This window comes from Lithobates pipiens, unplaced genomic scaffold (assembly GCF_037356315.1).
Source record: "Lithobates pipiens isolate NorthernLeopardFrog02 unplaced genomic scaffold, aLitPip1_a1.2 Scaffold_19, whole genome shotgun sequence".
Taxonomy (NCBI): domain Eukaryota; kingdom Metazoa; phylum Chordata; class Amphibia; order Anura; family Ranidae; genus Lithobates; species Lithobates pipiens.
The window spans coordinates 9,823,534-9,888,936 of NW_027507764.1; the positions used below are offsets into that span (position 1 = coordinate 9,823,534).

A 65,403-nucleotide genomic window follows, 5' to 3' on the forward strand; every position below is an offset into this window, starting at 1 on the left:
TCATAATAAGCAGCCCCAGGAGGATGTCAGCATAGCACAGGGATGGTGGGAGGCTGGGAGCCCCTGATAATAAGCAGCCCCAGGAGGAAGTCAGCACAGCACAGGGATGGTAGGAGCCCCTCATAATGAGCATAGCACAGGGATGGTGGGAGCATAGCACAGGGATGGTGAGAAGCCCCTCATAATGAGCATAGCACAGCCTCATAATATGCACAGCAGAGGTACAGCCCCAGGAGAATGTCAGCACAGCACAGGGATGGTGGCAGCCCCTCATAATAAGCAGCCCCAGTAGAAATATGACACCGCTCAACCTCTTCAAAGAGGAGGGTAGGGGCATATAGTACGGTGTGCTTTTTTTGGACAAGGAAGTGAGCCAAATAAAGAAAGAAGGTCTGTGTGCTCCATTAAAAAAATTGTTTATAGACATATACATGGTCTATTGGTCACATGTGTTGAATTCCTCCGAGATCCATGCCTCATTCATTTTTAGAAACGTGAGGTAGTTAACACTGTCGTGAGCTAGGCGAGTACGCTTATCGGTCACGATCCCCCCTGCTGCGCTGAACGTCCTTTCGGACAGGACACTGGATGAGGGCCAAGCAAACAGTTCGATTGCAAATTGGGCAAGCTCTGGCCAGAGGTCAAGCCTGCCCACCCAGTAGTCGGCTGAAAGAATGACCTCATATCCGAAGTCACCAACACATCTTCAAACCGGCCTCTTCTTGCAGGCGCTGTTGGATTGGTATCCGCAACTCCTTCTCTGGGGGTGGGAATTGCTCCTCTGCCAGCGCACGCAAAAGCAGAATGCAGCATTTCTCGAAGCAAGGCCTGGAAGTGCTCCATTCTGCCAGCCCTCTGTGACGGCGGTAACATTTCCGCCATTTTGTGTTTGTACCGGGGGTCTAAGTACGTTGCTACCCAGTACTGGTCCTTGACCCTTATGCTTTTTTATATGGGGGTCCCTATTAAAACACTGGAGCATGAAGGCCCCCATTTGCACTAAACTGGAAGCGGTGTGGTGGCCTGGCTTCTGCTCATCATCCAGGATAATGTCGTCCTCTTCATTCTCCTCTCCCCATCCAGCACAACAACAGGGGTCCCAGAAAGGTTTAAAGCATTCTCTTCTTGCTCCTCCTCATCCGCCCCGGAACCATCCTCCTCTGACTCTTCTTCAGACTCCTGTTGTTCACTTGTCTCAGATAGAGTAGCCCCCCCCTGGGAATTCATCCAGCATTGCGACTTCCTCATCTTCCCGCTCCTGCTCCTCCACAGCTTGATCAATGACACGACGCAATGCACGCTCCATAAAGAAGGCATAAGGTACCATGTCACTGATGGCACCATGGCTGCGACTGACCAGTTTGGTGATCTCCTCAAATGGGCGCAGAAGTCTGCATGTGTCGCGCGTGAGCAGCCACTGGCGCGGTGAAAAAAAACCCAGCTCCCCAGAACCTGTTCTGCCGCAGAGTTCATACAGGTAGACGTTAACTGCACGTTTCTGCTGGAGCAAGATGTCTGACCGGCAGATTGTGTCGCCGCTGAATGTCAGCAAGGCGAGCCATGGCCGTCTAAGATCTTCTGAAATGGGCCGAGATTTTCCTTGCCTGCCGCAAGATGTCCTGGACCCCAGGGTATTTGACAACGAATCGCTGCATGACCAAGTTTAAGACGTGTGCCACGCATGGCACGTGCATGATTTTGCCCTGTTTCAATGCGCTAAGCAGATTGGCACCGTTGTCAGGAGGAGTCAGCCGAGGAGGAGAGGGAGGAGGATGGAGTAGGAGGAGGAGAAGAAGAGTCAGGCCTGCATGCAATCCATGGCGGTAAAACCAAATCTACACGGGTGCCACGGGTTACATGCTTGACGGCCGTCAGAAGGTTCACCCAGTGGGCAGTAAAAGTGATATACCTTCCCTGCCCGTGTTTGCTAGACCACGTGTCTGTGGTCAGATGTATCTTGGCACCGACACTGTGTGCCAGAGATACATTCACTTGCCGCTGAACATGGCCATATAGCTCTGGGATGCCCTTCTCTGAGAAATACTTCCTTCCTGGGACCTTCCATTGTGGTGTTCCAATGGCCACAAATTTTCGAAAGGCCTCCAAGTCCACCAGTTTATATGGCAGTAGTTGGCAGGCTATCAGTTCTGACAAGCCAGCCGTCAACCGTTGGGCAAGAGGGTTATCCGGCGTCATAATTTTTTTACGCTCGAACATTAGGCCCACGGAAGCCTGCCTTTTTGCAGAAAAACGTGAGCTTGGCGTTATGGAAGGTGGAGTGGAGGACAATTGTGAGGAGAGAGGAGAAGAAGTAGAAGACGAGGCTGGACGGTGAGAGCCTGGAGTGTGGCTTTGTGTGTTCCGTTGCTCCCACTGGGCTCGGTGATGGCTGCTCATGTGCCTTCTTAAGGCGGTCATCCCTAGGTGAGTGTTGGGCTTACCGCGACTAATGCGTTGACTGCAAAGATTGCAGATGGCAATGCTATTGTCAGCAGCGGACACGTTAAAAAAAGCCCACACTGCGGAGCCATGTGCCCGCGTCCTGAGAGCGCCAGATGTGACCGTACATGGTTGATGACTCGCTCCTGATACATTTGCAGTCTGCTTTGTCCCTCCTGTGCAATGTAAGTTATTCCTGCTTCTCCTCCCTATCTGCTGGTCCATATCTCCCTCTGAACTCCCCTCCTCTTCCTCTCTTGTGGGCACCCACGTGACATCACTAGACACATCATCATCAACGTCACCTTCCCCACCGCTATAAGTAGAGATCTTGGAGTAGGCAGCAACACCAGGGACCAACCTCCTCCTTGGGCTGATCTGGGTACTGTCGTCAGACTGCTGAGTAGCGGTTGTTGCTACCTCCTCTTCCTGATCCAATACCAAGAGTGGCTGCGCATCAGAAATGTCTTGATATGGATCAGAAAATAATTCCTGTGACTCAAGCGGAAGGTATGTGGTGGTGGTGGTGTTGTTGGTGGTAGTGTCTTTGGGGGTGCACATAGCAGAGATAGCAGAGAGTGAAGAAGGGGGTGCAGATCGAGAGGATGAGGAGGGTGCAGAAGAGTAAGGCTGAGTGAGCCACTCAACCAAGTCTGGTGCGTCCTTTAAAGTAATTGAACGCACCTTCGGGCAACTTCCCACTTTGGCTCAAGCCTGTTGCTCCTGCCCTACCCCTACCACCCCTGCGGAAGGGCCTGCCTCTTCCTCTGCCTGTCATTTTTTAAATGACCCTGTGACAAAACTCTCAGTCCCTATACTGATAAAGTACTGCTGCAGCAGAAGGGCAGCAGTCAGCAGTAGTGCACCTCAACCCTATATATTGTGGACCTATACCAGTCCTTAAGGAATAGCAGACTGTACCTCACTCAACCCTATGTACTGTAGTACCCTATACCAGTCCTTATAAAGACCTTTGTGGAACTAGTAGGTTGTAAATGATTAGCAGACTGTACCTCAGTCCCTAGACTGATAAAGGACTACTGCAGCAGAAGGGCAGCAGTCAGCAGTAGTGCACCTCAACCCTATATACTGTGGACCTATACCAGTCCTTAAGGAATAGCAGACTGTTCCTCACTCAACCCTATGTACTGTAGTACCCTATACCTTACCAGTCCTTATAAGGACCTTTTTGTGGAACTAGTAGGTTATGAATGATTAGCAGACTGTACCTCAGTCCCTAGACTGATAAAGGATTACTGCAGCAGAAGGGCAGCAGTCAGCAGTAGTGCACCTCAACCCTATATATTGTGGACCTATACCAGTCCTTAAGGAATAGCAGACTGTTCCTCGCTCAACCCTATGTACTGTAGTACCCTATACCTTACCAGTCCTTATAAGGACCTTTGTGGAACTAGTAGGTTGTGAATGATTAGCAGACTGTACCTCAGTCCCTAGACTGATAAAGGACTACTGCAGCAGAAGGGCAGCAGTCAGCAGTAGTGCACCTCAACCCTATATATTGTGGACCTATACCAGTCCTTAAGGAATAGCAGACTGTTCCTCACTCAACCCTATGTACTGTAGTACCCTATACCTTACCAGTCCTTATAAGGACCTTTTTGTGGAACTAGTAGGTTATGAATGATTAGCAGACTGTACCTCAGTCCCTAGACTGATAAAGGATTACTGCAGCAGAAGGGCAGCAGTCAGCAGTAGTGCACCTCAACCCTATATATTGTGGACCTATACCAGTCCTTAAGGAATAGCAGACTGTACCTCACTCAACCCTATGTACTGTAGTACCCTATACCTTACCAGTCCTTATAAGGACCTTTGTGGAACTAGTAGGTTGTGAATGATTAGCAGACTGTACCTCAGTCCCTATACTCATAAAGGACTACTGCAGGAGAAGGGCAGCAGTCACGTATAATATTCTTTCTATATTTGGAAGAAAGAATATTATACGTGTACAAGCCTATTACCATACCAGTCCTGAAAAGAACCTTTGTGGACCTAATAGTAACAGCTACTGATTAAACTGACTGTCCCTCACTGCTACACACAGCTTCCTGCCTGTCCCTATTTAAACTGACAAAACACAGGCTGCTGGAACAATAACTTGAATAGCACTCAAAACTACTTTACCATACCAGTCCTGAAAAGGACTTTTGTGGACTTAATAGTAACAGCTAATGATTAAACTGACTGTCCCTGCTACACACAACGTCCTGTCCCTCTCTCTACACTGACAAAAGACAATCTGCAGCAACAATGACTTGAATAGCAGTGCCTCAAACCTATATCCTGAACTACACCTAACACCTATACCATGATACCAGTCCTTAAAAGAACTTTTGTGGACCTAATAGCTAGCGATTTGGGTCACTGAAGTCTCTCCCTGCTCTACACAGCAACCTCTCCCTATAGTGACAGAAGAAAGAATGTAAAATGGCCGCCGGATCGGGTCTATTTATAAGTTAGGGGGAATGTCCAAGTGTCCATGTGCTGTAATGTCTCAATTGGCTGTCCTGTACCCCATGATGGATGTGTCATCATAGGTCAAAGTTCTTTTACACAGTAAACACGGAAGTCCGCCGGGCGAACGGCGGCAATAGTCCGCTGATCGGGCGGACGGCGAACAGCCTGAAATTCACAGCGAAACGACCGCCAGGCGAACCGTTCGGCCATCCCTATTGAATACAACCTCCCCATTCTCCCCACACATTTTGAGATTCATCAGACCTCATTATTGTCACAGTGTGTGTTTATTGATGGATACAAGAACCAAGGGAAGTCCAGTCTTCACCAGGTCATCCCTCACATGGAGTTAGTCTTGTGTGGTCATCTCCCCAGAGTAATGAACACAGGCTCACACTCTGAAGATGGTTGATATTATGGATGAACTGGAGGCAAGGTAGGTGGTGCATAGCTTGGGGCAGACAGGAGGCCAGGGCAGACTTGGTTTGTTGGCACAAGCAAAGCATCAAGAGATTGGTCAGCAGAGTAGAGGATACAAGACCAAGAGGACGATAGGAGAAGGATATCAGGCACAGCAGCAGCAAGAGCACAGAAAACAAGAACAAGGATCTGGAAGCAGGAATGGGGTTCACAATAAACACCGGGCCCCCTAACACTAGGAACCTGTTTTACTCAGTCATCTGACTAAAGCAGGGCACTTCCTTGTATGCCATTTAGACTCATTGTCTGCAGATGCACAATAGAGGTTTCTGGCCAGCAGTACTAATTAAACTTTTGCGGAGTAAGATGAAGATCCAAATGAGGTCACTGATGTTGCAAACAAAAAAGGGAGTTCCGAAGGGTCTTCCAGAAGAAGAGTGAGAGACAATAGGAGCCTGGGAAGCCATGGTCGAGAGTGGTATGACTTGTGATATGGGAGCCTTGTGTTTCATCATATACATTGTTATAAAAAAAAAAGCAAAAAAAAGACAATTAAACCATTTTATGGAGAAAGAAGACAGGCAGGAGGTTGGAGCTGGGGGTAAACGGACTTAGATGGGAGGCATAAACAAAGCAGGACCATAGCAAAGAGATCATTCAGCAGAGTGGTGGGAACAGGACCAAGAGGAACATAGAATGGAGAAACAGGCATGGCAGGAGCAACAGCACAGAAAATGGGGACCTGGAGGCAGGAACCGGGCACAGAAAACAGAAACAGGGACCTGGAAGCAGGAACCGGGTACACTACAAACACCGGGCCGCAGAAACACTAGGAACCCATTTTGCTCAGGCATCTGGCTAAAGCAGAGCACTTCCTTATATGCCATTTAGGGTCATTGGGGTTGATTTACAAAAGACAAATAGACTGTGTTCGTTGCAAAATGCAATTGCCCTCTGCAAGTGCAGTTGTTCCAGAGGTACGATTGAGGTAAATGAGGTATGATTTCATTTTACAAAGGGTACCCAATCACGTGCAAGGAAAAAAAAAAACAGCATTTTTGTTTGCACATAATTGGATGATGGGAGTCAGCAGGGTGCAACTGCACTTTGCAAAGTGCACAGTCTTTTTTTCCCTTTAGTAAATCAACCCCATTGCCTATAGGTGCACATCAGTTATTCCTGGCCTGTTGTACTGATTTAGTCAGGAAGAAGATGAAGTTTCAGGTGAGGTCACTGTTGTTACAGATAAAAAAAGGAAGTTCCGGGAGAGTCTTCCAGAAGAAGGTGAGAGACAACAGGAGCCCAGGCAGTCCAGATGGGTCTGACCTGTGACATGGGAGCCTTGAGTTCCAACAAACACATTGCAACTGTGTTATAAAACCAAAAAAAAACCCCTCCAATTATACATAAAGACAATGAAACAGTTTTAGGAAGATAAAACTCTCTGCTGCGTGTCTGTGGTAGTGAAGAGTTGGTGAGACTGAAGATCATAGTGTAGCAATGTTCCGGGCCTCTTTAGGCCTAATAGTTACCTCCAGAGTTCGGTAGAGCTGACATTGTTCAGTGTAGAGTGGGTTACAAGGCATGGTGGGTGTAATGCAAGATGAACAGGTGGGCGCCAGACACTTTTTGAATGCAAAGAGATTTATTGTCTCTTAAACAGAACTGTGGGAGAGAGGGTTGGGGCCAGGACATTCTTAGCCCTTGGACACACGGTCGTCGGTCGGACATTCTGACAACAAAATCCGTCGGATTTTGTCCGAAACTTGTGTTGCATACACACAGTCGGACAAAGTTGTCAGAAAATCCGATCGTTCAGAAAGTGATGACGTTATTTCGTTACGACGGGACTACGTTCAGGCTAGTAGCCAATAGTTTTGGTCTAGGAATTTGATCTGAGCATGGGTGGCACTTTGTCCGATCGGAATTCTCTACAAACAATCGGACAAAGTCCGATCGGATCATGTTGTCGGAAAATTTTATAGCCCAGCTCTAAAACTTTGTCGGTCGGATATTCCGACGGAAACAGTCCGATGGAGCCCACACACGGTCAGATTATCCGACAACGCGGTCCGATCGGACAATTTCCGCCTGAATGTCCGACCGTGTGTACAAGGGCTAAGATAGATGCAAAGATAATTGGCAGACTCCGAGACTTCTATAGGTAAACAGCTATACAGGTGAAGGCCTCCAGCCGCACACCACTTCTGTATAGGCAGGATCACTGTCTACTATGGCAAAGATGTAGCAGTTACAAACGGTAATGGTATTCAACTATTTGCAATACGAACAGTTCTCTTTACCCCCACACTCACTCACTGTGGGTCTTCACTCAACGAGCTCCCAGTCTCTCTCACTAGACTTCAGTTCCAATAGCCACTGGATCCCCTGAGCTCTTTCACTGTAGCACTCAGGATCTTTCTCACACGTCACCCCTGCTTCCCTGCTGGGTCCCTGGCTTGGCACTCACAGATACTCTTCAAGCTTTACCCCACTGACACGTTAGGTCCCTGGTTTTGCACTCCACAAGCGTCACCTCTGCTGTCCTGCTGGGACCCTGACTTGGCACTTGCTGAAGTTTTCCCACTTCTTCACCAGCCCTTCGGGTCTAGTATGGATTTAGAGAGGCCCCCCCGCCAAATAAAAAAAAATGCCATGGGGCCCCCCCAAAACCCATACCAAATCTTTATCCGAGCATGCAGCCTGGTAGGTCAGGAAAGGGAGGGGATGAGCGAGCGCCCCCCCCCCCCAACATGAGCGAGTGCCCCCTCAAAGCAGCTTGCCCCCATGTTGATTGGGACAAGGGCCTCTTCCTGACAACCCTGCCAGGTGATTGTTGGGGTCTGCGGGTGTGGGGGTTATCATAATCTGGAAGCCCCCCCTTGAAGAAAGGGGCCCTCCGATCCCAGCCCCCCTCTATGTAAATGGCTATGGGGTGGCAGGTGAAGATGGCACCGGGAAAGATGGCGGTGGGAGAAGATGGCTCAGAGCTATTTTATTTTATTAATTTTTTTTTTATAATTTTTTTTTTTTTTTTACATTTCACTTCTTTTTGAGGTGAATGGGTAGGGGTATAATGTACCCAATACCCATTCACATGGGGGGCTGTATCTGGGGGCCCCTTCTTAATGGGGGGGCTTCCAGATTCTGCTCAGCTCCCCGACTGCAGACTCCGACAACCACCAGCCAGGGTTATCAGGAAGAGGCCCTTGTACCCATGAACATGGAGCAAGGTGCTTTGGGGAAGGGGCAGAGCCCCCCCTCAAAGCACTCACCCCCCATTATGAGGGCATGCGGCCTGGTATAGTTCAGGAGGGGGGCGCTCGCTTGTTCTGCCCTTTCCTGACCTGCCAGGCTGCATGCTCGGATAAGGGATTGGTATGGATTTTGGGGGGTCCCCACGCCATTTTTTTAAAACATTTTGGCATGGGAAGTCCCCTCTGAATCCTTACTATACCCGATTGGCCTGATATGGACCGGGGGGGGGGACCCCACGCTGTTTTTATTGCATTTCTTTTTACTTTCAGCTGTCAGCGGGGAATCCTGCTGACAGCTGATGACTCATCGGTTGTTAAGGACACAGCGGTACGCAACAAGCGATATACCGTGTTAACATAAAAACCGTAAATGCAAAACATATCGAAAAGCACATCACAAACACAGCATTTGCGTTACTGATGCAATTCCATTGAAGTCTCTTACCCGCAAAACACAGGGAAAAAAGTCCCAAACCCTTTCCAAAAGCGCACCGGCAGTAAAAATGCAGACTGCACAAAAAAAAAACACGCATTAGTGGGAACCTAGGGTTAGAGTCAAATCCGGGCGTTTTTGGGCAACCAGGAGGCAGTAGTCTGTAACTACAGGCGGAAAGAAATGGCGGCTTTACGTGGCTGGTCGCTGCACTGAGCCGTACATACATGCATTTAGGGCCGTATGCATTCATGCAATGCACATCACTCCAAATGCAAGAATTTCACATTTCAGTCACATGTCTCTGAGCGCAAATCACCCTAAGGCTCGGTTCACACAGGGGTGACTAGGGGCGACACGACTTTGGGAAGGCAACTTGGAGACGACTTGTGAATGATTGACAGCGCGACTTGGCACTACTTAACAGCGCTACTTGGGGCGACTTACAAGTCGCCCCAGGCCAGGCGACTTTTGCCGTGGCCAATCAGAGAATGAGCTCTGAAGGGGGAACTCCACGCCAAATTTCTGAAAAAAATTTGGCGTGGGTTCCCCCTCCGAGAGCATACCAGGCCCTTAGGTCTGGTATGGATTCCAAGGGGAACCCCCCTACGCCGAAAAAACGGCGTGGGGGTCCCCCCCAGATCCACACCAGACCCTTATCCGAGCACGCTACCCGGCCGGCCAGGAAAGGGGGTGGGGACGAGCGGGCGCCCCCCCCCCCTCCTGAGCCGTACCAGGCCGCGTGCCCTCAACATGGGGGGTGCCTTGGGGGAGGGGGGGTGTGCGGCCCCCCACCCCAAGGCACCTTGTCCCCATGTTGATGAGGACAAGGGCCTCTTCCGGACAACCCTGGCCGTTGGTTGTCGGGGTCTCCGGGCGGGGGCTTATCGGAATCCGGGAGCCCCCTTTAATAAGGGGGCCCCGGATACCGGCCCCCCACCCTATGTGAATGAGTATGGGGTACAATGTACCCCTACCCATTCACCTGTAAAAAAAAAGTACAAAAAAAACACAACACACGAGATAAAATACTTTATTGCACAGCTCCGGGGGTCTTCCGTCTTCGGGGGTCTTCTCGCCGGACTCCTCCGCTATCTTCTTCTAGCTCTTTTGCTAGCGGAGAAGTCCGGCTTTCTTCCTCGCCGCCGGCCTCTTCTTCCGACTTCGGGGGTCTTGTCCCCCTCTTCGGTTCTTCTGCCGGGCCACCGCGCCTTCTTATAGCTCTTTTACAGGCGGTGGCCCGGTCTTCTGTCGCCGCTGTCACCGCCTTCCGTTCTTCTTCTCCAGGAGATGTTGACTCGACGCTCTCTCCGGCCGCAATGCCAGGGAAGCGCTGCGCTGCCACTTATATAGGGACAAGGGGCGGTGTCACATGGGTTGATGTCACATGGGTTGGTCACATGGGTTGATGTCACATGGTGACCCCGCCCCTTACCATGTGACATCAACCCATGTGACCAACCCATGTGACATCAACCCATGTGACACCGTCCCTTGTCCCTATATAAGTGGCAGCGCAGCGCGTCCCTGGCATTGCTGCCGGAGAGAGCGTCGAGTCAACATCTCCTGGAGAAGAAGAACGGAAGGCGGCGACGGCGGCGACAGAAGACCGGGCCACCGCCTGTAAAAGAGCTATAAGAAGGCGCGGTGGCCCGGCAGAAGAACCGAAGAGGGGGACAAGACCCCCGAAGTCGGAAGAAGAGGCCGGCGGCGAGGAAGAAAGCCAGACTCCTCCGCTAGCAAAAGAGCTAGAAGAAGATAGCGGAGGAGTCCGGCGAGAAGACCCCCGAAGACGGAAGACCCCCGGAGCTGTGCAATAAAGTATTTTATCTCGTGTGTTGTGTTTTTCTTGTACTTTTATTTTACAGGTGAATGGGTAGGGGTACATTGTACCCCATACTCATTCACATAGGGTGGGGGGCCGGTATCCGGGGGCCCCCTTATTAAAGGGGGCTCCCGGATTCCGATAAGCCCGCCGCCCGCAGACACCGACAACCAACGGCCAGGGTTGTCGGGAAGAGGCCCTTGTCCTCATCAACATGGGGACAAGGTGCTTTGGGGTGGGGGGGCCGCACGCCCCCCCTCCCCCAAGGCACCCCCCATGTTGAGGGCACGCGGCCTGGTACGGCTCAGGAGGGGGGGGCGCCCGCTCGTCCCCACCCCCTTTCCTGGCCGGCCGGTAGCGTGCTCGGATAAGGGTCTGGTGTGGATCTGGGGGGGACCCCCACGCTGTTTTTTCGGCGTAGGGGGGTTCCCCTTGGAATCCATACCAGACCTAAGGGCCTGGTATGCTCTCGGAGGGGGAACCCACGCCAAATTTTTTTCAGAAATTTGGCGTGGAGTTCCCCCTTCAGAGCTAGTAATTCTGTCAAAGTCACCTCCGTATAGACAGAGATCCGACTTGGAGGCGACCTCCATTGAAATCAATGGGTACAAGTCGCCTACAAGTCGGATTGAAGTAGCACAGGAACTTCTTTTGAAGTCGGAGGCGACTTCAGTCGCGTGCATTAAGACGGCTCTCATTCACTTTGATTTTTAAATGTTGTCCGACCTGAGGCGACCAGGGGCGACCTCAAGTCGGATCGCAGTCGCCCCTGTGTGAACCGAGCCTAAAGGCAAAGTGATAAATAAGGAAACAAAATATCATCTACAGGAAAAACAAACAGTCAAAATCTATAAATAGACTCCATAATACAATGTAATACAATGTAGAATGTTTGTTATGTTTTCAGCACAATCCAGTTTCCTCCTATCAGTGTTGTCTTATAAAAATTGTATTTTATTTTTTATACAAACTACAAACAGAGAGAGGTAAAAAAAAATGTAATAAATGTGTTTTATTCTAGTGTACCGGTGTTAGTAATAATACAACACACTTTACTGATCTATATGCTGTATATTCGCCCTGCATGGTATAGATGCCAGTAGAGAAAGGGTTAAGTGGGAAAGTGTAGGAGGGGGAGGTGTGGGCCGGTGTTTCGCCAGATTAGGCGACCCGTCAGATTTTTTAGCAGAAGTGACCTTTTCTGTCGCCGCCATCTTGGTACACCCCACACTCCTCCACAGTAAGGATACAGTGAGAAGTCGGCAAGCGGACATCTTGTTACACCCACCAGAATTTTGCATTTCACACTTATTTTTACCAGTAAACTGAGCTCATATAGTGAAATACAGGAATTAGAAATCCCTCAGACTGTTTTTATGTTGAATTATAAAAGCAGTGCTGCTCTGTCAGATTAGCAAACCTGTGAGATCAGCAGGCTCCCCGCTGCTTTTAACTACTTGCTTACCGGGCAACCTAAACCCCCCTCCTGCCCAGACCAATTTTCAGCTTTCAGCGCTGTCACTTTGAATGACACACTGTACCCAAATTAAATTTTTATCAGTTTTTACCCACAAATAGAGTTTTCTTTTGATGGTATTTGATCACCGCTGGGTTTTTTATTTTTTTGTTAAACAAATTAAAAAAGACAGATTTTTTTAAAAAAATATACAAAAACGTTTTATATTTTGTTAATAAATTTTGCAAACAGGTAATTTTTCTCCTTCATTGATGTACGCTGATGAGGCTGCCCTGATGGGCACTGATAAGGCGGCACTGATGGGCACTTATAGGTGGCACTGGTGGGGACTGATGAGGTGGCACTGGTGGGCACTGAGAGGTAGCACTGATGGGCGGCACTGAAGGCCATTAATAGGTGGCACTGAAGGGCACTAATACGTGGCACTGATGGGTGGCAGTGATGGGCACGGATCGGCACTGGTAGGTGACACTGATTGCCACCACTCGTGGGCATTGATAGGTGGCACTGATTGCTTGCACTTATGTACTGGTGGGCACTGATTAGTGGGCACTGAATGGTGGGCACTGATTCATGGCACTGGCAGGTGGTACTGGTGGGCACATATGAGGCGGCTTCGTCTCTTCCTCTTCTGGACCGATGTCCCTTGCACACAAGCCGGTGACCGGCTTTTTTTTCCCCCTTAATGCTGTCAGAGTGAGATGAAAAAAAATTATTACAGATCTTCTGTCTACATCATGTGATCAGCTGTCATTGGCTGACAGCTGATCATGTGGTAAGGGGTCAGGATCGACTCCGATCTGTGATCACCTGAGTCTCATTGACTTGGGTGACCACAGCGGGCACCGCCCCCCCCCCTCAGAGGGGTGTGACCAGCGTGCAAAGGGGAGGATGTCTATTGACGGCCCCCCCGGCAAAGCAGATCCGCTCTGTAGCCGTCATTCGGCTATAGCGCGGTCAGACGGGGTTAAAATTCAACATCAAAAAACAGTCAGGCGGACTTCTAAATACTGTATTTCACTTTCCTGGTGCCTTCATGGCAGCATACACATGGATAGACACCAGGAAAGGAACATTACGGAAAGGTAAGTATTGAATTGTTCCATTATATAAGCATAGTTAGTTACCAACTGTCCCGAATTTCCCGGGACATTCCCAGGATTAGGACATTTGTCCCGATTTAATTTTGTCCCGGGAAATGTCCCGGGAAATTCGGTTGGTCCCCGTTTTTCGCTGCGGCCGCTAGAGGTCCACGGCCTGTCTCCGCCGGCTGCTATTTTAAAGAAGACCAGAAGCTGGTCTTCAATAGAGATGCTGCGGCGCCACCCATGCGCCGCAGTTCAAAGTCTTTCCGCGTGGAAACGACGGCGTGCCGCGTCTGGAGGATGTGTGGGGGGCCAGTCTGGATGTCGGGCCAGTCTGTGTATGTCGGGGGCCAATCTGTGTATGTCGGGGGCCAGTCTGGATGTCGGGGCCAGTCTGTGGATGTTGGGGCCAGTCTGTATATGTCGGGGGCCAGTCTATGGATGTCAGGGGCCAGTCTGCGGATGTCAGGGGCCAGTCTGTGGATGTCGGGGGCCAGTCTGTGTATGTCGATGGCCAGTCTGGATGTCGGGGCCAGTCTGTATATGTCGGGGGCCAGTCTGTGGATGTCGGGGGCCAGTCTGTGGATGTGGGGGGCCAGACTGTGTATGTCGGGTTCCAGACTGTGTATGTCGGGGTCCAGACTGTGTATGTCGGGGGCCAGTCTGTGGATGTCGGGGGCCAGTCTGTGAATGTCGGGGGCCAGACTGTGGATGTCGGGGGCCAGTCTGTGTATGTTGGGGGCCAGTCTGTGTATGTCGGGGCCTGTCTGTGGATGTCGGGGGCCAGTCTGTGGATGTCGGGGGCCAGTGAGTCTGGATGTCGGGGGCCAGTGAGTCTGGATGTCGGGGGCCAGTGAGTCTGGATGTCAGGGGCCAGTCTGTGGATGACGGGGGCCAGTCTGTTGATGTCAGAGGGGCCAGTCAGAGTCTGGATGTCAGAGGGCGCAGTCTGGATGTCAGAGGGGGCCAGTCTGGATGTCAGAGGGGCAACAGATGTTAGGAGGACTGATGGGGACACCAGATGTAAGGAGGGGCTCCGCTGATGGACACAGATGTGAGGAAGGTACCTCTGATGGGGCACCTGATGTAAGTAGGGACTCTGCTGGGGGCACCTGATGGCATCTGGTGGCAGGCAACGTGGCTAGTGACGTTCTCAGGGCTCCCACTGATTCTGCATTATGATGAGTTGAATAATTTAATTTTATATTACAATGTAATAATAGAAATAATGCACTTCAATCATCCTGACACCATAACAATCATGGCGCCGGGATGATTGAAGCGCTAACACCAGGTATTTGGAGTATCTTTATCTGCTGATTGTCAAACTCTGGAAAACACATATTGCTATTGTGGTGTAGGATCGGGGGGCTGCTGTCCCTCCATCCCTCCCCCCTTTCCCTCTCCATCCCGCATTCATCTCAGACTCTAACCACACCCCTTTGAGTCATGCCCCTGTGTAAGCCACGCCCACTATTTTACCGCATTTTCACCTTTTTCTATGCCACACCTATAACCGCATGCCCCGCCCCTAATTATAACACAACTCCGCCTACTGCCAAAAAAGTAAGTGTCCCGAATTTTTTTTTTTACAATGTTGGCAACTATGTATAAGTTCAGTTTAGTGGTAAAAAAAGACTCCAGTGGATGTCCGCTTGACGACTGAAGACTGTAGGCTCCCTGTGCGGGGTGTACCAAGATGGCTGTGACGGAACGTTACTTCCGTTCCAATATTTGACAGGTAGCCTAATCTGACGGAACAGAGGTCACATGACTTCCTGTCAAGGGTCGGAGCTCCAGTCTGCAGCCAGATACCATCAGGAAACACAGATGTGACAGGAAACATGTGTCCTCCACTTCCACGTGTGGATTCTAATTCTATTGAATGTTCGTTACATTAAAGTTCAATAAACAAAAACACAAAAAGGTGGAGTGGAGGACACACGCTTCCTGTGGAGAGCAGAGCTCCAGCTACTGTCATTTATTGTTTGCTACAATAAAGTTTAATAAAAAAAAAAAAAAAGTGGAGGTAACATGCTTCCTGTCAAACATACAGCTCCATTCCACAGCCAAACTACAGTGTGCTTCCTGGATGGAGATCTCCTCCATACTGACACCACACTGACCTCCGGATGAGACCGTCCATCCATCCCGAGCCGGGGTCACTGGACACCAATCTGTATGTATGGACTCTGCACAGTACCACTTCTCTTGTCCTGTATGTCGGGTGTAATTCTATGGAGCTATACGTGATATATATATATATATTATTATTATTATAATACACAATTTATATAGCGCCAACAGTTTACGCAGCACTTTACAACGTATAGAGGGGACAACACAATTACAGTACAATACAAAAGGTACATGTGACGGAACCGATCCCACACTCCGATTGGAGTGCTTCCGTCAGTAAGGGGAGAAATGAGACAGCACACATTATATATACATATATACAGCATTGAATCCGACTAGCACAGATTATAGTGGGGTTCTCATTCACCCTGTGCCCCTTAAAATCCAGGGCCCATAATCGATCGGCAAGAAGCTTGCATTCAGTCCTCTCAAAAACCCTGTGTCCCGGCTAGGTCTGTCACATTTCTCCCCTTTTGGCAGGAGACTAACACAGGAGGAGACCCCAGACGGGTTGACTCTGGAGTTAGTCAGGGGTTCCAGTCCTCTAATGCTGGTATGAATGAATGAATGAATGAAATACTTATATAGCGCACAATGCGAACTGAATCGCCTCTAGGCGCTGTGGCGAGCTTTGATCATCTGCTAAAAGAGGAAGGTCTTGAGTTTTTTCCTAAAAGCCAGGTGATTTTCTTCCAGGCGGATGTTGATTGGTAGAGCATTCCATAGCCGAGGCCCTTGGACAGCGAATCTCCGATCACCCTTGGATTTATACCGGGCTTTGGGCACGAGGAGGAGGTTTTTGTTGGCTGATCGAAGACTGCGGTTTGGTGTGTAATGATTTATTTTCTCCATTAGGTATTGCGGAGCTTCTCTATGCACGCATTTGTGGGTGAGGCAAAGGGTCTTGAACGTGATCCGATTTTTTACGGTTAGCCAATGTAAGCTCCTCAGTGAAGGAGAAATGGATTCCCAGGGTTTTTTTCCTGTTATCAGCCTTGCCGCTGTGTTTTGGATCAGTTGTAATCGCGCAAGTTGATATTGTGGTAATCCCATGTAAAGCGAGTTTGCGTAGTCCAGTCGTGAATTAATGATTGTTCCAACTACCACTGCTTTGTCATTCTTTGGGATAAAAGGGATGAGTCTGCGAAGCATGCGCAGCAGATGGTGAGATCGACTGACTACTGCTCCTATTTGCGCATCCATTGACATTTGTGCGTCTAAAATAACCCCGAGACTCTTGGCTTTGGTCTTCGGGGAGATGGTCTGCCCAAAGACGGTTGGTGGAGACCAGAAGGTTTTGGTTGCGGGCTTATGATTTTGGTGTAAGATAAGAAGCTCTGTCTTTGATTGGTTCAGCTGGAGGGAGTTGGTGGTCATCCAGTCCTCTATTGATTTGAGGCAGTTTTCAAGTTGTTGTTGGTGATCTTTTTTTCCATTGATCCGGAAATAAAGTTGCGTGTCGTCAGCGTAAGAGTGGAAGCAGAGATCTGAGCATCTGATGATTTGAAGGAGTGGGGGAATGTAAATGTTGAAGAGAACGGGTGACAACGGAGAGCCTTGAGGGACTCCGCAGGTGACTGCCCGAGTTTCGGAGAGGAATTTTCCTAGTTTCACTGTCTGTGACCGATTTCCTAGGAGGGACGCGAACCATTGGAGATCTTTGTCTTGGACTCCGGCTACTTCTGTGAGGCGGACGAGTAGAGTATTGTGATCTACTGTATCAAACGCTGCACTTAGGTCTAGCAGTACGAGGAGACACGGCTCTCCGTCATCTGCCGCTTCGAGGGCGTCATCCCAAATCTTGAGGAGAGCTGTTTCTGTTCCATGACCCGGGCGGAAGCCTGATTGCAGCGGGTCCAGGAGTTTGTGAGTATCCAGGTGAAGTTGTAGCTGATGTACTACAGCTTTCTCCATGATCTTAGAAATGGTGTTGAGGCTTGTAATCGGCCTACGGTTGTTTGGATCCTGAGGGTCCAGGTTTGGTTTCTTGAGTAGAGGTTTGACGATGCCTTGTTTGAGGATGCTGGGAACAATCCCTTCGTGGAATGATCGGTTTATGAGGTGGGTTATGGTTGGAGCCACGATGTCGGAGCATTCTTTCAGTAGTTTTGTGGGGATGATGTCAATAGGTGAGGTACTGTCACGCAGTTTATTAATGATGTTTTTTGCGGTGTCTACGGTAATTGGGGATAGTGAAAATTTTGGCGGTTGCGGTATGTTGGTGCGGACATCCTCTTTATGTATTTGCTGGCTGAGGTTGGATGTTTTCTTCTGACAAATTGTTTCCCCGATGGTTTTGACTTTATCGATGAAAAAATCCGACAGTTTGTCACAGTAATCCTGGGATTCGCTTTCTGGGGGTTCTAGGCACACCGGCTTCATTGATTGATTAACCAGTTTAAACAGTTCCCGTGGTTGGTTTGCGGCCGTTGAGATTGTATATGAGAAGTGGTCCTTTTTGGCTTTGAAGATTGCTTTCCGATAATTCTCTGTCAGACCTTTGTAGTTAAATAGGTTTTCCTCGGTGGGATTTCTTCTCCATGTTCTTTCCGCTCTTCTGCGTTCTTGCTTTAGTACGGAGAGGGAGCTATTAAACCATCCAGCATTTTTCTTCCTGATGAGAGCCCTGCGTTTTGGTGCTACCGAGTCTGCTGATTGCAGTAATGCCTTGTTCAGGGAGTTGAGTGTTTCCTCCGTAGAGTGGTTTAAGGTTATTGTAGATATTTTTTTGGACAGAGTGGTTTTGAAGGCTTCGGAGTATCCACACAGTACCCCAAATAAACAGAGTATTCCTCACCCAGCCAACCTCTGCCTCTCTCAGAGAACATGCCCGGTGCTGGGGAGAGGTGTGGACTGCCCCTTCTCCCTGGAGAGAAGACAGGGTGGTTGGGCTCAGTCCACCATGCTGTTGGGCATCTGGGCCAACTGCCCCAGAATCCCTGGGGTATACAGGTGGAGACTGAAGTCCCATCCACCTTTACAGGAAATCTGTCCTCTGTTTGCTGTGGGCAGAGGGCAGCAGCGCTCTGTTCCATTGCCAGCAGTTCAGCGGGGTGTAGGAGCTTCTCTACGTCATCTGCTCCAGCTAACTGTTGGGGAGAGAGGCTGACTGCCCCGGCTCCCTGGAACTCCGCAGTTTTTGCCGGTGCTGGGCAGAGTTTGATAGCACTCTGCCCTGTTGCCAGCACCTTCTGCTGGGGGCTCCACATCATCCGCTTCAGCTAACTGTTGGGGCAGGAGGCTGGATTCCTCCACTCCCAAACTGTGTAGCTGCCATTGGGGAGGTGAGCCAGCTGCTTCCCTTTCCATTCCCTCATCTGGCTGCTGGAATAATATGTCTGTGGTATTGTCTCCCAGGTGCACAGATCTTTGCTGGGGAGGAAAGAGCGCTTCCTCCACCCTGGTCGATGGTTGAAAAGGGACAAGATATAATAAAAAAGTGCTAATGCGCTTCACCTCACTAATAAAAAAGTGTCAGCAAAAAAATGTGAAAACTGTGTAAAGTAAATATATGTACACGTGTATATAAAAATCAAGTAAATGGGTGGAAGCAGCCAAGCAAAAAATAGTGATCTCAGCACTACAAGTAATACAAATATTAAAATAAAAAATGCGGCGCTGCCAGCAAACTAAACTAAAAAATTCCCAAAACACTCTAAACGAATAAATAAGTCAAAAAAGTGAATACACCTCACAAAGTGATCCAATGTGCAATATAGGGCAATACACTATAGTATCTGAAAATTGTGCATAGATAGACAATCGTGCAAAAATAAATATATAGCACAATCAAGAAATAATAAAAAAGTGGCTGAAATAGAATGTGCAAACAAATGCAGTAAACAATAAATCGTGTCCCTTAATACAAGTCCATATGATTGCTTCGTGAACATATATCAAAGTCCATGCATAAAAACGTGACTTCCAAACAAGTGATAATCCAGCGACAAACTTCAGTGCCAAACAGGTGCACCACCAGTTTCTCCCAGCCTCTCACCTCAAATGCTTAATAAGCAGACTCTATATGAAAGCAGAAAAGCTACTCCATCTTCATCCGTCCAGCAGATAGTATACAACTGTACATTTCTTTCTCAAGTTCTTCACATATCTCCCAGTACAGTGTGCGGTACATAAAGTGTGGAATAAAAGGACAGGGGGGCTCTCATGTGTAGTATTTAAAGCAAGTAATTTAATAAGGTAAATGGACACTTACATCTAAGCAGAAAACAGCAAATAGCGTCGTACGATCCGAACTTCCGGTCTCGGCCGCGACCGGAAGTTCGGATCGTACGACGAAGTAAGTACACCCCTCACACATTTTTATAAATCTTTTCTTCTCTCTTTTCATGTGACAACACTGAAGAAATGACACTTGTCTACAATGTAAAGTAGTGAGTGTACAGCTTGTATAACAGTGTAAATTTGCCGTCCCCTCAAAATAACTCAACACACAGCCATTAATGTCTAAACCGCTGGCAACAAAAGTCTCCTGTCCACTTGGGTCTGTACTCCATGGGATGTGAACCCTGCACAAGAAAACCAGTGATAACCCCAGTGATTTGGGGTTCGTAGGACTGGGAAATGACTTCTCTAACTCTACTGATTTCCTTTTGTAGGAGAAATCTTCTCGCCTGGAATATAGAAGTTGCAGTTCTATTGCCCTCTCTTGTCCTGTCCTCGGAGAATGGAGGAGGGAAGGAAGAAGATGGTGGAGAGGATATTGAGCCTTACTATGGAGTTCATCTACCTGATGATGGGAGAGGTGAGGAGGATTCAAAGCCACATGGCCATAGGAAGTATGCAGCCCTTTCCACTTACCCTTGCAGCTTATGGGGGACATTGGAGTGCAGGAAGATGTGGCTGAACTTCGAATATCACCCCCAATTGCAAGTGTAAACCTAGCCTTAGATTAATCAATGATACCTTGATCGACAGGTGATGAGTCCTTCTTGCAAAGTCCATCAGTAGCTTCTACCTACCTCCTCTACAACTCTTCAGCAAAACATTTGGACAAACTCAGCTCCCTGCAGATTGCCGCTCCAGCAGGCAGCTAAAGTCCTTGGATCTTTACCATATGCCTGCAGGCTGAGGCAAGCTGAGATCCCTTTATGCCAACTATTCTCAACTAGGGTGTAATGGAACCCTGGGGTTCCTCCAGAGATTGCTAGGGGTTCATTGAGCCATAGCTGGTTGAACTCAAACCTGTTGGTGCCTTCCTAGGGAGCGTTCTTCCCTCTGACCACCAATGTAAGGGACATTCCTCCTGCATGTCCAGGCCCACTGGTGTAGAGTGCAATGTTGTCTAATATTATACAGCACTGATTCGCTCGGAGGACATTTGGATTCCTTTTCCCCTTTATCTAGAACTTGTATGTCTCTCCTGTCCCGTTGGGTCCCAAGCCCTACTAGCCAATAAGCCTGAAACAGTTGTATGCATTTTGGAATAAATGGCTCCATAATATTGGACTATGCTTACACTACACACCAACAGTTTCATAATGGGCATTTGTCTGATAGGATGAAAAGAAATGATTTTTGTGGCTCCGCCCACTATCCTGAAATGAGGAATAATTATTTTTGGGATATGTGACGGAAGGAGACATGTGACTGACTTCTGTTCTATGAAGACTTTTTTTGTGCTACTACTATTGTAGTTACATGAAATTTTATCTAAACACTTTATATTACTTATCTCTTATTACCTAGGAATACATAATGGTGAAGAAGACATCTGGTGACCATGTGACACTCAACCGCCAATACCATGTGTCAGGAGAATGGAGTAGGAACCTAAGAACCATCATGGATCCTCCACCTCCCTGCCTGATACCAGAGAGGAGTAACCACACGATTCTGGAGGTCATCAACAAGATCCTTGAGCTTCTGACGGGAGAGGTAAGGGTTTCTGGGAATTGTGGGGCATCATCCAGGTTCAGAAGCGGTATGTCCCGGATGGTGACTGCATCATTGTATGTGTGTTGCCAGGTTCCTATCAGGTGTCAGGATGTGGCCGTCTATTTCTCCATGGAGGAGTGGGAGTATATGGAAGGACACACGGATCTGTACGAGGACACCATCATTGATGACCAGCAGACCCTCCCATCACCGGGTAAGAGACGACTTCATTACTGCAAAAAAGGAAAACCGCGCTTTCCTAACCACAAAAGAAAGATAAAAAAAATGTGCTGCAAGCCCAAATGTTATACTACATTCAATACAAGACAGAAAAAAGGGAGTGGGTTGCGCAAAAAGAAAAATTATTAAATTGCTTAAAGAGGAAGTAAACCCTGATGAGTTTACTTCCTCTTTCATTCCCTGCAAAGGCAAAGCATAATGGACTACTATGCATTGCATCGCATCGCATCGCATAGTAGCTCATTATGTGTCACTTACCTGACACAGGAGCCAGCGAAGTCGCCGCTGTCCCCTGTAGTCCGCCGCATACATCTTGTTGGTGGGGTCTCGCAGCTCCGCCGCTGTCATTCGGCGAAGCCGCGATGACGTCACTCCCGCGCATGCGCACGGGAGCCGACACGCGCGGCAGCTCCGTCGCTGAGAATGCCGCGCTCAGTGCGCCTGCGCGCTGCTGACAGCCGTGCCCGTTTTCGGGCAAATAACTCCTAAACCATATAGGTTTGGGAGATATTTCTTGGACCTACAGGTAAGCCTTAATCTAGGTTTACCTGTAGGTCAAAGTGGTTTGTAAGGGTTTACAACCACTTTAATATTGCGTCTCAAAAGTAAATAAGTGAATATTGACACCAATCTATACAAAAATAAGTGTAAAAATAAGTGAAAACATAAATGTGCTTAATCAAGGATTAATAATTAATATCTGACCGGTCCACTAACTGACGTGGTACGGTCATGTGACAAAAAACATACAATTAATGAACAGTGTATAAGAAGCACTTTGATAGTCAAAGCAATGAAAAGTCCATATAAAAAAGTTCTCAGTTTGAAGAATAGTGATAGTGACTCCACTGTGATGAAACGATGACAGACCATCCACAATAGTGCAAGTTATGAGCACCTCCACCACGGTTAACACTGCCGCTTGCCAGAAGTGTATGGTTCTTTGTTACAGAGAACCATAAAACGCAGATGACTGGCTCTCCCCAGCCCGGGATATTCAGATAGGTAGGGTGATAAAAGGATCTCTCACAGCTCCAACCAATCCCTCTCATCAGCGACCATAGAAAAGATATAAGGCTCGCAATAGTGTAAAACCAAACACTTTAATAAAATAAATAAAAAAACGCCAATTGTGCAATTACATAACATCAGTGGACAAATCGCATGCAAAGGACTCGAGCCGGCCGGTCTCGATTTTCAGCGCCCAATACTTCCGGGACTAACACATGAAGCGGTGACGTCAGTGCGTCGCTCCTCCACCCTACGCGTTTCGTCACTAACAGGATGTGACAACATCCACTGATGTTATGTAAGTGCGCAATTGGCGTTTTTTATTTATTTTATTAAAGTGTTTGGTTTTACACTATTGGACATTGGACATTTTGACACATTTTTGGGACCATTGCCATTTATACATTGATCAGTGCTATAAAAATGCACTGATTACTGTATAAATGTCACTGACAGGAAAGGGGTTAATATTAGGGGGCGATCAAGGGGTTAAATGTGTTCCCTCACTGTGTTCTAACGGTGGGGGGCGACTAGAGGAAATTACAGATCGTGGTTCCTAGCTATTAGTAACTCACGATCTGTCACTCCTCACAGAACAGGGATTTGTGAGTTTACACACACACACGTCCCTGTTCTGCCTCTCGTGCCCGCGATTGCTTGTGGCCTGCGGTCATCGTGACCGTCAACCACGAGCATCAGCACCCCTGCAGCGCAATGTGCACGCAACCTTCTATCCCGCTTAAAGGAGCCGACGTATAGCTACAACTGCTCACAGGATCGCGCCGGCCTGCCGCCGTATGATGACGGCGGCTGGCCGGCAAGCGGTTAATCGGGCGCCATTGGCAGCCGAGTAAACCGGAAGCGACGTTGCTCCTGCGATTTGTGTGGCTTTTAAAGAGCGGCTGCAGGCATCACTCCGGTCCGGTATAACCCCATTCATGCCACAAATGCAAATTTGCATAAGGTTGTGGCATGAAGGGGTTAATGTACTTTTATTACATTAACACAACGGGGTGTGTGTGTGTATGTATGTATATATATATATATATATATGTATATATGTCATTTTCTAGCAAAAAAATACTGATTTTAACTTCTAAGCAACAAGTGTCAGAAAAATTCCTGGACTTCAAGGGAGTTAATATGCAGTAAAGTGCATGTTTTACCATCCATTAGTTCATCTTTAAAGGGAACCCAAACAGTAGCGGGTAATATACCCCCAGTGCAGCATCCCACAACACATGCTGTACACTCTATCTATATATCATTTATATATATATATATATATATATATATATATATAATCTCTATCTATATATAATAAGCACAGAACTATTTGTTCTGTAAATATAAATATAAATATATATATATATATATATATATATATATATATATATATATATATATTTATATATAAAGCACAGAACTATTTGTTTTGCAAAACTGCATGTCTCCAGGTCAGATGCTCTTCATTTATAAGACTAGTGAATCCTAAAAAATACATTAAAATAAATAAAAAAACAAAAAATACTGCATTATGACCACTAGATGAAGCTAATGATCAAAGGAAATTACTATCATCAACAGCTCCATCTAGTGGCCATAATGGGGGATTTTTGTGACCTTTTACTCTTCTTCTTCTTCTTCTTCTTCTTCTTCTTCTTCTTCTTCTTCTTCTTCTTCTTATTATTATTATTATTATTATTATTATTATTATTATTTATTCTTATGAATGGAAAAAAAAAATCAACCTGGAGAGAGAATCTCCTAGATCGGGGGGTCTCCAAACTACGGCCCTCCAGTTGTTCAGGAACTACAATTCCCACCATGCCCAGTCATGTCTGTGAATATCAGAGTATAACAATACCTCATGGGACGTGTAGTTCTGCAATAGCTGGAGGGATGAAGTTTGGCGATCCCTTTCCTAGAGCAGTGATGGGGAACCTTGGCACCCCAGATGTTTTGGAACTACATTTCCCATGATGCTCATGCACTCTTCAGTGTAGTGAAGCATCATGGGAAACGTAGTTCCAAAACATCTGGGGTGCCAAGGTTCCCCATCACTGGCCTAGAAACATCTGATTTCCATAGAATTTGTATAGAAGGAATGTAGGCGCTCTACAGAAAAGACTTTTGCCTTTTAGGTTTTCTAAATGCTGATAACGGTTTTTATTAACTTGCGTTCCCTCCATTTTTGCCCCCCCCCCAGATGCACAAGATAGTCGGAATAATGAAGGAGGAGGTGATCTTCTCTCTCCGGATGGTGAAATAAAAGCTGAGGACCTCCCGGCTCGTTCTTCAGAAGGAATCCTCATCCCGCCAGATCTTCCCTCACCCGATCCTCCTCCACTCCCGGTTTATTTTCCTGACCACCATGGACCCAATGCCACCCGTCCTCCAGCTCCCGCAATGGGCGGAGAAGCTCCCTCGTCTTCTGAACTTGGCGGACAGTTTACCGCAGGAGAGGAAATCGTCTCTTACCAGACCAGTCATGTGGAGGACAAACCAAATCCCATTTTCCAATGTTTTTCCGGCAAACCGGAACTTCTCCGATGCGACCGAGTCCACAGGGTGGAGAAGTTGTACTCCTGCTCCAAGTGCGGGAAAAGCTTCAACCGCAAATCCGCGCTCGTCATCCACAAAAGAGCTCACGCCAATCAGAAGTCGTGTCCGTGCGCGGCGTGCGGGAAGGTTTTCCCCCAGCGGTCAGAGCTGGCCCGGCACGAGAAGGTCCACTCGGGGGTGAAGCCCTATGCGTGTCCGGTATGCGGGAAGCCTTTCTCGCAGAAATCCGATCTCGTGAAGCACCAGACGGTACACACGGGGGAGAAGCCGTATTCCTGCCCCAGGTGCGGGAAGTGTTTTTCCCACAATTCCTCCCTCGCCAGGCACAAAAGGCTGCACACGGGGGAGAAGCCCTATTCCTGCAACGAGTGCGGCAAGTGCTTCCCTCGCAAGCCGGATCTGGACAAACACCAACTGGTTCACACCAGGCAGAAGTCGCACTCGTGCTCCAAATGCGAGAAATGTTTTTCGCACAAGTGGAACCTCATCCGGCACGAAAAGGTTCACGGGGAGGACAAGTCCTATCCGTGTCCCGTGTGCAGGAAGACCTTCGCCCGCCAAGCCAACCTCCTCATACACAAGGAGGTCCACGTGAGGGAAAAGCTGTTTTGGTGCTCGGTGTGCGGGAAATGTTTTTCTCAGCAAGCGGATCTTTTTAAGCACGAGGCGGTCCACGCGGTGGCGAAGCCACATTGGTGTCCGGGATGTGGAAAACATTTTATCCAGAAGTCGGATCTGGCCAAGCATCAGGTGGTCCACACTGGAGAGAAGGCCTTCTCCTGCTCCGAGTGCGGAAGGCGCTTCTCCCATCGATCGTCGCTTACTAGACACGAGCGGCTCCACACGGGGGAGAAGAAGTCGCATGCGTGTAACCGATGCGAGAAAAGCTTTTACCGCCAATCGGATCTCGCCAAACACGAACTGGTTCACGCGGGGGGGAGAAGCCCTATCCCTGTTCTGAATGTGGACAATGCTTTCTTTGCAGACAGGATCTTCTAGAACACGTAGCGCTTCACACGTTGTATTCCTGCTCCGAATGTGGGCAGACGTTTTCCCGCAAGTTGGATCTTATTGAGCACCAAAGAGTCCACGTGGGGGGAGGAGACGTATTCTTTATCCAAGTGCGGGAAAAGTTTTCTCCGGAAGTCCCATCAAGTCAGACGTGAGGGTCCACACTACGTGGAAGACGTTGTTACAGTAAAGGCGATTTTTTTTTTTTTTTTTTTTGCACATGAAGCAGTTCAGAGATTTCTAATTTATGTTCCAGTTGTGGGAATTTTTTCCATATTGTTTTTCCATATTTTTCAATATTCCCTATCCAAGTTTGGGAAAAGTTTTTCTTCAGAAGTTTCCATCAACACCGGTGGGAAAAGTTATAAAATCCTGTTCCCAATGTGGAGAACATTTTACACTAAAGGCAGATTTCATTGCACGCGAAGCGCTTCGGAAATGTCAAATGAATGTTTCGGGAAGACCCTTTTCTTTTTCTTTTCTTTTTCTTTTTTTTTTTTCAGAAATGTGAAAATGCTTCACATGAGGAGGAGTCAGATTTGTGTTTCCAACATGAACAATATTTTTCCTTTTGAACTGAATCTCACTGAACACCCAGTCCAGGCAGGGCCGCTGATAGAAGTCAGAGGGGCCCCAAACAAACCCCCCCCTTAGTACAAATCTTCTCCCCCTACCCCCAATTTCTCCTTTTAGCCCAAATCTCCCCCTCCCCCCAGCACAAATCTTCTTTCTTCAATCCTCCTCCCCCCAGAACAAATTTCTCAAATCTCAAATTTCCTCCTCACACATATTCCCCCCCATTCTTCCTCCTCACACATATCCCCCCCCATTCTTCCTCCTCACACATATTCCCCCCCCATTCTTCCTCCTCACTCATATTCCCCCCCATTCTTCCTCCTCACACATATCCCCCCCCATTCTTCCTCCTCACACATATTCCCCCCCATTCTTCCTCCTCACACATATCCCCCCCCATTCTTCCTCCTCACACATATTCCCCCCCCATTCTTCCTCCTCACACATATCCCCCCCATTCTTCCTCCTCACACATATTCCCCCCCCATTCTTCCTCCTCACACATATCCCCCCCCATTCTTCCTCCTCACACATATTCCCCCCCATTCTTCCTCCTCACTCATATTCCCCCCATTCTTCCTCCTCACACATATCCCCCCCCCATTCTTCCTCCTCACACATATTCCCCCCCATTCTTCCTCCTCACACATATCCCCCCCCATTCTTCCTCCTCACACATATTCCCCCCCCATTCTTCCTCCTCACACATATTCCCCCCCCATTCTTCCTCCTCACACATATCCCCCCCCCCATTCTTCCTCCTCACACATATTCCCCCCCCATTCTTCCTCCTCACACATATCCCCCCCCATTCTTCCTCCTCACACATATTCCCCCCCCATTCTTCCTCCTCACTCATATTCCCCCCCATTCTTCCTCCTCACACATATCCCCCCCCCATTCTTCCTCCTCACACATATTCCCCCCCATTCTTCCTCCTCACACATATCCCCCCCCATTCTTCCTCCTCACACATATCCCCCCCCCATTCTTCCTCCTCACACATATTCCCCCCCATTCTTCCTCCTCACACATATTCCCCCCCATTCTTCCTCCTCACACATATCCCCCCCCCATTCTTCCTCCTCACACATATTCCCCCCCATTCTTCCTCCTCACACATATTCCCCCCCCCCATTCTTCCTCCTCACACATATCCCCCCCCCATTCTTCCTCCTCACACATATCCCCCCCCATTCTTCCTCACACATATCCCCCCCCCATTCTTCCTCCTCACACATATCCCCCCCCCATTCTTCCTCACACATATCCCCCCCCCATTCTTCCTCACACATATCCCCCCCCCATTCTTCCTCCTCACACATATCCCCCCCCCATTCTTCCTCCTCACACATATCCCCCCCCATTCTTCCTCCTCACACATATGTCATCGCCCCCATTCTTCCTCCTCACACATCTCATTCCCCCCCATTCTTCCTCCTCAGACATATTCCCCTCCCCATTCAAGTCGTATTTGTGTTCTGAACTTTGGGCAATGTTTTTTCCCATGAAGAGGATCTCCTCAAACATCATCTAGCTGTTCAGAAGTTGTATTCATTTCCCAAATTCGGGCAACGTTTTTCCTTCAAATTTGATTTTATTGAGCATGAGAAAGTTCATACAGGCGGGCGTAGATGTATTCCTTCTCCAAGTGCGGGAAAACTCTTCTCCAGAAATCCCATCAACTCGGATGTGAGAGGAGAAACTGGGAGGAAAATTCCTGTTCCTAACATGGAAAACATTTTTACAGTAAAGTGATTTTTTTTTTGCACAGGAAGCAGTTCTGAAAAAAAAATTTTGTCAGCTGTTAAAAGACTGAAATGCATTTTACATGGGGGGCTGAAAAACATCCCACAAACCAAAGTTGATTGATTGCCTAGCTGGTCAGAAAGTTGTATTCATTATTCATTTTCCATTCATTTTTCAAGTTGGATATTATTGAGTACACAAGTTTTCTCCAGAGGTTCCATCACCTTCAGACATGATGGAACTCACATTGGGGGGAAAAGTCGAAAATCCTGTTCCCAATGTAGTGAAAGGTTTTACGGCAAAGCAGGTCTTCTCTCAACATGAAGAAGTTCGAAGAAATCAAATTTATGTTCCAAGTGCGGGAAGTTTTTTTTTTTTTTGTGGAAGTCGACTCTGATTAACCACGTGCCAACCAGCGCACGCCGATGTACGTCGGCAGAATGGCACGGGCAGGCAAATGGGCGTATCTGTACCCTGTCCCTTTAAATTTGCCACCCTGCCATCGGGAGCATGCCACCGGCGGCGTGCTCCCACGCTGGTCGGGACCTCCGTGAGTCCGGTCGCGGGTCCCGCGGACTCGATCGCCGAGGGCATCCCCGCGATCGTCTCACGGAGCGGCCGAATGAAGAAATGCCGTTGTAAACAACATTTCTCCATTCTGCCTAGCAACTAGTGACGCTGATCTCTGCTCCATGTGATTGGAGCAGAGATCAGTGTTCACTAAATTAAAGCCCAACCCCCCCCACAGTTAGTAACACGCCACTAGGAACACTTAACCCCTACACCGCCACCCACTGGTTAACCCCTTCACTGCCAGTGATATTTACACAGGAATCACTGCATTTATATAGCAGTGATTACTGTATAAATGACAATGGTCCCAAAAATGTGTCAAAAATGTCCGATGTGTCCGCCACAATGTCGCAGTCACAATAATAAATCGCTGATCGCCATTACTAGTAAAAAAAAAAATAATAAAAAATTATTAATAAAATGCCATAAAACTATCCCCTATTTTGTAAACGCTATAACTTTTGCGCAAAGCAATCAATAATCGCTTATTGCGATTTTTTTTTTTTTTACCAAAAATATGTAGAAGAATACGTATCGGCCTAAACTGAGGGAAAATTTTTTTTTTATATATATTTTTGGGGGATAATTATTATAACAAAAAGTAAAAAATAATGCGTTTTTTTTTTCAAAATTGTCGCTCTGTTTTTGTTTATAGCGCAAAAAATAAAAACCGCAGGGGTGATCAAATACCACCAAAAGAAATCTCTATTTGTGGGAAAAAAAAGGACGTCAATTTTGTTTGGGAGCCACGTCGCACGACCACGCAATTGTCAGTTAAAGCGACGCAGTGCCGAATCGCAAAAAGTGGTCTGGTCTTTGACCAGCAAAATGGTCCGGTCTGCAAGTGGTTAAACGACATGGACATTCACACGGAGGTCAAGTCGTATTTGTGTTCTAAATATGGGCAATGTTTTTTTTTTTTTTTTTAGATGCGTCGAAAATTTAGTTTTTTTCCGTTTCTTTCGTTTTTTTTTTCGTAAATTCAGAATTTGAACATAGAAAATTCGGAAATTCGAAAATCCCTAGAATTTAAACATTTTCGAATTTCCGAAACCGTCACAATTAGTTAAAAAACGAATTCGGAATGAAACTAATTGCACGTGTCTAGTTTTTTCCCCATGATGAGGATCTCATCAAACACCTAGCTGTTCAGAGATTATGTTCATTTTCCAAATTCAGGCAACGTTTGTTCCTTCAAGTTGGATCTTCTTTAGAATAAGAGACTTCACATGGGGTGGAAGAGACGTATTCCTTATCTAAGTGCGGGAAAAGTCTTCTCCAGAAGTTCCATCAACTACGGCCCTCCAGTTGTTCAGGGACTACAATTCCCATCAAGCCTAGCCATGTCTGTGAATGTCAGATTTGTACAATGCTTCATGGGACGTGTAGTTCTTCAACAGCTGGAGGCATGGCTGGACTGGGAAAGAAATTTGGCCCTGGACTTCATCCTTAGACCGGCCCACTTACATTTTGAGTGTCCCATCAGCAGCCCCTTACATCAGAGTGTCTCAATAGCACCCCCTTACATCAGAGTGTCTCAATAGCACCCCCTTACATCAGAGTGTCTCATCAGTGCCCCCTTACATCAGAGTGTCCCCTGAGCAGCCCCCTTACATCAGAGTGTCCCATCAGCACCCCCTTACATCAGAGTGTCCCATCACCAGCCCCCTTACATCAGAGTGTCCCATCAGTGCCCCCTTACATCAGAATGTCCCATCAGCAGCCCCCTTACATCAGAGTGTCCCATCAGCACCCCCTTACATCAGAGTGTCCCATCAGCAGCCCCCTTACATCAGAGTGTCCCATCAGCACCCCCTTACATCAGAGTGTCCCATCAGCGCTCCCTTACATCAGAGTGTCCCATCAGCAGCCCCCTTACATCAGAGTGTCCCATCACCAGCTCCCTTACATCAGAGTGTCCCATCAGCGCTCCCTTACATCAGAATGTCCCATCACCATCCCCCTTACATCAGAGTTTCCCATCAGTGCCCCCTTACATCAGAGTGTCCCATCAGCAGCCCCCTTACATCAGAGTGTCCCATCACCAGCCCCCTTACATCAGAGTGTCCCATCAGCGCTCCCTTACATCAGAATGTCCCATTACCATCCCCCTTACATCAGAGTGTCCCATCAGCGCCCCCTTACATCAGAGTGTCCCATCAGCAGCCCCCTTACATCAGAGTGTCCCATCACCAGCTCCCTTACATCAGAGTGTCCCATCAGCGCTCCCTTACATCAGAATGTCCCATCACCATCCCCCTTACATCAGAGTTTCCCATCAGTGCCCCCTTACATCAGAGTGTCCCATCAGCATCCCCTTACATCAGAGTGTCCCATCACCAGCCCCCTTACATCAGAGTGTCCCATTACCAGCCCCCTTACATCAGAGTGTCCCATCACCAGCCCCCTTACATCAGAGTGTCCCATCACCAGCCCCTTACATCAGAGTGTCTCATTAGCAGCCCCCTTACATCAGAGTGTCCCATCACCAGCCCCCTTGCATCAGAGTGGCCCACTGAGCCATCGGCCCACCGGGAAACTCCCTGTAGTCCCAATGGCCAGTACATGCCTGGCTGGAGGGCCGTAGTTTTAGGAATTCTGTACTAGACTCCTCTAGCCACAAACCCAAACATTAGGAACAGTAATACAGCTCCCCCCCCCCCCCCCCTCTCTAAATTCTCCAGGATTACTCCTGTGTGAACTCTCTCCTGTCCAATAATATACAACTTGCAGAAAAAATATTGCACACATTCAGCTGCATGTTCAATAATGTCCACTTTATTGCCCACATTCAGGGCACAAATACAGTTGCAAAAAAAAAAGTATGTGAACCCTTTTGTAATGATATGGATTTCTGCACAAATTGGTCATAAAATGTGATCTGCTCTTCATCTAAGTCACAACGATAGACAATCACAGTCTGCTAAAAGTAATAACACACAAAAAATTAAATGTTAAAATGTTTTTTATTGCACACACCATGTAAACATTCACAGTGCAGGTGGAAAAAGTATGTGAACCCTTGGATTTAACCTCCTTTGGCAGCAATAACTTCAACCAAACGTTTCCTGTAGTTGCAGATCAGACGTGCACAACGGTCAGGAGTCATTCTTGACCATTCCTCTTTACAGAACTGTTTCAGTTCAGCAATATTCTTGGGATGTCTGGTGTGAATCGCTTTCTTGAGGTCATGCCACAGCATCTCAATCGGGTTGAGGTCAGAACTCTGACTGGGCCACTCCAGAAGGCGTATTTTCTTCTGTTTTAAGCCATTCTGTTGTTGATTTACTTCTATGCTTTGGGTCGTTGTCCTGTTGCAACACCCATCTTGTGTTGAGCTTCAGCTGGTGGACAGATGGCCTTAAGTTCTCCTGCAAAATGTCTTGATAAACTTGGGAATTCATTTTTCCTTCGATGATAGCAACCGGTCCAGGCCCTGATGCAGCAAAGCAGCCCCAAACCATGATGCCCCCACCACCATACTTCACAGTTGGGATGAGGTTTTGATGTTGGTGTGCTGTGCCTCTTTTTCTCCACACATAGTGTTGCGTGTTTCTTCCAAACAACTCAACTTTGGTTTCATCTGTCCACAGAATATTTTGCCAGTACTGCTGTGGAACTTCCAGGTGCTCTTGTGCAAACTGTAAACGTGCAGCAATGTTATTTTGGACAGCAGTGGCTTCCTCTGTGGTATCCTCCCATGAAATCCATTCTTGTTTAGTATTTTACATATCGTAGATTCGCTAGCAGGGATGTTGGCATATGCCAGAGACTTTTGTAAGTCTTTAGCTGACACTCTAGGAGATTCTTCTTCACCTCATTGAGCAGTCTGCGCTGTGTTCTTGCAGTCATTTTTACAGGACGCCCACTCCTAGGGAGAGTAGCAGCAGTGCTGAACTTTCTCCATTTATAGACAATTTGTCTTACCGTGGACTGATGAACAGCAAGGCTTTTGGAGATACTTTTCTAACCCTTTGCCAGCTTTATGCAAGTCAACAATTCTTAATCGTAGGTCTTCTGAGAGCTCTTTTGTGCGAGGCATCATTCACATGAGACAATGCTGCTTGTGAAAAGCAAACCCAGAACTGGTGTGTGTTGTTTTTTTTTATAGGGCAGAGCAGCTGTAACAAACACCTCCAATCTCATCTCATTGATTGGACTCCAGTTGGCTGACACCTCACTCCAATTAGCTTTCGGAGATCTCATTAGTCTAGGGGGTTCACATACTTTTTCCACCCGCACTGCGAATGTTTACGTGGTGTGTTCAATAAAAACATGGTAACATTTAATTCTTTGTGTGTTATTACTTTTAGCAGACTGTGATTGTCTATTGTTGTGACTTAGATGAAGATCAGATCACATTTTATGACCAATTTGTGCAGAAATCCATATCATTGCAAAAAGGGTTCGCATACTTTTTTTTTTAAACTGTAAGACTCAACCTTTATGTGAAGGCTTTTCATGTTTCATGAGAGATGACAAAAGAACCATTTCCTGACACAGAACATAAATATTACTTCTTTTAACCGGTTCCCGACCAGCGCACGCCGATGTACGTCGACAGAATGGCACGGGCAGGCATATTGGCGTACATGTACGTCCAATCTTCAATGCCGCCCTGCCATCGGGAGCGTGCCGCCGGTGGCGCGCTCCCGCGCAGGTCGGGACCCCCGTGAGTCCGGTCGCGGGACCCGCGGACTCGATCGCCGCGGGCATCCCCGCGATCGTCTCACGGGACGGCTGAATGGAGGAAATGCTGTGTAAACAGCATTTCTCCATTCTGCCTAGCAACTAGTGACGCTGATCTCTGCTCTATGTGATTGGAGCAGAGATAAGTGTTCACTAAATGAAAGCCCAACCCCCCCCCCAGTTAGTAACACACCCCTAGGAACACTTAACCCCTACACTGCCACCCACTGGTTAACCCCTTCACTGCCAGTGTCATTTACACAGGAATCACTGCATTTATATAGCACTGATTACTGTATAAATGACAATGGTCCCAAAAATGTGTCAAAAATGTCCGATGTGTCCGTCACAATAAAAATCGCTGATCGCCGCCATTACTAGTAAAAAAAAAAATAATAAAAAATTATTAATAAAAATGCTATAAAACTATCCCTATTTTGTAAATGCTATAACTTTTGCGCAAACCAATCAATACTCGCTTATTGCGATTTTTTTTTACCAAAAATATGTAGAAAAATACGTATCGGCCTAAACTGAGGGGAAAAAAAGTTTTTTTATATATTTTTGGGGGATATTTATTATAACAAAAAGTAAAAAATAATGCGTTTTTTTTCAAAATTGTCGCTCTATTTTTGTTTATGGCGCAAAAAAAAAAAATCGCAGAGGTGATCAAATACCACCAAAAGAAAGCTCTATTGGTGGGGAAAAAAAAGGATGTCAATTTTGTTTGGGAGCCACGTCGCACGACCGCGCAATTGTCAGTTAAAGCGACACAGTGCCGAATCGCAAAAAGTGGTCTGGTCTTTGACCAGCAAAATGGTCCGGGGCTGAAGTGGTTAATTGCTTTGTAAAAAAAAAAAAAAAAAACCTTTCTCCACAATGGAATCTGGATTTTGACCTTTTTTTTTTATCATATTGTAAACTCTCGTGTTTCATTGATGGGACTTCTGACTTCTGAAGAAAACGCTTCCCAAAAGTTCCATCACCTCCGACATGAATGATCCTGGGGGGGGGGAGTTTGGGGGTGAAATTGCTGTTCCCAATGTAGTGAAAGGTTTAATGGCAAAGCAGGTCCTTTCTCTACAATGGGAACAGGATTTTGACAACCCCCCCAGGGTGAGTTCCTTCTTGTCTGACATTCACAGACATGACTAGGCATGATGGGAATTGTAGTTCCTGAACAACTGGAGGGCCGTAGAAGAACCCTGGTCTAGTACAAACTTCCATTGCGCTTGAAATTTGTTTAAAACATCTATTTGTTAACTTCAGCCAGTGCGTTTCCTGAGAAAGGACTCTCTCTTTTCTTCAACAGGGGGAGTACTAAGGTTGTCTACCCCCGGCTTTTAATAAAAGCACTCACGGGCGTCTTACATGGTATTGGAAATGTTGCCATTACTTTTAATAAAAAACAATGATTCTATAAAAATTCTGCACTCCTGTCATGCTAAAAGATGATTAAATGGTTTTATGAGTATATACATATATTACCAAAAGTATTGGGACAGCTGCCTTTACACACACGTGAACTTTAATGGCATCCCAGTCTTGGGCCGGAGGGTTCAGTATTGAGTTGGCTCCGCCCTTTGCACCTATAACAGCTTCAACTCTTCTGGGAAGGCCATCCACAAGGTTTAGGAGGGTGTCTATGGGAAGGTTTGACCATTCTTCTAGAAGAGCATTTGTGAGGTCAGGCGCTGATGTTGGATGATAAGCCTTGGCTTGCAGTCTCCGCTCTAATTCATCCCAAATGTGTTCTATGGTGTCAGTAGAGCAGTGGACGGTGTGAGTAGGGCAGTGGACTGTGTCAGTAGAGCCATGGACAGTGGCAGTAGGACAGTGGACAGTGGCAGTAGAGCAGTGGACGGTGTCAGTAGGGCAGAAGACGGTGTCAGTAGGGCACAGGACGGTGTCAGTAGAGCAGAGGACGGTGTGAGTAGAGCAGAGGACTGTGTCAGTAGAGCCTTGGACAGTGGCAGTAGGGCAGTGGACGGTGTGATTAGGGCAGTGGACGGTGTGAGTAGAGCAGTGGACGGTGTGAGTAGACCAGTGGACGGTGTGAGTAGAGCAGTGGATGGTGTCAGGGCAGTGTGCGGTATCAGTAGAACAGTGTCAGTAGGGCAGAGGATGGTGTCAGTAGAGCAGTGGACGGTGTCAGTAGAGCAGTGGATGGTTCCAGTACGGCGGTGGACGGTGTCAGTAGAGAAGTGGACGGTGTCAGTAGAGCAGAGGATGGTGTCAGGGCAGTGTGCGGTATCAGTAGAACAGTGTCAGTAGGGCAGAGGACGGTGTCGGTAGAGCAGTGGATGGTGTCAGTAGAGCAGTGGACGGTGTCCGTAGGGCAGAGGACGGTGTGAGTAGAGCAGTGGACAGTGTCAGTAGGGCAGAGGACGGTGTGAGTAGAGCAGAGGACGGTGTCAGTAGAGCAGTGGACGGTGTGAGTAGGGCAGTGGGCGGTGTCAGGGCAGCGTGCGGTATCAGTAGAACAGTATCAGTAGGGCAGAGGACGGTGTCAGTAGAGCAGTGGACGGTTCCAGTAGAGCGGTGGACGGTAACAGGGCAGTTGACGGTGTCAGTAGAGCAGTGTGCGGTTTCAGTAGAACAGTGTCAGTAGGCCAGAGGACGGTGTCAGTAGAGCGGTGGATGGTGTCAGTAGAGCGGTGGATGATGTCAGTAGAGCAGTGGATGGTGTCAGTAGAGCAGTGGATGGTGTCAGTAGGGCAGAGGACGGTGTCAGTAGGGCAGTGGACGGTGTCAGTAGAGCAGTGGACAGTGTCAGCAGGGCAGTGGACGGTGTCAGTAGAGCAGTGGACGGTGTCAGTAGAGCAGTGGATGGTTCCAGTAGAGCGGTGGACGCTGTCAGTAGGGCAGTGGATGATGTCAGTAGAGCAGTGGGCGGTGTCAGGGCAGTGTGCGGTATCAGTAGAACAGTGTCAGTAGAGCAGTGGACGGTGTGAGTAGGGCAGAGGACTGTGTCAGTAGAGCCGTGGACGGTGGCAGTAGGACAGTGGACGGTGTCAGTAGGGCAGAGGACGGTGTGAGTAGAGCAGTGGATGGTGTCAGAGCAGTGGACGGTGTGAGTAATGCAGTGGACTGTGTCAGTAGAGCCATGGACAGTGGCAGTAGGACAGTGGACAGTGTCAGTAGAGCAGTGGACGGTGTCAGTAGGGCAGTGGACGGTGTCAGTAGGGCAGAGGACGGTGTCAGTAGGGCAGAGGACGGTGTCAGTAGAGCAGAGGACGGTGTGAGTAGAGCAGTGGACAGTGTCAGTAGGGCAGAGGACTGTGTGAGTAGAGCAAAGGATTGTGTGAGTAGAGCCATGGACAGTGGCAGTAGGGCAGTGGACGGTGTGAGTAGAGCAGTGGACGGTGTGAGTAGAGCAGTGGACGGTGTCAGTAGGGCAGTGGACGGTGTCAGTAGAGCAGTGGACGGTGTGAGTAGAGCAGTGGACGGTGTCAATAGGGCAGTGGGCGGTGTCAGGGCAGTGTGCGGTATCAGTAGAACAGTGTCAGTAGGGCAGAGGATGGTGTCAGTAGAGCAGTGGACGGTGTCAGTAGAGCAGTGAATGGTTCCAGTACGGCGGTGGACGGTGTCAGTAGAGAAGTGGACGGTGTCGGTAGGGCAGTGGACGGTGTCAGTAGAGCAGAGGATGGTGTCAGAGCATTGTGCGGTATCAGTAGAACAGTGTCAGTAGAGCAGAGGACGGTGTCGGTAGAGCAGTGGATGGTGTCAGTAGAGCAGAGGACGGTGTGAGTAGAGCAGAGGACGGTGTGAGTAGAGCAGTGGAGAGTGTCAGTAGGGCAGAGGACGGTGTGAGTAGAGCAGAGGACTGTGTCAGTAGAGCCATGGACAGTGGCAGTAGGACAGTGGATGGTGTGAGTAGAGCAGTGAACAGTGTCAGTAGGGCAGTGTGCAGTATCAGTAGGGCAGAGGACGGTGTCAGTAGAGCAGTGGACAGTGTCAGTAGGGCAGTGGACGGTGTCAGTATCGCAGTGGACGTGGTGACAGTAGAGCAGAGGACGGTGTCAGGGCAGTGTGCGGTATCAGTAGAACAGTGTCAGTAGGGCAGAGGACGGTGTCGGTAGAGCAGTGGATGGTGTCAGTAGAGCAGTGGACGGTGTCAGTAGAGCAGTGGGCGGTTCCAGTACAGCGGTGGACGGTGTCAGTAGGGCAGTGGACGTGGTGACAGTAGAGCAGAGGACGGTGTCAGTAGAGCAGAGGACGGTGTCAGTAGAGCAGAGGACTGTGTCAGTAAAGCAGAGGACGGTGTCAGTAGGGCAGTGGACGGTGTCAGTAGAGCAGAGGATGGTGTCAGTAGAGCAGAGGACGGTGTCAGTAGAGCAGTGGACAGTGTCAGCAGGGCAGTGGACGGTGTCAGTAGAGCAGTGGACGGTGTCAGTAGAGCAGTGGATGGTTCCAGTAGAGCGGTGGACGCTGTCAGTAGGGCAGTGGATGATGTCAGTAGAGCAGTGGGCGGTGTCAGGGCAGTGTGCGGTATCAGTAGAACAGTGTCAGTAGAGCAGTGGACGGTGTGAGTAGGGCAGAGGACTGTGTCAGTAGAGCCGTGGACGGTGGCAGTAGGACAGTGGACGGTGTCAGTAGGGCAGCGGACGGTGTGAGTAGAGCAGTGGATGGTGTCAGAGCAGTGGACGGTGTGAGTAATGCAGTGGACTGTGTCAGTAGAGCCATGGACAGTGGCAGTAGGACAGTGGACAGTGTCAGTAGAGCAGTGGACGGTGTCAGTAGGGCAGAGGACGGTGTCAGTAGGGCAGAGGACGGTGTCAGTAGGGCAGAGGACGGTGTCAGTAGAGCAGAGGACGGTGTGAGTAGAGCAGTGGACAGTGTCAGTAGGGCAGAGGACTGTGTGAGTAGAGCAAAGGACTGTGTGAGTAGAGCCATGGACAGTGGCAGTAGGGCAGTGGACGGTGTGAGTAGAGCAGTGGACGGTGTGAGTAGAGCAGTGGACGGTGTCAGTAGGGCAGTGGACGGTGTGAGTAGAGCAGTGGACGGTGTGAGTAGAGCAGTGGATGGTGTCAGTAGGGCGGTGTCAGGGCAGTGTGCGGTATCAGTAGAACAGTGTCAGTAGGGCAAAGGATGGTGTCAGTAGAGCAGTGGACGGTGTCAGTAGAGCAGTGGACGGTGTCAGTAGAGCAGTGGACGGTGTCAGTAGAGAAGTGGACGGTGTCAGTAGGGCAGTGGACGGTGTCAGTAGAGCAGAGGATGGTGTCAGAGCATTGTGCGGTATCAGTAGAACAGTGTCAGTAGGGCAGAGGACGGTGTCGGTAGAGCAGTGGATGGTGTCAGTAGAGCAGAGGACGGTGTCAGTAGAGCAGAGGACGATGTGAGTAGAGCAGTGGACAGTGTCAGTAGGGCAGAGGACGGTGTGAGTAGAGCAGTGGACAGTGGCAGTAGGACAGTGGATGGTGTGAGTAGAGCAGTGGACAGTGTCAGTAGGGCAGTGTGCAGTATCAGTAGGGCAGAGGACGGTGTCAGTAGAGCAGTGGACAGTGTCAGTAGGGCAGTGGACGGTGTCAGTATCGCAGTGGACGTGGTGACAGTAGAGCAGAGGACGGTGTCAGGGCAGTGTGCGGTATCAGTAGAACAGTGTCAGTAGGGCAGAGGACGGTGTCGGTAGAGCAGTGGATGGTGTCAGTAGAGCAGTGGACGGTGTCAGTAGAGTAGTGGGAGGTTCCAGTACAGCGGTGGACGGTGTCGGTAGGGCAGTGGACGTGGTGACAGTAGAGCAGAGGACGGTGTCAGTAGAGCAGAGGACGGTGTCAGTAGAGCAGAGGACGGTGTCAGTAGAGCAGAGGACGGTGTCAGTAGAGCAGAGGACTGTGTCAGTAGAGCAGAGGACGGTGTCAGTAGGGCAGTGGACGGTGTCAGTAGAGCAGAGGACGGTGTCAGTAGAGCAGAGGACGGTGTCAGTAGAGCAGAGGACGGTGTCAGTAGAGCGGTGGACGGTGTCAGTAGAACAGTGGGCGGTTCCAGTACGGCGGTGGACGGTGTCAGTAGGGCAGTTGACGGTGTCAGTAGAGCAGTGGGCGTGGTGACAGTAGAGCAGAGGACGGTGTCAGTAGGGCAGTGGACGGTGTCAGTAGAGCAGAGGACGGTGTCAGTAGGGCAGTGGACGGTGTCAGTAGAGCAGTGGACGGTGTCGGTAGGGCAGTGGACGGTGTCGGTAGAGCAGTGGACGGTGTCGGTAGAGCAGTGGACGGTGTCGGTAGGGCAGTGGACGGTGTCGGTAGGGCAGTGGACGGTGTCGGTAGGGCAGTGGACGGTGTCGGTAGAGCAGTGGACGGTGTCGGTAGGGCAGTGGACGGTGTCAGTAGGGCAGTGGACGGTGTCAGTAGAGCAGAGGACGGTGTCAGTAGGGCAGAGGACGGTGTCAGTAGGGCAGAGGACAGTGTCAGTAGAGCAGTGGACGGTGTCAGTAGAGCAGAGGACGGTGTGAGTAGAGCAGAGGACCGGTGTCGGTAGAGCAGTGAATAACGTCAGTAGTTTTTATCATTATTTTATTATTTTTTACAATTTTATTTATCTACATTTTTTTTTACAAGACTCATTAGGGGGCTTTGGTGAAATATCAGGGGTCTAAACAGATGGGAATCTGCAACCACAGCGCAACTATGGGGATTTACCCCCCCCCCCCCCCCCCACGAGTGCTGTAGTGTAAATGAGCCCTAATAGTATCAATAGAATGCAGTCACTGTATTGCCCTGAATATGTAATGAGCAGATATGGCCTCCCCCCCCATGTACAGTAAGGCTCGGTTCACACAGGGGGCGATGCGAGGCGACACCGACTTGCCTCGCCGCGACCTCAGCGGCGACTTGCAAATGACTTCTGTATAGAAGTCAATGCAAGTCGCCCCGAGGTCGCCCAGAAGTAGTACAGGAACCTTTTTTCTGAGTCGGAGCGACTCGAGTCGCTCCTCTTAGAACGGTTCCATTGTAAAGAACAGGGGCGACTTGTCAGGTCGCGGCACGGCAAGTCGTGTCGCCTCGTGTCGCCCCCTGTGTGAACCGGCCCTAAAGTTTTACACAATCTCTTTCCATTTCCATGTTATTACTGATTACATCACAAGTACAATGTCCAACCTATAAAAGTGAAAAAAAGAAAAAGAAAATGGTGGCGCTCCAATCCTCTGTCGTTGCTCTGGGTGTTTTTTTAGCTGACTTTATCCCAATATCCTGATTTCCGGTATTGCGGCTGGACTGGGTACGGTAGGTCAGAGGTTGTCTCCTTGGGACAAAGCAGCATCCGAGGTCTGGGGACCGTCCCGCGCTCACCTGACTTTAATTGCAAGGATAAGAGCCAATAGGATGGTGGCGAACACCCAGGCGCCGGTTCTCGTGGCCTGGGCTCGGCCCAACACGTTACACATGTCGTCCTGGCAGCAGTGGGTGGGAGTGGTGGTCCCCAGACTGTTGGGGTTGCTGGGTTTGCATGTCTTTGCGCAGTCGCGGATTACCGTCCTCGACCCCTGGAAAGGATAACCTTATGGAAAAGAATACAAATGGAGAGGTAAGTGAAGCACCAATCAAATGAGAGCATTAAGCCTGAAGATAAAGGCTGCAAGCAAGAGCTCCCTCCTCCCACCGGCTTTCATACCGGGGCTCCCCCCTTCTGTGCCACAGCAAGATGGATCATATAGGAATAGATAGAAGAGGATGTTCTGCCCCACTTACATGTATTCTTATGTCTTTTATTGAACTGTATGAGTTTTTTTTTTTTCTGTAGTATGCTGACATCTAGTGGTGGTTGTGTGTGGGGGCAACCAGGTGAGGAGGACAAACACAAGTGTGTCTTGTCTACAGTCAGGCATGGTGGTGGGAGTGTCATGGTCTGGGGCTGCATGAGTGCTGCCGGCACTGGGGGGCTACAGATCATTGAGGGGACCATGAATGCCAACATGTACTGTGACATACTGAAGCAGAGCATGATCCCCTCCCTTCAGAGACTGGACCGCAGGGCAGTATTCCAACATGATAACCACCCCAAACACACCTCCAAGATGACCACTGCCTTGCTAAAGAAGCTGAGGGTAAAGGTGATGGACTGGCCAAGCATGTCTCCAGACCTAAACCCTATTGATCATCTGTGGGACATCCTCAAATGGAAGGTGGAGGAGCGCAAGGTCTCCAACATCCACCAGCTCTGTGATGTCATCATGGAGGAGGGGAAGAGGACTCCAGTGGTGACCTGTGAAGCTCTGGTGACCTCCATGCCCAAGAGGGTGAAGGCAGTGCTGGAAAATAATGGCGGCCACACAAAATATTGACACTTTAGGCCCAATTTGGACATTTTCTTTTGTTGCCAGCGGTTTAGCCATTAATGGCTGTGTGTTGAGTTATTTTGAGGGGACAGGAAATTTACACTGTTATACAAGCTGTACACTCACTACTTTACATTGTAGACAAGTGTCATTTCTTCAGTGTTGTCACATGAAAAGAGAGAAATAAAAGATTTACATAAATGTGTCGGAGGGGTGTACTTACTTTTGTCAGATACTATAGATAGATAGATATGGGATAGATAGAGAGAGATCTTACCTGATGAGGTGGGACCAATGACGGTACTGAAGCACCACTCCTGCTCCTCGGAACAGTTCTTTACTGTCTGACACTTATCACCGGGTGTTGGGCTCAGACACCAATAGCACTGAAGGGAGCCGGCTGTGAATGATAAGAAATCTTAATGAAGTCGTGTCCTTTAAGGATTACAAGACTCTAAAACATGAAACGCGTAACGCTGTACTGTCTTCTCTATCACATGGTTAGCATTAGCCAGGCAGACCAGGATCTGACCATGTGTGGAGTCTTCAGTAAGATCTGCTTCTTCTCTTTCTGGCAGTGCCCCCACTGCATGATCCCCCCACAGCATGACCCCACCACTGAATTATCCCACCACTGCATTATCCCGGCACGGCATGACCCCGGCACTGCATGATCCCCCCACTGCATGACCCCAGCACTGCATGATCCTCCCACTACATGACCCCGGCACTGCATGATCCCCCCACTACATGACCCCGGCACTGCATGATCCCCCACTACATGACCCCGGCACTGCATGATCCCCCCACTACATGACCCCGGCACTGCATGATCCCCCACTACATGACCCCGGCACTGCATGATCCCCCCACTACATGACCCCGGCACTGCATGACCCCAGCACTGCATGATCCCGGCACTGCATGACCCCCCCTTCATGACCCCGGCACTGCATTATCCTGCCACTGCATGACCCAGGCACTGCATGATCCTCCCACTACATGACCCCGGCACTGCATGATCCCCCCACTGCATGATCCTCCCACTACATGACCCCGGCACTGCATGATCCCCCCACTACATGATCCCGGCACTGCATGATCCCCCACTACATGACCCCGGCACTGCATGATCCCCCACTACATGACCCCGGCACTGCATGATCCCCCCACTACATGACCCTGGTACTGCATGACCCCCCCACTACATGATCCCGGCACTGCATGACCCCCCTTTCATGTTCCCGGCACTGCATGATCCCCCCACTGCATGACCCCAGCACTGCATGATCCTCCCACTACATGACCCCGGCACTGCATGATCCTCCCACTACATGACCCCGGCACTGCATGATCCCCCACTACATGACCCCGGCACTGCATGATCCCCCCACTACATGACCCCAGCACTGCATGACCCCAGCACTGCATGATCCCGGCACTGCATGACCCTCCCTTCATGACCCCGGCACTGCATGATCCCCCCACTGCATGACCCCAGCACTGGATGATCCTCCCACTACATGACCCCAGCACTGCATGATCCCCCCTACTGCATGACCCCAGCACTGCATGATCCTCCCACTACATGACCCCGGCACTGCATGATCCCCCCACTACATGACCCCGGCACTACATGACCCCGACACTGCATGATCCCCCCACTACATGACCCCCGGCAATGCATGGCCCCAACACTGCATGATCCTGGCACTGCATAACCCCCGTTCATGACCCCGGCACTGCATGATCCCCCCACTGCATGACCCCAGCACTGCATGATCCTCCCACTACGTGACCCCGGCACTGCATGATCCCCCCACTGCATGACCCCAGCACTGCATGATCCCCCCACTGCATGACCCCAGCAGTGCATGATCCTCCCACTACATGACTCCGGCACTGCATGATCCCCCCCACTACATGACCCCGGCACTGCATGATCCCCCACTACATGACCCCGGCACTGCATGATCCCCCCACTACATGACCCCGGCACTGCATGATCCTCCCACTACATGACCCCGGCACTGCATGACCCCAGCACTGCATGATCCCGGCACTGCATGACCCCCCCTTCATGACCCCGGCACTGCATGATCCCCCCACTGCATGATCCCAGCACTGCATGATCCTCCCACTACATGACCCCAACACTGCATGATCCTCCCACTACATGACCCCGGCACTGCATGATCCCCCCACTACATGACCCTACACTACATGGCAACTTTGACCTATGATCACACATCCATCATGGGGTACAGGACAGCCAATTGAGACATTACAGCACATGGACACTTGGACATTCCCCCTAACTTATAAATAGACCCGATGCGGCGGCCATTTTACATTCTTTCTTCTGTCACTATAGGGAGAAGTTGCTGTGTCGAGCAGGGAGAGACTTCAGTGACCCAAATCGCTAGCTATTAGGTCCACAAAAGTTCTTTTAAGGACTGGTACCATGGTATACTGTAGGTGTTAGGTGTAGTTCAGGATATAGGTTTGAGGCACTGCTATTCAAGTCATTGTTGCTGCAGATTGTCTTTTGTCAGTGTAGAGAGAGGGACAGGATGCTGTGTGCAGCAGGGACAGTCAGTTTAATCATTAGCTGTTACTATTAAGTCCACAAAAGTCCGTTTCAGGACTGGTATGGTAAAGTAGTACAGGATTAGTTTTGAGTGCTATTCAAGTTATTGTTCCAGCAGCCTGTGTTTTGTCAGTTTAAATAGGGACAGGCAGGAAGCTGTGTGTAGCAGTGAGGGACAGTCAGTTTAATCAGTAGCTGTTACTATTAGGTCCACAAAGGTTCTTTTCAGGACTGGTATGGTAATAGGCTTGTACACGTATAATATTCTTTCTTCCAAATATAGAAAGAATATTATACTTGACTGCTGCCCTTCTCCTGCAGTAGTCCTTTATGAGTATAGGGACTGAGGTACAGTCTGCTAATCATTCATAACCTACTAGTTCCACAAAAAGGTCCTTATAAGGACTGGTAAGGTATAGGGTACTACAGTACATAGGGTTGAGTGAGGTACAGTCTGCTATTCCTTAAGGACTGGTATAGGTCCACAATATATAGGGTTGAGGTGCACTACTGCTGACTGCTGCCCTTCTGCTGCAGTAGTCCTTTATCAGTATAGGGACTGGGGTACAGTCTGCTAATCATTCATAACCTACTAGTTCCACAAAAAGGTCCTTATAAGGACTGGTAAGGTATAGGGTACTACAGTACATAGAGTTGAGTGAGGAACAGTCTGCTATTCCTTAAGGACTGGTATAGGTCCACAATATATAGGGTTGAGGTGCACTACTGCTGACTGCTGCCCTTCTGCTGCAGTATTCCTTTATCAGTCTAGGGACTGAGGTACAGTCTGCTAATCATTCATAACCTACTAGTTCCACAAAAAGGTCCTTATAAGGACTGGTAAGGTATAGGGTACTACAGTACATAGGGTTGAGTGAGGAACAGTCTGCTATTCCTTAAGGACTGGTATAGGTCCACAATATATAGGGTTGAGGTGCACTACTGCTGACTGCTGCCCTTCTGCTGCAGTAGTCCTTTATCAGTCTAGGGACTGAGGTACAGTCTGCTAATCATTCACAACCTACTAGTTCCACAAAGGTCCTTATAAGGACTGGTAAGGTATAGGGTACTACAGTACATAGGGTTGAGTGAGGAACAGTCTGCTATTCCTTAAGGACTGGTATAGGTCCACAGTATATAGGGTTGAGGTGCACTACTGCTGACTGCTGCCCTTCTGCTGCAGTAGTCCTTTATCAGTCTAAGGACTGAGGTACAGTCTGCTAATCATTCACAACCTACTAGTTCCACAAAAAGGTCCTTATAAGGACTGGTATAGGGTACTACAGTACACAGGGTTGAGTGAGGAACAGTCTTCTATTCCTTAAGGACTGGTATAGGTTCACAATATATAGGGTTGAGGTGCACTACTGCTGACTGCTGCTCTTCTGCAGCAGTCCTTTATCAGTCTAGGGACTGAGGTACAGTCTGCTGATCATTCACAACCTACTAGTTCCACAAAGGTCCTTATAAGGACTGGTAAGGTATAGGGTACTACAGTACATAGGGTTGAGTGAGGTACAGTCAGCTATTCCTTAAGGACTGGTATAGGTCCACAATATATAGGGTTGAGGTGCACTACTGCTGACTGCTGCCCTTCTGCTGCAGCAGTACTTTATCAGTATAGGGACTGAGAGTTTTGTCACAGGGTCATTTAAAAAATGACAGGCAGGCCCTTCCGCAGGGGTGGTAGGGGTAGGGCAGGAGCAACAGGCTTGAGCCAAAGTGGGAAGTTGCAGAAGGTGCGTTCAATTACTTTAAAGGACACACCAGACTTGGTTGAGTGGCTCACTCAGCCTTACTCTTCTGCACCCTCCTCATCCTCTCGATCTGCACCCTCTTCTTCACTCTCTGCTATGTGCACCCCCAAAGACACTACCACCAACAACACCACCACCACCACATACCTTCCGCTTGAGTCACAGGAATTATTTTCCGATCCATATCAAGACATTTCTGATGCGCAGCCACTCTTGGTATTGGATCGGGAAGAGGAGGTAGCAACAACCGCTACTCAGCAGTCTGACGACAGTACCCAGATCAGCCCAAGGAGGAGGTTGGTCCCCGGTGTTGCTGCCTACTCCGATATCTCTGCTTATAGTGGTGGGGAAGGTGACGTTGATGATGACGTGTCTAGTGATGTCACGTGGGTGCCCACAAGAGAGGAAGAGGAGGGGAGTTCAGAGGGAGATATGGACCAGCAGATAGGGAGGAGAAGCAGGAATAACTTACATTGCACAGGAGGGACAAAGCAGACTGCAAATGTATCAGGAGCGAGTCATCGACCATGTACGGTCACATCTCGCGCTCCCAGGACACCGGCACATGGCTCCGCAGTGTGGGCTTTTTTTAACGTGTCCGCTGCTGACAATAGCGTTGCCATCTGCAATCTTTGCAGTCAACGCATTAGTCGCGGTAAGCCCAACACTCACCTAGGGACGACCGCCTTAAGAAGGCACATGAGCAGCCATCACTGAGCCCAGTGGGAGCAACGGAACACACAAAGCCACACTCCAGGCTCTCACCGTCCAGCCTTGTCTTCTACTTCTTCTCCTCTCTCCTCACAATTGTCCTCCACTCCACCTTCCATCACGCCAAGCTCACGTTTTTCTGCAAAAAGGCAGGCTTCCGTGGGCCTAATGTTCGAGCGTAAAAAAATGATGACGCCGGATAACCCTCTTGCCCAACGGTTGACGGCTGGCTTGTCAGAACTGATAGCCCGCCAACTACTGCCATATAAACTGGTGGACTCGGAGGCCTTTCGAAAATTTGTGGCCATTGGAACACCACAATGGAAGGTCCCAGGAAGGAAGTATTTCTCAGAGAAGGGCATCCCAGAGCTATATGGCCATGTTCAGCGGCAAGTGAATGTATCTCTGGCACACAGTGTCGGTGCCAAGATACATCTGACCACAGACACGTGGTCTAGCAAACACGGGCAGGGAAGGTATATCACTTTTACTGCCCACTGGGTGAACCTTCTGACGGCCGTCAAGCATGTAACCCGTGGCACCCGTGTAGATTTGGTTTTACCGCCACGGATTGCATGCAGGCCTGGCTCTTCTTCTCCTCCTCCTCCTACTTCATCCTCCTCCCTCTCCTCCTCGGTTGACTCCTCCTTTTCCGCTGCTAGCGTCTCTTCCGCTGCGCCGCCCAATCTCCCCAGAACCTATTCAACATGCCAGGTGAGACGTTGCCATGCCGTGCTGCGTCTGTTGTGCCTGGAAGCCAAGAGCCACACTGGCCCGGCACTCCTTTCAGCTTTGCGTTCACAGGCAGATCAGTGGCCACCACCGCTCAATTTGACAGTTGGTAAAGTGGTGTGTGACAACGGTGCCAATCTGCTTAGCGCATTGAAACAGGGCAAAATCACGCACGTGCCATGCGTGGCACACGTCTTAAACTTGGTCGTGCAGCGATTCGTTGTCAAAAACCCTGGGGTCCAGGACATCTTGCGGCAGGCAAGGAAAATCTCGGCCCATTTCAGAAGATCTTAGACGGCCATGGCTCGCCTTGCTGACATTCAGCGGCGACACAATCTGCCGGTCAGACGTCTTATTTGCGATTGCCCGGCGCGATGGAACTCAATCTTCTATATGTTTGATAGGCTGCTCCAGCAGAAACGTGCAGTTAACGTCTACCTGTATGAACTCTGCGGCAGAGCAGGTTCTGGGGAGCTGGGTTTTTTTCACCGCGCCAGTGGCTGCTCACGCGCGACACATGCAGACTTCTGCGCCCATTTGAGGAGATCACCAAACTGGTCAGTCGCAGCCATGGCGCCATCAGTGACATGGTACCTTATGCCTTCTTTATGGAGCGTGCATTGCGTCGTGTCATTGATCAAGCTGTGGAGGAGCAGGAGCGGGAAGATGAGGAAGTCGCAATGCTGGATGAATTCCCGGGGGGGGCTACTCTATCTGAGACAAGTGAACAACAGGAGTCTGAAGAAGAGTCAGAGGAGGATGGTGCCGGGGCGGATGAGGAGGAGCAAGAAGAGCATGCTTTAAACCTTTCTGGGACCCCTGTTGTTGTGCTGGATGGGGAGAGGAGAATGAAGAGGACGACATTATCCTGGATGATGAGCAGGAGCCAGGCCACCACACCACTTCCAGTTTAGTGCAAATGGGGGCCTTCATGCTCCAGTGTTTTAATAGGGACCCCCATATAAAAAAGCATAAGGGTCAAGGACCAGTACTGGGTGGCAACGTACTTAGACCCCCGGGACAAACACAAAATGGCGGAAATGTTACCGCCGTCACAGAGGGCTGGCAGAATGGAGCACTTCCAGGCCTTGCTTCTAGAAATGCTGCATTCTGCTTTTGCGTGCGCTGGCAGAGGAGCAATTCCCACTCCCAGAGAAGGAGTTGCGGGTACCAATCCAACAGTGCCTGCAAGAAGAGGCCGGTTTGAAGATGTGTTGGTGACTTCGGATATGAGGTCATTCTTTCAGCCGACTACTGGGTGGGCAGGCTTGACCTCTGGCCAGAGCTTGCCCAATTTGCAATGGAACTGTTGGCTTGCCCCTCATCCAGTGTCCTGTCCGAAAGGACGTTCGGCGCAGCAGGGGGGATCGTGACCGATAAGCGTACTCGCCTAGCTCACGACAGTGTTAACTACCTCACATTTCTAAAAATGAATGAGGCATGGATCTCGGAGGAATTAAACACATGTGACCAGTAGACCATGTATATGTCTATAAACAATTTTTTTAATGGAGCACACAGACCTTCTTTCTTCATTTGGCTCACTTCCTTGTCCAAAAAAAGCACACCGTACTATATGCCCATACCCTCCTCTTTGAAGAGGTTGAGCGGTGTCATATTTCTACTGGGGCTGCTTATTATGAGGGGCTGCCACCATCCCTGTGCTGTGCTGACATCCTCCTGGGGCTGTACCTCTGCTGTGCATATTATGAGGGGCTCCCACCATCCCTGTGCTATGCTCATTATGAGGGGCTCCCACCATCCCTGTGCTGTGCTGACTTCCTCCTGGGGCTGCTTATTATGAGGGGCTCCCAGCCTCCCACCATCCCTGTGCTGTGCTGACTTCCTCCTGGGGCTGCTTATTATGAGGGGCTCCCACCATCCCTGTGCTGTGCTGACTTCCTCCTGGGGCTGCTTATTATGAGGGGCTCCCACCATCCCTGTGCTATGCTGACATCCTCCTGGGGCTGCTTATTATGAGGGGCTCACACCAGGGGAGGGCTGGCAGCCTTAGGCCAGGGGGGCAAGTCCAGTCAAGTGGCCCATTGAACCACCGAATCAGCTCACCATCCATGCCCACCTGGTTTTATAGAGGATGATTGATGTTATGAAGCAAGACAAATATGATACAATGTGGTAATTCAATTAAAAAAAAATACTTTTTAATGCAATTGTAAACAAAGTACAGAAGCACGTAATATTGCATAAACTATTATTGCATAATATTGCATTATGTGCAGATCATATGCAATGTCTGTGTTATGTGAATTGAGCCATACAGTTTGTATGGCTGAATTTGCATTGCATTGAGACCAAACACGTAGAGAACCTTTTTTGGTCTGCACCAGAATCGGATTGCATGGGTGAATTAACAGTTTGAACTGCGATATGCAAACTGATCTAGGGGTGTCATTAACTTTGCATTGACACTACCAGCGGTTCACATAGGGCAGTATGAACTGCCTGCGAGTCAGGTGCGATGCAGGAAGCCAGAGTGGATTTGCAGGGTTCCCGCATCACACCAATTATAACCGAGCCTATAGGTGGAAATTATTCTACAACAACATGCCTACTTCCCAGATACATCACTGGTATACAAGTCTAGCTTCAAAACATACAAGAGCATGCACAGCTGATCAATGCAGCCTAATCAGTGCCAATCAGTGCAGACTCACCAGTGCAGAAAGTGCCCATTAGTGCAGTCTGATCAGTGCCCATTAACACAGCCTCACCAGTGCCCATGGGATGTGGGAGTCAGCCTCACAGCACTCTATACAAAACTGGGAACTCAAAATTTCTCCAGGCAATTGCAAGAATATATTCTTGTGGGATAGCAAACTCACAGTTCTATGTAGTATAGCAAATCTCTGCATGCCTGTCCTAGCCCTCAGTGCCCACTGCCCAGAGTCTGAATTTCCAAATACGCTTCAATGTGTGACTGGGTTACATTCACATAAAGCACTGAGGGCTCCATTCCAAACAAAAGAACCAAAATGCATTGGCGGCCCATTAGGGGCACCCGGGCGCTGCCCCCTCTCTCCTCCCCACCCCCTATATGCATCTTGCTGCAATTCACCCACTGCCTGACCCATCACTAAAATGGGGTAAGTGGCAGGCATGCAGCGGGCGGGTGTCCTCCCACAACAGTTCACTCCACTGACCGGGGGTCTAGGGGGTGGCTGTGTGCATCTGTGCTGCTGGCCATGCACGGGAGGGTGGGGTGGGGATTGGTTGGACTAGTCCACTGGTGGGGTGGAGGGTGTTAGATAAGTCCGCTGGTGGGGGGGGGGATGTTAGATAAGTCCACTGGTGGGGGGGGGATGTTAGATAAGTCCGCTGGTGGGGGTAGGGTGTTAGATAGGTCCGCTGTTGGGGGGAGGGTGTTAGATAAGTTCGCTGGTGGGGGGGGGTGTTAGATAAGTCCGCTGGTGGGGGGAGGGTGTTAGATAGGTCCGCTGGTGGGGGGAGGGTGTTAGATAAGTTCGCTGGTGGGGGGGAGGGTGTTAGATAAGTCCGCTGGTGGGGGGGAGGGTGTTAGATAAGTCCGCTGGTGGGGGGGGTGTTAGATAAGTCGGCTGGTGGGGGGGAGGGTGTTAGATAAGTCCGCTGGTGGGGGGGAGGGTGTTAGATAAGTCCGCTGGTGGGGGGGTTAGATAAGTCCGCTGGTGGGGGGGAGGGTGTTAGATAAGTCCGCTGGTGGGGGGAGGGTGTTAGATAAGTCCGCTGGTGGGGGGAGGGTGTTAGATAAGTCCACTGGTGGGGGGGTGTTAGATAAGTCCGCTGGTGGGGGGGAGGGTGTTAGATAATTCCGCTGGTGGGGGGGAGGGTGTTAGATAGGTCCGCTGGTGGGGGGGTGTTAGATAAGTCCGCTGGTGGGGGGGAGGGTGTTAGATAAGTCCGCTGGTGGGGGGGAGGGTGTTAGATAGGTCCGCTGGTGGGGGGAGGGTGTTAGATAAGTTCGCTGGTGGGGGGGAGGGTGTTAGATAAGTCCGCTGGTGGGGGGGTGTTAGATAAGTCCGCTGGTGGGGGGGAGGGTGTTAGATAAGTCCGCTGGTGGGGGGAGGGTGTTAGATAAGTCGGCTGGTGGGGGGGGGAGGGTGCTAGAAAAAAAACAAAAGCAGCCGCTGACAAAATTTTAAATTGTCATGATGACTATGCTATGCATTATTAATTAAATTTACTACTGAAGGGGATTTTCCTATTCTAGTATGCTCTCATACTGGGGCGGTGCGCTGGCGGGATGTTAGAAAAAGTCCTGCAAGCAGCATCTTTGGGGCGGTTTAGGGGCACTGTATATGGAGGCTCCCAGACCGCCCCTGCCCATGGGAATGAATGGGCAGCGCTTCCGAAACGGCTGCAACACGGGGCGCTTTTAACCCCTTTTTAGCCCCTTATTGGGGGTTAAAAGTGCCCTGCTACCACCCGAATAGTGGTAAAGCGGCGCTAAAACGAGCGGCACTTTACCTCTAACGCTCGGGCGGCTGCAGCGTGAAAGCACCCTAAAACAAAAACAAAAAACATACTGTGCGCTGCTAGAGTATTTCGGATTGGCTTGAAAAAAAAAAAGTGACAACCTCACCTAAGAGCTCATTCACACTGGATGCATTTTTCTGCACTTTATCAGCACCGCTCACCACACAGGACCATAGAAAACCATCATTATCTCTGTGCCCTGTTCACACCACAAAGCTGCCTTGTGCTGCTGAATTTGCACAGAAAGCAGGTAGAAGTAGCGCCCCCAGGAGGTGTATGGGCATTATTAATCGCTCGCCCTTATTTATTGTTATTTATTGTTTTATACCCCCTTATTTATAAATATTTTTATATTTATTAACTCTTTTATTATTGTTTATTATTTGTATACCCCATATTTATTTTTATATTTATTCATTAAATGCATTTACAAATATATATTTTTTGCCTTTTTTTTATACCCCCTTATTTATATTCATTTTTTTTAAAACGCAGGCTTGGTGCATTTTTCCCGCAATGCACCAGAGCTCACATGACGTCGCATCGCAGCTCGGCCTCCGCATACAAATGAGTGACGGGCCGGTCCACACCACGGAATCGCACAACAACGTACTGAGCGTTCCTCTGCCATTCACGTGAGGTGTGCGATTTTAGCCTATTCATTTAGAATGGACCGAGTCGCACCGAACTGCACCAAAAGCAGGTCATGCACTCCTTTAAGGGAAATGCACAGCAAGCGCATGGCATAGTACTTCTGTAGCACGCGGTCTGGTGCAGACGAGCGCCCTGCGTGTGCGACCTGCATTTCATGACGTAACATTAAACACCCCGCTGCAAATCGCAACTGCAGTGCGTTTTGAAGGTGGTGCAGGAAACGTGCGGCTTCCAACCTGGCATTCTGGTGTGAACTTAATGCCACTCAATAAAGAAAAAAGAATTGCGCCTAATTTACTCCTATTAGCGCCTGACTTGCGCCTGCTTTGTACATGCCAACCCAACCCATCCCGTTATTCATAAAGATCCGTCTGAGTCTGACGATCGGCTCCCCTCCCTCCGCCATGTTGCAGTCACTGGGTTACTATGGTCGCACTCCGGTTGCCAAGGACGGGTGGTTGCTAAGCGACGCTAGGGTCCTTCCGAGCTACAGCTTGTACGCAGGTCTGATAGAGAAAAGAGCGTCCCTTCTGCTCAGAAGTGTGCGGGTGTAATTCTCAGTAATACCTGTAGATGGCAGTCTTGAGCCGGTGACGTCACTGAGAATGCATGCTTCAAGATTAAGAGAGTAACACATTCAAAGTGCCGGGAGCGGTGGCGCCTCACGGTAGAAGCCGTCCCGGCGAGGCTGTTGGATTGGTCGTGTTGTCCATGAGTTCAAGGCTCGTGGGGGAATATGGCCAATCCACACAGCCTGCTTTTTTTTTTTTCCTTCTTTAAAAAAATAAATAATATATATATATATATTTTTTATAAAATAAAAAACATAAATATAATAGAAAATATTATGTTTAAGGTTTTAATTTATTATTTTATACCCCTTTATTTACATTTTTATTGTAGAGCAGCCTGAATAATAATAAATAATTAAAAAATATAATAATATAGAAATATAAAATATAATATTAAATAAAAAATATAAATATAATATATATATAATAGAAAATAAATAGAAAATAAAAAATATTATATTTAAGGTTTTTATTATTTTATATGTCAATGTTATTTTATATGCCAATGTTATCATTGGCAATAAAAACATAAATATAATATATATAATATAAAATAAAATAAAAATGTATATTTAAGGTTTTTATTTATTATTTTATACCCCTTTATTTACATTTTTATTTCTATATTTACTAATTATTATATTTATTATTTTTATGCAATCTTATTTATATTTGTTTTTATATGTGAGTGATTGTTTTATTTACACACACAGAAAACACCCTTATTTTTTTTATATTTAATCCTTTTTCTTTTTTTGTGTTTAGACACCTTTATTTATTTTTATTTTTTGAAATGTGTTTAAGTTTTTTAAATAAACACACAAAAAGAAAATGATAACATTGACAATAAACAAAAAGTTACACCACATATTCACAATCTTTTCTGCTTGATTTCAACACATTTATAGGATAATTATTTATAGTATAATTATTTATTTGCAGATTTTGTAAAAAAAATTATTGCAGCATAATATATGTAAAAACATGTTGGAATAATTGTGTTGTAATAATTGCAGTTATTTATGAGGGAGAAATTCAATAATTATTTATCTCTATTTTTTTATTATTTATTAAGTATATTTTATATTATATATAGTATATTTATGATTTTTATTTATTATTTAATACCCTTTAATTTACATTTTTTATTTTTATATTTATTATTATTTTAATGTGATTGTTTTATTTACAAACCCTTATTTTTTTATATTTAATCCTTTTTCTTTTTTTTTGTGTTTAGATACCATTATTTATTTTTTGGAACATATTTAACCACTTTGCGCCTTTTTGAAGCACCTGATTATAGCCAGAGGCTCTAATAGGCTTCAAAATAGGGTGGGCTCGGGGCGCAGAGATTGCGCCCTGATTCCACCCAATTGTGTGACGATAGCGAATACATTTTCGCTATTTTCACACTAACCTTCCTCCCCGTCAATCATGAAGCAGGGCACCAGACCTGTTTTCTGATTGGCCAAAGCGCCAGGCCACCCTATTGGATGCCTGGCGCTTAGGAAGAGGAGTGGAGGAGACACGCGCTGGAGCCGAGGTCGCCGCTGCTCTGGTGCATTGGAAAGGAGCTGCTGCAGTGCTGCTGTAAGTGCCCTCGGCTCTGTCAGAGCTGCACGCAGGGGGGGGGGGATTGGGTTGGGGGTGTTGCCAGAGCCGTGAGCCCTGCAAGTGGGTGGGAGGGATTGGGTTGGGGGTTTTGCCAGAGCTGCGAGCCCCGCGAGTGGGTGGGTTGGTCGGCACAGTGGCTGCATATACTGGGTATAAGTGGCTGCATTTGACGGGCACAAGTGGCTTCATTTTATGGGCACAAATGGCTGCATATGATGGGCACAAGTGGCTGCATATACTGGATACAAATGGCTGCATATGATGGGCACAGTGGCTGCATATGATGGGCACAGTGGCTGCATATGATGGGCACAGTGGCTGCATATACTGGGTATAAGTGGCTGCATATACTGGGTATAAGTGGCTGCATTTTATGGGCACAAGTGGCTGCATATACTGGATACAAATGGCTGCATATGATGGACACAGTGGCTGCATATACTGGGTATAAGTGGCTGCATTTTATGGGCACAAGTGGCTGCATATACTGGATACAAATGGCTGCATATGATGGGCACAGTGGCTGCATATACTGGATACAAATGGCTGCATATGATGGGCACAGTGGCTGCATATACTGGGTATAAGTGGCTGCATTTTATGGGCACAAGTGGCTGCATTTTATGGGCACAAGTGGCTGAATTTTATGTGTACAAGTGGCTGCATTTGATGGGCAAAAGTGGCTGCATATGATGGGCACAAGTGGCTGCATATGATGGGCACAAGTTGCTGCATATGATGGACACAGTGGCTGAATATGATGGGCACAAGTGGCTGCATATGATGGGCACAAGTGGCTGCATATGATGGACACAGTGGCTGAATATGATGGGCACAAGTGGCTGCATATGATGGGCACAAGTGGCTGCATATGATGGACACAGTGGCTGCATATGATGGGCACAAGTGGCTGCATATGATGGACACAGTGGCTGAATATGATGGGCACAAGTGGCTGCATATGATGGGCACAAGTGGCTGCATATGATGGACACAGTGGCTGCATATGATGGGCACAAGTGGCTGCATATGATGGACACAGTGGCTGAATATGATGGGCACAAGTGGCTGCATATGATGGGCACAAGTGGCTGCATATGATGGACACAGTGGCTGCATATGATGGGCACAAGTGGCTGCATATGATGGACACAGTGGCTGCATATGATGGGCACAAGTGGCTGCATATGATGGGCACAAGTGGCTGCATATGATGGACACAGTGGCTGAATGTGATGGGCACAAGTGGCTGCATATGATGGACACAGTGGCTGCATATGATGGACACAGTGGCTGCATATGATGGGCACAAGTGGCTGCATATGATGGGCACAAGTGGCTGCATATGATGGGCACAAGTGGCTGCATATGATGGGCACAAGTGGCTGCATATGATGGACACAGTGGCTGCATATGATGGGCACAGTGGCTGCATATACTGGGTATAAGTGGCTGCATTTTATGGGCACAAGTGGCTGCATATGATGGACACAGTGGCTGCATATGATGGGCACAGTGGCTGCATATACTGGGTATAAGTGGCTGCATTTTATGGGCACAAGTGGCTGCATATACTGGATACAAATGGCTGCATATGATGGGCACAGTGGCTGCATATACTGGGTATAAGTGGCTGCATTTTATGGGCACAAGTGGCTGCATTTGATATATATATATATATATATATATATATATATATATATATATATATTTATATTTATATATATAGATATATATAAATATAGAGAGAGAGAGAGAGAGTATTATCAGTCTTACCTTGCTGCAGACAGAGTGCCATGGCGGATAAATAAATCAGTCCAGCGATCTTCATGGTGTTTTCTCTTGGCGTTCCTTTACGTTCCTTTATTTTATACCACTTGCCCATTTTTTATTGTGCTTGTTATGTGCCTAATTTTTGGTTTTTATTCTCAGTCATTAAATAAATAATACTAATTTAGAGTTTTTTACGAGGCTGTACACAGCAAAGAAGACTGGGAATTTGGTGTGGCCCATGACTGATTCTAGAAATAGATATAATAGTCGGCGTCTCTGGTATTATAATAGCTGGTACTAGCAGGGCGAGGGACGTGCCACTCTCTCTTTTATTAAAGAACTCCCATTCTATAGGAAGAGGGAACTTGTAGATCTGGAAACAAATTGTAGACCTCATGTATGGGGGGCGCACCAACTGGCTGGGAAGAATTTGAAAAAACAAACAAAAAACGAGTGCTCAGTGATGGGCAGAGGACCACCAGAGTCCCGTGGTTTAGGCAAGACCCCCAAAAGGTCCCGCTAAGTTGTCCCCAGTTCTTCTATCATTTCAGTGCAGCAGCAGCCGGGCACACGGCAAAAGTCACTCTTTCTGGCTCAATGAACAGTCTCAGGGTTTTGTCTTTCTAAAGTTTTATAGCAAATTGAACTTGCTTGAGGTACAGGGAACTGTTGACATACTCCAACCCCCCCCCCCCCCCCCCACACAGTAACAGGAGAACACTTTTGGCAAAGCTTCTTGGTTCAATCCCTCCAGTAGTAGATAAAGGAATAAATAACTCTTGGACCACTAGAAGAATTGTTCCAAATCTCAGCAAGCTCTGGCACTGCTGCACAAGGAGTAGTAGCAGCAATCACCGAGATCCCAGACAATCACCCAAACAACATGGCCAAGCAGTGGCGGCTGGTGCTCAAATCTTTTTTTTGGGGGCGGCGCTGCCACTGTGCCCATCAATTGCAGCCACTGTGTCATCAAACGCAGCCACTGTGCCCATCAATTGCAGCCACTGTGTCATCAAACGCAGCCACTGTGCCATCAAACGCAGCCACTGTGCCCATCAATTGCAGCCACTGTGCCATCAAACGCAGCCACTGTGCCATCAAACGCAGCCACTGTGCCATCAAACGCAGCTACTGTGCCATCAAACACAGCCACTGTGCCATCAAACGCAGCCACTGTGTCCATCAATTGCAACCACTGTGCCACCAAATGCAGCCAATGTGATCCTCAATTGCAGCCACTGTGTCATCAAACACAGCCACTGTGCCATCAAACGCAGCCACTGTGCCCATCAATTGCAGCCACTGTGCCATCAAACGCAGCCACTGTGCCCATCAATTGCAGCCACTGTGCCATCAAACGCAGCCACTGTGCCCATCAATTGCAGCCACTGTGCCATCAAACGCTGCCACTGTGCCCATCAAACGCTGCCACTGTGCCCATCAAATGCTGCCACTGTGCCCATCAATTGCAGCCACTGTGCCCATCAATTGCAGCCACTGTGTCATCAAACGCAGCCACTGTGCCATCAAACGCAGCCACTGTGCCCATCAATTGCAGCCACTGTGCCATCAAACGCAGCCACTGTGCCCATCAATTGCAGCCACTGTGCCATCAAACGCAGCCACTGTGCCCATCAATTGCAGCCACTGTGCCCATCAAACGCAGCCACTGTGCCCATCAATTGCAGCCACTGTGCCATCAAACGCTGCCACTGTGCCCATCAAACGCTGCCACTGTGCCCATCAAATGCTGCCACTGTGCCCATCAATTGCAGCCACTGTGCCCATCAATTGCAGCCACTGTGCCAAACGCTGCCACTATGCCCATCAAATGTGCTGCCACTGTGCCCATCAATTGCAGCCACTGTGTCATCAAACATAGCCACTGTGCCCATCAATTGCAGCCACTGTGCCCATCAATTGCAGCCACTATGCCCATCAAACGCTGCCACTATGCCCATCAATTGCAGCCACTGTGTCATCAAACGCAGCCACTGTGCCCATCAAACACTGCCACTGTGCCATCAAATGCTGCCACTGTGCCATCAAAAATAAACATCAATTGCAGCCTCACTGTGCCCATAAAATGCAGCCACTATGCCCATCAATTGCAGCCACTGTACAATCAAACGCAGCCACTGTGCCCATCAATTGCTGCCACTGTGCCCATCAAATGCAGCTACTGTGCCATCAAATGCAGCCAATGTGCTCATCAATTGCAGCCACTGTGCCCAAACGCAGCCACTGTGCCCAAACGCAGCCATTGTACCATCAAACGCAGCCACTGTGCTATGAAACACAGCCACTGTGCCCATCAAACGCTGCCACTGTGCCCATCAAATGCGCTGCCACTGTGCCCATCAAATGCGCTGCCACTGTGCCCATCAAATGCGCTGCCACTGTGCCATCAAAATGAAACATCAATTGCAGCATCATCGTGCCCATAAAACGCAGCCACTGTGCCCATCAATTCCAGCCACTGTGCCATCAAACGCAGCCACTGTGTCCATTAATTGCAGCCACTGTGCCCATCAAATGCTGCCACTTGTGCCCTTCAAACGCAGCCCATGTGCCATCAAAATGAAACATCAATTGCAGCATCATCGTGCCCATAAAACGCAGCCACTGTGCCCATCAATTGCAGCCACTGTGCCCATCAAATGCTGCCACTGTGACCCCCTGTGCCGTCTGCCCAACACTTATCCTGTCTCGGTGGGGCAGTGGGTGATGGCGGCGAGCGGTTTCCTCCATGCATCTCCTCCCCTTCTCTCCTCCTGATAGGCGTCCAATAGCGGCGAGCACCTGATTGGTGGAGAGACGGTTCAGTGTTAAGAAAGCGAATATTCACGCAATGCTTGTAGTTCACGTATTTTGAAGCCTATTAAAGCCTATGGCTCTAATCAGGGGCTTCAAACCCATCCCCCATCCCCCCCCCCCCTGAGAATGGGAGCTGAAATTGCCAGATGAATTCTGTCTCCGACTACCGAGATCTTTTCCAGAGGGAGAGAGATCGTACTCTTTATTTTCCTATAGCAGGGGGAGGCGAGGCGATAATGTCGCCTCACTCATGAAGCCTGGGAACAGAGGGGCGCCAGACTGAGTGCAGTATAAATCATATATTTAATAAAAACAAGTAGTAACTCACAGGTTAAATTAGATGAGTTCAGTATGCAGTGAAAATCGCCAGTCCTGGAGTCTCATAAATGTCTTCCCTTTGCAGCCTGGGGCACTGGTGTGATCTTACAGGGATCCAGAAAATGCTGGGAACCAGGAGGCAGGAAACAAGAAGCAGCTGGTCGTGACTTCACAGGAACAGGAAGTGTGATTATTCACAGTGGCAAGGAATGGTAATGCATTTCGAAGCTACAGCTTCTTCATCAGACCATGGTGAATAATCACACTTCCTGTTCCTGTGAAGTCACGACCAGCTGCTTCTTGTTTCCTGCCTCCTGGTTCCCAGCATTTTCTGGATCCCTGTAAGATCACACCAGTGCCCCAGGCTGCAAAGGGAAGACATTTATGAGACTCCAGGACTGGCGATTTTCACTGCATACTGAACTCATCTAATTTAACCTGTGAGTTACTACTTGTTTTTATTAAATATATGATTTATACTGCACTCAGTCTGGCGCCCCTCTGTTCCCATTTCTACACAGAGCTCATCGCTTCACTCTAAGGGAGCTGCCTCCAGGTGCTAATCATACAAGATCTCGGATCATTTATGGACATTATGTTTTAAACAAATGTTTTAATATCATGTGTGCTTATTCACACACATTTTATGTATACCTATATTCCAGTTGTTATATAATTTTATGTTATCACCATATCTAGCGCCGCTGTTCACCCTTGTTTTCACTCATGAAGCCTGCATGCCTTCTCGGGGGCATACCAGGCCCTTAGGTCCGGTAGGGATTTTAAGGGGAATCCCCTTCGCCAAAAAAAAAACGTGTGGGGTCCCCCCAAAATCCATACCAGACCCCTATCCAAGCACACAGCGCCCCCCCACCCCAAAGCACCTTGTCCCCATGTTGATGAGGACAAGGGCCTCTTCCCTACAACCCTGGCCGTTGGATGCTGGGACTGTGACATCGTAAGGGGGCGGGGTCACCATGTGGCATCAACCGGTGACCACGTCCCTTGTCCCTATATAAGTCGCCGCACACCGCGTCCCTGGCATTGCGGCCGGAGAGAGCGTTGAGTCAACATCTCCAGAAGAAGAAGAAGAACAGAAGGCAGCGACGGTGACAGAAGACCGGGCCACCGCTAGTAAAAGAGCTGGAAGAAGAAGCGGTGGCCTGGCAAGAAGAACCGAAGAGGGGGACAAGACCCCCGAAGTCGGAAGAAGAGGGCGGCAACGAAGAAGAAAGCCGGGCTCCTCCTCTAGCAAAAGAGCTAGCAGAAGATAGCGGAGGAGTCCGGCGAGAAGACCCCCGAAGACGGAAGACCCCCGGAGCTGTGCAATAAACAATTTTAACCCTTGTGTGTTGGGTAGGGGTACATTGTACCCCATACTCATTCACATAGGGTGGGGGGCCGGGATCCGGGGGTCCCCTTATTAAAGGGGGCTCCCGGATTCCGATAAGCCCCCCGCCCGCAGCCCCCGACAACCAACGGCCAGGGTTGTCGGGAAGAGGCCCTTGTTCTCATCAACATGGGGACAAGGTGCTTTGGGGTGGGGGGGCCGCGCGTCCCTCCCTTCCCAAGGCACCCCCCATGTTGAGGGCACGCGCCTGGTATGGCTCAGGAGGGTGGGCTGCTCGCTCGTCCCCACCCCCTTTGCTGACCGGCCGGGCTGCGTGCTCGGATAGGGGTCTGGTATGGATTTTGGGGGGGACCCCACGCCATTTTGGCAAAGGGGATTCCCCTTAAAATCCCTACCGGACCTAAGGGCCTGGTATGCCTCCCAAGGGGGAATCCATGCCGTTTTATTTTTTTACATTTGGCGTGGAGTTCTCCCTTAGGATTCATACCAAACACAGTGCCTGGTATTGGCGGGAATCCAATTCGGATCCCCGCACCAGTGTCAACCTGGCCAGCGATGCTTGTCGCTTATCGGGAAAGGAAAATAAACATTTTTCCTTTCCCGATGCGAGCCAGCTCGGCGCTGGCTCCCGCGACGGAGCTCGTAGGGTGTCAATCTCGCTGCTAGAAGCAGCGAGATTGACACAATATCACGGTCACCTACTGTATGAACTGGAGATGTCTTTGGTTCACTGGGAATCTGAGATATTTCTGGAAGTCCTTCACGATTTGGACGTGAAAGTATGCTTCTTTCAGATCTATCAAAACTAACCAATCGCCTGGTTGTATTGTCTGTCGTATAGTCAGTAATGTTTCCATCTTGAATTTCTCCTTTTTTATAAAGGAATTCACGTAAGTCAAGTCGATGACTGGTCTCCAAGACCCGTTCTTTTTGAGGACCATAAAAAGAGGGGAATAGATCCCTTGAAATTTTTCCTCTGTTGGGACCAAAATGGCCGCACCTTGAGCGATAAGGGAATCCGTGTAAGCCAGAAGAACTTCTCTCTTTTCTTCTGAATGAGGAAGACTCGTGGGAACAAAGTAATGTATGGGTGGACTGCTGAACACCCAGGCATGCCCTAGGGAAACTGTTTTGATGACCCAAAAGTCCTGTATCGAGGCTGCCCAGACATGGCAGAAACAGAGTAGACGGGCCCCTACCTGCTCCGCCTGGACAGGCTCTGTATCAAAAAGATTTAACAGCTTCTCGACTCCCGGAAGATGTTGTTTTCAAAGGCTTCTGACTAAAGGGCTGGTTTCTCCTCCAGTTCTTCCTAAATTCACGACCCGGCCTGTAACGGCGTGCATCCCTAGCACGTTCCGGATCTTGTCTGGCTTGGGCACTCTTCTGACCTAAAAGCCGGCGATCCTGAGGTAAGAATCCAGACTTCCCCCCCCCGGTAACATGTGTGATGGCTGAATCAAGTTTATTCCCAAAGAGGGAGGCGCCCTCAAAGGGAATTTTGCACCAAGCCTGTTTAGAGGCCGGATCCGCCACCCAAGGGCGTAACCATAAGGTCCGTTTAGCTGTAACAGAAGACAGCATGACACGTGCTACTAGGCGAATAATGTCTAGAGATGCCTCACCCAGAAACGCTGACGCCAACTTCATCTCATGTATTGGAGAATTCTTGAATGCATCCTCGAAATGCTTCTCAAAGTCGCACGCATATCATCAGTCCAGCACTCCATAGCTTTAGATAATGCTGCCAATGCAAATGCTGGCTTACAGGCCATCCCAGCCGTAATATAGAGATACGCTTCAAATTTATATCGATTTTTCTTTCAAGACGGTGTCTTCCAGAGGGAGCGTGACATGTCTTACCAGTCTCATCAAAGCCGCATCAATAAGAGGGGCAGACTCTAAGTGCTTCACCTCCTCACCCTTAAATGGGTACATTCTTGCCACTTTGGAGATCAAAGAATTCTTCCTCTCGACCTTGCTCCATTCATCTGAGATGATCTCTCCTAGTTCCCCCAAAAAGGGAAAATTTGAGCGCTCTTTTTTAAGATGCTTAAAGTACTTCCTCTGTTTAGCGGGTGCTTCCTCCGGAACCTCCCACCTTAGTGCGTCTTTGACTGCTCTGACCAGATGAGGAACCAGGGAAAAAATCAAACCCTGCATTAGAATCATCCACTTCCGCCTCACTGTCAGAGGAACCACTGAAGGAACAACTGTCACGGGAGGGACCCGGGACCTCAAGGTCTTCCATCTCAACCACTGAATTTGGTACAGAGGGAGGAACGGCCGCATGCGTGGAATCTGATTTACTCAAAGACTCTTGAACCCCCTTCCTGACCAAGGCCTCCAATTGCTGGTCTTTAGCATCCCTTTCTTTTGCGGCTCGAGAAAAACATAAAATCGCACTGCGATTTATCTTCCGGAACTTTAGCTCTACAGCCCCAACAGGATTTTCCTTTCCGAGCGACCAGAATGGTGGTGGGAATAGTGTCGAGACCCGGACCTTGATTTGTCAGAGCGGTGTCTGGAAGAGGACTTATGACGTCCAGAATTTGATCTTGAATGGCCACGACGTGATCCAGACTGAGCATTATCTTCGCGTGCTGACGAACGAAGATCCAATATGGAAGGGCTAAAATAAATGATAAGGAAAAAAATGATTTTTTTTTTTAATTAACTGCTACCCCCAGACTAACCCAACAAACAGGCAGAAAGGAACAATAAAATGTCATCCTACCTGCGGCGCAAGGGCTGGCCACAAGGGGGCGAAGAGACATCCATAGTAATAGATTCAGACAAGCTGCAACTAAGTCAATAGCAAAAAGATAAATTAATGAATGACACAATCCATCTAGTGTTCAAAACCAATCAGCCAATACAGAGTTAATTCAGCAAGTAGTGAATTTTCCTCTTTTTTTTTTTGCTGAAGCAGGTGAAGCAGCAAACCTGTCTGAATCTGACAGGTTTTTAAAACTGCCGCCGGATGACGTCAGCAGCGTCGTCTCTACAGCGCTCGCGCGCATGCGCAGTCGCCGCCACATCGACCGTACTGCGCAGGCGCAAACTAAGCCTCAATCTCAATCGAGGCTTTCAGCTGTGCAATACAGTAACAGAGCGGCGAGCTGGAACGCATATGTGCTCCAGCCACCATCCCCACACCAAACGACCGGCACAGGACAAAAGACACACACATACACAGGCTGCCATACAATACCACTCCAGCACGCCGCCGACCATCCGACCTGGCTCCCATCCATAGGCACGATCTTGGGGATCATTTAAAGGGGAAAGACCTCCCACTAGTAGCTAGGACGAATGGACATACTGCTGCTTGCCAGCCAGTGGCTGGATAGTAAGCTCTTCATGGCATCACACTTCATCCCCATGTCCTCCCTGCTAGTAGCTGGGATACTGGACTCCAGACACATGAAAATTCCATCATGAACAGGAACCAGAACCAGATTCACGACTCCTTCAGGTAAGAACTACCCCTTTGGTCCTTAAAGAGGAGGGCCGGTTTTAAAAAAAAAAATTTTAAAGTCAGCAGCTGCAAACACTGTAGCTGCTGACTTTTAATAAGCACACTTACCTGTCCAGGGCGCCCGCGATGTCGGCCACCCGAGGCTGACCCGTCCCTCGGCTCTCGGGTCCCGGCGCCGCCATGTTAGCTAAGGGAAACAGGCAGTGAAGGTTTCCTACTGCGCATGCGTGAGTCGCGCAGCGCTTTGTGAATGGGGCGCGCTGTGTTCTGGGACACACAGTTCCCAGAACACAGCGCGACCCATCACCCAGAAGACGCCGCACGGAGGAGAGAAGACAGAAGATCACCGCGGAGGAGGAAGAGGCAGATTAGGACGATGTGCCTAGCAACAGGCATTTCAGGTAAGTTAAAAAAAAAATG

At 48.7% G+C, this 65,403-nt stretch overlaps 1 protein-coding gene across 1 annotated transcript; it reads left to right on the plus strand.

The window, feature by feature from the left end:
- The first annotated feature begins 15,449 nt into the window (after positions 1-15,449).
- Positions 15,450-26,474, plus strand: LOC143995803 (uncharacterized). The gene is given in 6 exon segments (XM_077490516.1): positions 15,450-15,593; positions 20,170-20,315; positions 21,260-21,448; positions 21,539-21,662; positions 24,909-26,197; positions 26,200-26,474. Coding segments are annotated over 5 exon segments (1,911 nt in total). The 5' UTR covers positions 15,450-15,593; positions 20,170-20,237; the 3' UTR covers positions 26,431-26,474.
- Positions 26,475-65,403: the final 38,929 nt, after the last annotated feature.